Source organism: Populus trichocarpa, chromosome 18, assembly GCF_000002775.5.
Source record: "Populus trichocarpa isolate Nisqually-1 chromosome 18, P.trichocarpa_v4.1, whole genome shotgun sequence".
Taxonomy (NCBI): Eukaryota; Viridiplantae; Streptophyta; class Magnoliopsida; order Malpighiales; family Salicaceae; genus Populus; species Populus trichocarpa.
Genome location: NC_037302.2, coordinates 6935386 through 7007474, shown reverse-complemented (window position 1 = coordinate 7007474; position 72089 = coordinate 6935386). Strand labels below are relative to the sequence as shown.

The following is a 72089-nucleotide window of genomic DNA, read 5'->3' as shown; positions in this document are numbered from 1 at the left end:
GGTAGCATATAAACCTGTGAGGACCATGAATCTTCCTCCTACTCCAAGAATGGTTCCTAGGATAAAGCACCTGCTAAATACCCCTACCTCGCAACAAGTACAAATGTATTAAGAAGACCAAGTTAAAAGAACCGCTTTAGTGTATATAATCCATAAGTGTTTAACCATGACATGCTGATTCCAAACCTCTTGATTTTTAACACCTACACCCCTTTCTTTTTTTGGTAAGCAAATCTTATCCCAAACAACTTTAGCACCACTTGAACCAATATTACTACCATTCCATGAAAAACTCTCAATACAAAAATGATTTTCACAATAACAACCTTCGAAAGAATGAAAAGAGTAGACTAGTACACCTGAATAGAGAAGAGAATGGATTTGATAAGTTGAAGTCTACCCTCATATGAAATAGTGCAATTCATCCAACTCTTAGCCTTAGCCATAATATGGTCCACAAGGATTAAACAATCATGAGATGTAACTTTTGTAGTAATAAGAGGAACACCAAGGTACCTGACTAACAACTTCCCTTCTTGTAACCGAGAACATCAAGAAGTTGTGTTTTAGTATTATGCTCAACACCATACGAGAACATATTACTCTTGTCATAGTTAGGAGAAAAACCCGATAGAAATTGAAATTGATCAAGGCTATGCTTAATTAAGGAAACTGTTCTTAGCTTAACTCGGTAAAAAATCATCAAATCATCAGCAAAACGTAAATGAGTAAGATGCTTCCTTTCACAACGCCAGTGAAATCTAAAGTCATTATCTCTAACCATCCTACCTATTAGACATGAGAAAACTTTCATAGTAAGAACAAACAGGTAAGGCGACATCGGTTCTCCTTGCCTTAATCCTCTACCACCAGCAAAAAAAAACCATGAAGCTCTCCATTGATAGAGACTGATAATCTAGTAGTGGAGATACATTCAACTATCTCCAATGATAGAGACTGATAATCTAGTAGTGGAGATACATTCAACTATCTAATTAACCATATAGGAAGGAAAACCAAACATACAAAGAATAGCCAATAAGAAGTTTGATGCAAACCTCATGATCACGTGATCATGCAATCTATAATCAAGATTGAGATATCATCCTGGAAAGCTAAAATAGGTCTGATAGGAGTGTGACCCAATGAAACCTACCCCAAGGCACCAACACTATTGAAATGAAGTCGAATGATGCCACAAAGCTAGTTAGTCTTTGATAAGTCAAATTCAGTTCATTCAAGTGAAGAATGCAAGAATCACTCTCACACGTTAAAACTAAAAAATTTTGAAGTGTTATTCATCAGTGGCTGCCAAAATTTAGGTTACATGAGTTTAAATAGCTCTTAAAAAATTAACCCTAATGAATCTACCCTAGTGGACTGATTTGGCTCAATTACAAAACTAACCTAAAAACCTTAAATTAAAACACTCATAACCTGATTCAAACAAGCTTTGGATCCTAACTAAAAACAAAGTATTAATTAAGCCCAAACAAGCCTTGGGTTGTAGCTAACAAAATAAAATAAAGCTCATAATATTAAATCCATGTTCTGCTGTGAGAAGAAGATAAGGAAAGAAAATATTATAGAACTGATTCAAGGCTTATTTATAGCCTTTCATACAACCCATTAATCCTAGAAACTAAAGGAAAAGGTAGTCGCTCATATTGTTTCCAAGTTGTAGTAGGATTCTTTTGTTTTCTTTATTGTGTTTTCTCTCCTCCTAACAAGAAAATAAATAAAATAATAAATTCTAATACTTAAAAGAAATAATAAATTTTCTCATACATAATAAGAAGTTCAAAACTAATTAAGAATCCATAAAACACATAGAAACATCATAAACACAGGGCTAACCAAAAATTTAGAAAATTGTCAGCCTTGTTACCGAAACCTCATGGCCCAAACAAGGTTGGATTAAGCCCCTCTTGCATATGGATAAGATGTATTAAGACCTCCTCTTGATACTTCAATGGACCCTTCAAATCTGACTTAGTTGAAACTTCAAAACCAATGCATTCAATGCCTCTTTCAATGTCTTTATCTTGGATTGAGTCATGGGCCCATTTGGAATATGTAATGGGTCCTTACTGGTGTTTGTGGGCTGATCCACATCAACCCCTCTCTCCTCGGAAGGATTCAATCTCAAATCATAACATGTGTCAAACAAAGTAAAATCAGCAATATTAAAAGTAGCACTAACACCATACTCACATAGAAGATCAATTTTGTATGCATTATGATGTGAACCTTGTGATCATATGGTCACACAACCCATAATCAAGATTGAGATCTGATCTTGGAAAGCCAAAATAGGTCTGATAGGAGTGTGACACAATGAAAACCTGCCCCCAAGGCACCAACACTATTGGAATGAGTAGAATGATGCCACCAAGCTAGTTAATCTTCGATAAGTCAGATTCAGTTCGTTCAACAACTGAAGAATGCAAGAATCACTCTCACATGTTAAAACTGAAAAATTCGGAAGTAATATTCATCAAAGGCTGCCGAAATTTTGGTTACATGAGTTTAAATAGTTCTTGAAAAATTAACCCTAATGGACCTCTTATGTGGTCTTATATGAGGTCCACTCAAAACTGACCTAAATCCCTAATCTAAAAAGCCCATAACTTGATCCAAACAGGCCTTGGATCTTAATTGAAAACAAAGTATTAATTAAGCCCAAACAAACCTTGGGTTGTAGCTAACAAAATAAAATAAAGTCCTTAATAGAAAATCCATGTTCTGCCATGAGAAGAAGAGAAGGAAGTAAAATATTACAGAACTGATTCAAGGTTTATTTATAGCGTTCCATACAGCCCATTAAACCTAGAAATAAAAAGAAAAGGTAGCCACCCATGTTGTTTCTAAGTTGTAGTAGGATTCTTTTGTTTCCTTTGTTGTCCTCACCTCATGGCCCAAATAAGGTTATATTGGGCCCTTCTTGCACATGGATAAGATGTACTGGGGCCTCCTCTTGATACTCTAATGGACCTTTCAATTCTGACTAGGTGGAAACCTTTAAAACCAATGCATTCAATGCCTCTTTCAATACCTTTGTCTTGGACACAAGGTTGCAATTTTGATTTTCTTTGGTTAGGAAATTGTTCCTTATACATGTGAACCCAAAACCAATCATCGTGTTGGAAAATAACTTGTTTACGCCCCTTATTTGCTTTAGAAGCATACAGTTTGTTCTTTTTCCCTATTTGTAGTCGAACTCCCTCATGAAGTTGTCTCACCATCTTTGCCTTCTTTTCACCATCTAAACTTGCCATTTCTTCAAAAGATAAAGGAATTAAGTTCATAGGAGTTAGTGGATTAAACCTATAAACAATTTCAAAATGAGAAAAGTCAGTGGTTGAATGCACCGTTCTATTATAAGCAAACTCAACAAAAGGCAAACATTCTTCCCAACTTTTTAGATTCTTTTGAATAAAAACAAGCAAAAATAAAGTTTTATTCACTACCTTAGTTTGTCCATCTGTTTGAGGATGACAAGTTGTCGAAAATATGAGTTTAGTTCCTAACATTCCCTACAAAGTCTTCCAAAAGTAGCTAAGGAACTTAACATTATGATATGACACTGTACTCCTAGGAATGCTATGCAAACATACAATCTCCCTAAAGAACAAGTTTGCAATATGAGATGCATCAACAGTCTTATGACATATAATGAAATGCGTCATCTTAGAAAACCTATCAACCATAACAAAAATAAATCTCTACCTTTCTTTGACCTAGGTAAACCTAAAACAAAGTCCATAGAGATATCTAACCAAGGTTCAGTATTGTAAACCCTGTTGCACCCTCGTGAGAGCGCGGCGTCGCGGCGACCCTTTCCGAAACGGGGGATTGTTTTGGGGTTTTTGTTTTTGTGAATAAGAGAGTCGCCACCTAGTATTATGTTCATTAGAAAACCTAACTGGTCTTTCAAAGATTCTAAGGCAAGGGACTGGTTGCGTAAAGGGAAGGTTTTAGTACCCCTAGTACGCCCTACCTAAGGTAAGCTGCTTGGTGGTTGGTTTTCCTTATAATTGTTATGTTGTTGGTGTTTTTTAATCCCATCAGTTTTCCTAGGATAGGTTTACTATGAAAAAAAAAACTTGGGTTCAAAGTCTAAAAGCAAGAACCCTTGGCCAATATAGATCATACCTTTAGATATGTCTACAGCGTGCCAAGAAGAACCGATGCAGATCTCTTGAAATCTATGTTTGATTTAAAACTAAATTTATAACCTCTGAATGAAAAAATAGCTAAGATAGAAATCTAAGAAGATTCAATGTGCTTCGAAGCTCATTTTTTCCTTAGTATTTCAAGTGTTCGAGACTTGTAAATCGCAAGGAAAAGGAACAAAAATTTAGAAATCTAAGGAAATTCAGAGCGTTTTAAAAGTCTATTTTTTCCTTGGTGTTTCATACTTTCATGGATCGTAAACTGTGGAGTCAAAAATTGAAATGTCCTCAATTATAATCGAGGTTCTTTCAAGGATATGTGATGACTTATTATTCCTAGAAAAATATTTTGGATATCAACCACTTGGTTTTTTTTATCCAAACATTAACAATGAATAATAACAAGTTATTCCCAATAATATTTTGGATATTAATCCCTTTAGGATTTCTTTATCCAAATATAAATGGTGAATAAAGTAGAATTCCCCAAAAATAAGATTTTGTATTTTTGGAATATTGGCCAACACCCTTTGGCGTTTTACAAACATGTTGTAAAATCCAGAATGCAAGAAAATAATTTTTGTTTGTGTTTAAGAAATCCATGTGAAAACACATTTTCGAAACTTCAAATATTTGTTTTTTTTTAAAAAAAAGGAATGTTCAAAATATGTTAGGGTATTGGCCGTATGCAACACACAAAAACATTTTTATATTTTTATCGAAACACGAGTATCACAATTAAATGCAAACATCACAATAGAAGGTAGCAAACCATCATATATATTATAAGATTTACAAGAAACTTAAAACAACTAAAAAAATGTTCAAAGCCGGCTTATCTTAAATTTTTATAACTGGAAATGAAACACCTCTGTAGGCTTAAGGGAGCCAAAGTTCTGAAACCAAAATTTGAAATCTAAATTCTAGTGCAGTGTCCGTGACTCATGACCTATCTTTTTTTACCAATATGGGAGATGTTGCCATACTAGTTTAATACAAAAGAGAAAACGAAAAAACAGAAAAAGTGAGCTGATGATTGAAGAACCAACAGCCCCCCCCACGGTTCCTCATGAACCAGCGAAAGAAAAAAAAAAGAACCAACCAACTCTTAACATAATCACTCATCTAAAACTTAAAGCCATGGCAGGAACAAAAGGCAATCATTCATTGTATGGTCTAAAATTGAAAACGAATGTGCAAAGCTATTGCGATGTCGCAGTCGCACATATTAATTACCCTAGCTTCAAACACAACACACAAGATAGTATAGAGCAAGCAAGGGGTCGATCCCACGAGGAAGGTTCAAGTCAGATTTTTATGCTAGATGATATGCAATTTAGGGGGAGTTTGGATGTTATCTAGGCTAAAGCAAAAGAAAATAGAAAACTATCAAACAAAATTTAATAAAATCAGAAAATTATCAAGAGAACAAACCTTGGTTGCAAGCACACACCCACCTACAGAAATGATGAAGAAGACCCTAAGAAAATTGACCTAAGACATAAGCTAGCTGTGAAGGAAACTGAAATTTACTAAGAGGGCAAGTGAATAGAAATGAAATGATGCCAATTCTAAAACATCTAACAAACAAAAAATGAATAAAATGGAAAGAACAAATCATGGTAGAGGGTCGGCCTTAACTATGGGGTTGGCCAGCATGCATGTGTGAGTTGTGCTGGAATTTGTTGAAAAATTATATGTTGGAATTGATGTTTCAGTGTGTGTGTTCTGCTGGAATTTGTTGAAAGATTATATGATGGAATTGATGGTTTTAATGTGTCTGTTCTGCTGGAAATTGTTGAAAGATTATATGCTGGAATTGATGGTTTCAATGTGTGTGTTTTGTTGGAACTTAGTGACAGTTTATGTGCTGGGTTTGTTACAGCATGTGTATATGTGTGTGTTCATCCCGAATTGTGTGTTCTGTAGCGAATTTGTGATTCGCTGCCGAAGATGAGTTGTCTGCAGCGAATTTGTGATTCACTGCCGAAACTGCGTTGTCTATAGCAAATTAGCATTTGCTATTGAATTGTGTGTCTTGTAGTATTTGTGGTTTGCTGCTTAAGTTGAGTTATCTGCAGGGAATTTGTGATTCGCTACCGAAACCGAGTTGTTGCAGTGAATTTGTGATTCGCTACCGAAACCGAGTCATCTACAGCGAATTAACATTAGCTGCCGAATTGTGTGTTTTGCAGCAAATTTGGGATTCACTACCGAAGTTGAGATGTCTGCAGCGAATCTGTGATTCACTTCTAAAACTGAGTTGTCTACAACAAATTAGCATTCGCTGCCGAAATGTGTGTTTTGCAGCGAATTTGTGATTTGCTGCCGAAGTTAAGTTGTCTGCAGCAAATTTGTGATTCGTTGTCAAAACTGAGTTGTCTGCAGCGAATTAGCATTCGCTGCTGAATTGGGTGTTCTGCAGTGAAATTTATGATTCGCTATCGAAACTGCGTTGTCTGTAGCAAATTAGCATTCGATGTTGAATTATGTGTTCTGCAGCGAATTTGGGATTCACTACTGAAACTGAGTTGGCTGTAGTGAATTTGTGATTCGCTGCCGAAACTGAATTGCCTGCAGCGAATTAGCATTCGCTGCCAAATTGTGTGTTCTACAACAAAATTATGATTCGCTGCCGAAGGTGTATTGTTTGCAGTGAATTTGTGACTCGCTGCCGAAATTGAGTTGTCTGCAGCGAAGTAGCATTCGTTGCCGCAAAACATGTTGGCAGCAGCAAAGTAGCATTCGCTGTCGAAATTATGGCGCCAGCAGCAAAACAGTTTTCGCTGCCGAATTGTGCAGCCTGTAGGGAACCAGTTTTCGGTGCCGATTTCTACAATAGATCTCCCATAAATGACTTAAATGCTAGTAACAATTTCATGGTATGATGGTGTAAAATATGGAACACGTGAATATGAACATATGAACTCTTGAAATAAGTATGGTGATGAATGTGATTCAAAGATACAAATGTATTGATTTGTGACAATTGATGTCGTAGGTGGTGCGGTCGGGATCAGACCATCGTCAAGACAAGAACAACCCATAGGTGGAGCAGGTAGGTGACTTGCACCTTCCTTTTTCATAGCGTTGAATAATGAAATACTTTATCATGAATGTTACCGTATAGTGTTAGGACAGATACCAGATTGTCAAATGCTTAAATGTTGATAAATGGTTGATTAGCTTCGGCTAATGGCATCCAAACAGATGATCAGGACAAACGATTGAATAGCTTCGGCTAATGGCATCCGAATGAATGACCGGGACAAAAGAATGATTAGCTTCGGCTAATGGGATCTGAATGGATGACGATAAATGAATGATTTGCTTCGGCTAATGGTATTTGAATGGATGACCGGGACAAATGAATGATTTGCTTCGGCTAATGGCATCTGAATGGATTACCGGGATAAATGGTTGACTAGCTTTGGCTGATGACGTTCAAAGTGGATGGCCAGGGTGAGTGAAAGGTTAACCCCGACAAATGATTGCCTTAAGAGGATAGCCGGATTTAAGATTATGACTTATCGCAAGAGTTGGTGCATCTATATCTATTGCAAGTTGTTTATACCAAGTACATGAAGGAATTACAAATGTCACGCTTCAAACATGAGATAATGTTAATGTTTCATTAAACTGCCAGACCGTTTATTATCATTATTATTATTAAGTAATTGCATTCTTATAAATGTTTTGTACTGCAGCAGGGACGTCACACCAACGAGGTGCCTAGGAAACCCAATACACGAGAACATACTTTTGCAAGGAATCATGTAGTTGCATTCTAAATCACGATGTATTTTGTATGAATCAATGCACTAAACATATTAGCTATTATTAGATCCTTTTTGTTTAAATTCGTGATGACTATTAGTAGGATAGGAATGCAAACTCATGTCTATGTACGTATATTTTTAATTTGAACTTCTAATCATGCAAAAATAATATTATGTGTTTATGTAAGATTCACTTTTAAATGAAATGTTGATTGTTGTTGATGTATGGATTGTATCTTGATGACGTGAGGGAATAGGTTCGCCGATTACCGACACAATGTGTGTCAAGTATAAAAAAAAATTATCGTTGTTTTGGGCTTGAAAAGCCAGGTTGTTACAGTTGGTATTAGAGCACTTGGTCTAGATCCTGAGGATCATTGATAATTGTATTGTTGTGGTGAATGTCAGGATGATACACACCCGACAAGGAGCACGAACTGAGCCGCCCTCCTTAGAAAGGAAGGGCGGGAACCAAGGTGCCCAAGGTTGGCAAGATGAAGATCCCTTGGATGATACGACATCTCATGCTTCGGTGATACCACCCGAAACTTTGCAGGGGAAGCTGCGGTAGCCTAACCAAACAGAGGAACTAGCCCCAGTTGCAACAGAGCAGCAAGAAAGATCAGAAGCACAACCATCACCTATTCCAACTAGTGTGCCCCCACAGTATGTAGACGCGGAACTCCTTGTACAAATAGTTAAAGCAGTGATGGAGGGCATGGCTGGTTCGGCGACACAAACTACTCCCACCACGCAGATTCCACAAGCAGCCCCTTATGACTGGCACGACCATAGACAACGTGGTGCTACTAGTGCGACTAGTCAAGAGTATGAGGGAAATGGGTTGTGAACCATATATAGGGGAACAAGATGCAGAGATAGCGGGGAGATGGATTAGGAAGGTAGAAAAGACCATGATTCAAATAAGCATACCCGAAGGTTTGAGGGTAAATTGTGCAACCTAGTTACTGTCCGATAGGGCCATGACATGGTGGGAAACAGTTCAGCTGAGGCGTGCAACTAAGACACTAACTTGGAGTGACTTCAAGATAGAGTTTGAGAATCAGTTTTATTCCAGGTACCATCGTAAGGTGAAGGAACAAGAGTTATTGGCATTAAGATAGGGTGATATATCGGTATTGGAGTACGAAAGGCGGTTCCATGATCTCTCATTGTTTGCCCCATACTATGTGCCGACAGAGGAACATATGATTGAGAAGTTGAGAGATGGTTTGCGACAGGATTTGAAACAAGGATTGATTGCCTTGCGGTTTAAATCCGTGAGGGAGTTGATTGAGGCTGCACAAGCTCTAGAGGCTTGTATTGGAGAAAGCCAATGGGGACATCAGGGTATAGGCAAAAAGAGAGATTGGAACTATTTCAGCGGCAGGCCACCACTTTTGAAGAAAGGGAAAAGTGGAGTATTTGAGCAGTACAGGAAAAATGGGAGTTTGATGTTACCGCCCTACCAACAGTTAGGTAGGAGAGTGATGGTTGGCAGTCGCACTCAAGGGCAAACTCTGCAACTAGGACCGATGACCGCAAAGGCGTTGACTATCATTTTTTTGTAAAATGTGGACAAAAACACCCTGGGAATTGCTCAGTTTCCCCCGGGCAATGCTTTGTGTGCTGAGGAGAAGGTTATAGGTGGAGGAACTGTCAATATCTAGGTCAAGGGTGTCATTACTGTGGTGGAAGAGGTTATTACAAGAGGGACTGCCCTAAAAGGAACACTGGACAGGTACAGAGCTACAGACAGCCGAGTCAGAGCCACCAACAGTCAGTCACCGTGAATAGGCCAGTGAGATCTTCTCAATCAGGATCAAACTTCAGTCGAGGGAGACCGATGGCACAAAATGATCGGACCCCGGGGAGGTTCTTCCACCTGACACAGGAGGAGGTCAGGGCTGCATTGGATGTGGTGGCAGGTACACCACTAATGAATAATTTTAATGTGCATGTGTTGTTTGATCCGGGTGCCACTCACTCATTTATTGCTAGGAGAATTGTCACTAAATTGAGAAAGGGAGTAGAAATAATAGAGAAGGGGTTCGTAATTGGAACTACAATGGGAAACATGGTTGAAACAAATATTGTGTATGTAGATATAGGGGTTAGTCTATTGACACGACCAAAAGATTGATGTCTTTTCCCAAGTGCAGGAGTGTCGAAGTAATAAATAACCCGGCAAGACCGGGGTCGAACCACATGGAGGTTAATTGTATAAATTATAAATAACAACAACAACAACAACAATAATAATAATACTAACAATAATAATAATAATAATAATAAGTTAAAGAGAGCTTTGAGATGCGATATTGATGTAAGGATTAAACAATGATAAAATAATTGTCAAGGTTAGAGGATCCACTAATAGTATTTCAAACAAGTATAGTATAAACTCTTTTTATTACTCAACTGAAAACCACACACAAAGGAGGTTCCAATCGGATTATAAATTGTTAACATGATTACATTAGTTATCTTATTCGAATAATGCTAATACTTGTAAATGTTGTCAGGCATTCATGATTATAACTTATGTTAACAACAAATCAAGTTCCTTTCATAGCACAGGTGTCGGTTATACCATACGGTTGGGCTATGAAAATGCCAAGTATTTGTTGTACCAAGGTTATACAACATAAATCTAGATTAACCATTTAACAAGCAAAGTATTAAAAGTGAACAAGATAACAAATATAAAACATGTTAGTATCAAACATTAAGGTCCATGTTGAGTTTATATTATACTTATTCTTACACCATTACTGTAACCATTTCACCTTGACATGATAAAATTAGCTAAACATAATGAAAGAGAGAAGCATAAATAAACAAGGAAATGAAATGAAAAGCATAAGCAAGAGATTAATATAAACAAAACTTCAGCATTATAAAAATATAAAGAGAGAGCAAGAGCATGATCTTGATCTGAAAACCAAGATGCCTAAATATATGGCAAATGCCTCCTTTTATAGGCCAAAATTCGGAACTATTGATTTGTTGACTAATTGTTGAGTGGGTGGCCATATCTTGACTTGGTGACAATCCATATCTTCTTGTCTGCCAAAAAGGTCATTAATAACGTCATAATTTGAACAGACTTAAATCATGAAAGTTATAGAAAATTATCTCAGCTTTCCAGGATAAAAATTTGAGGTACTTTGGATATCTAGAACTCAAGATATGGGCTGAACATTGAACAGTGTCTGGGCTGTAGGACAGATTCAGACTTCTCCGTTGTTGCTATAATTTGGACTTGAAAACGACCTCTTTAAATCTTGGACTCCCATGAAAGTTTTAGACCTATGTCTTAGCTTTCCATCCATATAAGGCAGACTTAAATCCAAGATCTACAGCTCCAGATATGACCCGATGACCGAATAGTGTTCTAGTTTGGACTGAACCACCATCTCTTTTCTAAATTTGGCCCTCTTTTTGTCCTTTCAATTTCCGTACTTACTTGTTATTATAAAACATGCTTTAGTTAAGGAGTTATTGATACTTCAAGTGCAGAATAATGATATAAAACCTTGATAAAAATGCACTTTTAAGTACTAATCATCTATCTAGGTATAAAATAGAAGAAGACTTGATTCCCTTAGAGCTGCATGATTTTGACATAATCCTAGGCATGAATTGGTTGAGTAAATACAAGGCTTTAATAGATTGTTATGTTAAAACTGTTACATTCCAAACACCTAAGGGCGAGAGGATGATTTTTTAGGGAGAGAGAATTCTCAAACCAATCGCTTTAATATCAGTTGTAACAGCCCAAAGACTTCTAAGAAAGGGATGTATGGGATACCTCACATACATCTTAAACTTTGATGATGAAGGTCCACGAATGAAGGATATTCCTATGGCGAAGGAATTCCCATATGTGTTTATAGACACTTTTTCTAGAGTCCCACCCATAGCCCAACAATCATACCGGATGGCTCCGGCAGAACTGAACGAGTTAAAGACTCAACTACAGGAATTGTTAGACAAAGGGTTTATACGGCCCAGTAATTCTCCTTGGGGAGCGCCGGTTCTATATGTAAGAAAGAAAGATGGAACCCATAGACTTTGTATTGACTATCGACAGTTGAACAAAATAACAATGAAAAACAAGTATTTGTTACCTCAGATAGACGATTTCTTTGATCAATTAAAGGGAGTGAGGGCATTTTCAAAGATAGATCTGAGATTAGGGTACTATCAGATGAAGATTAAAGAAGCGGATGTAGCAAAGACCGCATTTAGAACCCGTTACGGACACTATGAGTTTTTGGTGCTAATGTTCGGGTTAACGAATGCCCCAGCCCTCTTCATGGACTTGATGAATCGGGTTTTCCAACCATACCTTGATAAGTTTGTGATGGTATTCATTGATGATATACTAGTGTACTCGAATTCTTTCGAGGAGCACGAAGAACACTTAAGACATACCTTACAAACCTTTAAGAGATCACCAGTTATATGCAAAACTGAGTAAATGTGAATTTTGGCTGAAGAGAGTGACATTTCTGGGACACATCATTTCAGCCGAATGTGTTTTCGTAGACCCCTAGAAAGTCGAAGCAGTCTTGAAATGGGAAAGACCGACTTTGGTCACTGAAATACATAGCTTCCTGGGACTCGTAGGATACTATCGGAGATTTATCGACGGATTTTCCCTGATTGCAACCCCTTTGACCCAGCTAACTAGGAAGAATAAGAAATGGGTGTGGTCGGAAGAATGTGAGAAAAGCTTCCAAGAATTGAAGAGAAAGCTCACCACTACTCTAGTGTTAACCCTTCCCTTAGGGACCGAGGGTTTTGTGGTCTATAGTGATGCCTCGAGGAAGGGATTGGGGTGTGATTTGATGCAACATGGGAAGATGATCGCCTATGCATCAAGGCAGTTAAAGACTCTGAGGTGAACTACCCGGTGCACGACCTGGAGTTGGTTCCTGTAGTATTTGCCTTGAGGATATGGAGACACTATTTGTATGGGTCTCGAACCCAAATTTTTACTGATCATAAGAGCCTGAAGTATCTGATGTCGCAAAAGGAGTTGAACATGCGACAAAAAAGATGGATAGAGCTCATTAAGGATTATGACTGCACTATAGAATACCACCCGGGGAAAGCAAACGTGGTAGCATATGCCCTCAGTTGCAAAAATAAAGCCACCCTGAAAAGGTTAACTGTAAGAAAGGATCGGTGATTAGTACTTAAAAGTGCATTCTCACTAAGGCTTTATATCATCATATTGCACTTAAAGTATCATTAAATTCCCTAACTTAAGCATGTTTTATAATAACAAGTCTGATAATATAAGATAACTTTAATTTATGGTAAATGTTCATTTTAAATGCAGGCCTATCACATAAATCAAAGGATTGATTGATGAGTTCAACTACTGAAATTGAGAAGACAATGAGAGGGTTAAGCTTATAACAGAGATGTTGGTTCAGTCCAAACTGAAACACTGTTCAGTCATTGGGTCATATCTGGAACTATAGATTTTGGATTTCAATTTGGTTTATATGGCTAGAAAGCTCAGATATAGGCCTAAAACATTCATGGGAGTCCAAGACTCAATTCTGCTATTTGGAAGTCCAAATCTTAGCAACAATAGAGATATCAGAATCTGTCATGTAGCCCAAACACTGTTCAGTGTTCAGCCCATATCTCGAGTTTTAGAAGTTCAAATGCACCGATTCGTTTTTTGTTGGAAAGCTGAGACAATTTCTAAGAACTTTCACGAGGACAATCTATTCAAATTCTGACATTAGCAATGACGTTTTGTTCAGACAAGAAGATAAGGATTGTCACCAAGTCAAGATGTGGCCACCCACTCAACAATTAGTCATCAAATCAATAGTTCCAAATTTTGGCCTATAAAAGGAGGCATTTGCCATGCATTTAGGCATCTTGGTTTTCAGATCAAGATTATGTTTTTGCTCTCTCTCTTTATATTTTTGTAATGCTTGAGTTTTGTTTATATTAATCTCTTTTTTATGCTTTTCATTTCCTTTCCTTTACTTAGTTAACTTATATCTTATTTATGTTCTTATCTTGTTTATTTATGTTTCTCTCTTTCATTATATTTAGCTAAGTTTATTATGTCAAGGTGAAAAGGTTACACTAATTGTGTAAGAATAAGTATGGTATAAACTCAACATGGACTTTAATGTTTGATACTAACATGTTTTGTATTTGTTATCTTGTTCACTTTTAATACTTTGCTTGTTAAATGGTTAATCTAGATTTATGTTGTATAACCCTTGGCACTAATTGTGTTAGAATAAGTATAACCCTTGGTACAACAAATACTTGACACAACAAATACTTGGCACTTTCATAGCCCAACCATATGGTATAATCGACACCTATGCTATGAAAGAAACTTGATTTGTTGTTAACAGTTATAATCATGAATACCTGACAATATTTACAAGTATTAGCATTATTCGAATAAGATAACTAACGTAATTATGTTAACACTTTATAATCCAATTGGAACCTCATTTGTGTGTGGTTTTCAATTGAGTAATAAAAAGAGTTTATACTATACTTGTTTGAAATACCATTAATGGATCCTCTAACCTTGACAATTATTTTATCCTTATTTAATCCTTACATCAATATCACATCTCAAAGCTCTCTTCAACTCCTTTTCTGTTATTATTTATTTTTTTATTTGTAGTTTATACAGTTAACCTCCCCGTGTTTCGACCCTAGTCCCGGGTTATTTATTACTTCGACACTCCTACACTTAGGAGAAGACATTAACTATTTAGTCGTGTCAAGTTTTTGGCGCCGTTGTCGGGGAGGTAAATTCTTGTATAAATTATAATATTTATTTTATTCTCTTTTCACTTTTCACTTTATCTAACTTTGCTTCTTTTGTTTTGCTTCCTTTTCTTTTCTTTTCTTCCTTGTATTCTCTTCCTACACGTGCATGAGAGTTTGATCATGTACATTACGTGGTAGACTTTGTAGGTGTTGTTATGTCGCGTTCGCACAAATTAATTACCCTAGCTTCAAACACAACACACAAGATAGTATAGAGCAAGCAAGGGGTCGATCCCACGAGGAAGATTCAAGTCAGATTTTTAGTCTAGATGATATGCAATTTAGGGGGGGTTTGGACGTTATCTAGGTTAAAGCAAAAGAAAACAAAAAACTATCAAACAAAATTTAATAAAATCAGAAAATTATCAAGAGAACAAACCTTAGTTGCAAGCACACATCCACCTACAGAAATTAGAACTGATCATGGAAACAAAACATCAATTTATATTCTGAATATTTATCTCTTCTTGACATTGGTTAGTTAACGGATCCGCCGTATAACTAACCCTAACCATCAAACAACCACAGTGTTCGCACTAGTAATTTAATTCAATGGCAGCCTTAAGAACTAGATAAGTTGATTGAATGTTCGCAGTCTATGTTTGATTTGATTGAATGTTCTCCCTAAGACTAATAACGTAGATCCGCCACAATTATTAAACTCAGTTGCTTCACAAGTTCATAAACCACAACTCCGGTTTTGATATCAAACTTAGCAATAGATTGTCTACAATAATAACTTAGAGTCCGCTCTAGCAATTAAAATAAACAATCATAGGAAAAATAAGCATAGGAGAACAAACATATTCATCATATAAACTAAAAAGAAAAGGTAAAATAAATCTCACAGTTCTTGAAATCCGAAGGTTTCCGTGTCCTTGCAACCAAGAAAAAGTGTTTAGCCTTACATGTTTGTAGAACAACTAATCAAAAAGAAGGAAGAATGCATGATTTAGGGTTTCTTAGAGGAAGGGGGCGTTTTTCTCTTCTTGGCTGGCTGCTGCCTCCTTTCTTCTCTCATTCTTTTTATATCCTAGGAAACCCTAGTCTCTATTTTACAAAATAGTCTTCCCTTAAGTAGACGGTTTACATTTAAGTACTTTAATAAATATTTTCCTATAAAAGGAGAAATATCCTTGCATGAAATCTTCAAGCTTTGACGTAGAGGAGCTAAAGTTCTGAAATAAAAACTTGGATATCGGTTTAGATGCTTCGGAACGTAATTTGGACTCGTTTCTTCACAAAACCTGTTTGCTGGCAGAATTCAATTGTCATCTTTGAAAAATCATATCTCCCTCATATTTGAAGCGTTTATAGGCTGTTGCGTCAGGAATCCAACACAATTGATTTTGCATCAATTGGACTTCTGTAGCTCCAGATATTCAAGTCGGAATGGCTGAAGGTCAACACTGGCAGATTGCGAGATTTGACTTTGAAATCTACGATTTCCATGCTTTTCCTTATTTTATTTTCTTGCCTTAGCTGTCCAGAAAGGTATGGATGTTAGCTTTTTAATGCCACTAGAATCACTTCATTTCGACCTCTAGAGCTCACGCTCTGCACAAAACATCGACTGAAGGTCAAATCTGCCAATTATCTCCAATTTACTCATTTTTACATCTTTCATCCAAAAGTGCCTTCAAAACATAAAACAAAGAATATCAACGCATTTTATATATAAAACATAGGCAAAATACTAGTTAAATGTGGCTGAAACTATCGAATAATATGGTTGCATCAGTAGGGTATCCTCATCATTTTCAGAAAATATGACCGAAGAAGATAACCAGTCGCTTCATAATGAGAATAGTGAGAATAACCATGTTAGAACACTTAGAGACCACATGAATCCCACAAGAACAAGTGCACCATCATGCATAATTTTCCCTCTTGATGCATCTCATTTTAATTTTAAGCCAGGCATTATTCAACTTTTACCTTCTTTTCATGGCTTAGATCTAGAAAATCCATACTTGCATTTGAGAGAATTTGAGGAGGTCTGTAACACCTATAATGACTTAAATTGTAGCATGAACACCATCAGATTAAAGCTTTTTCCTTTTTCAATAAAAGATAAAGTTAAAACATGGCTACAAAATCTTAGACCGGGATCCATTCATGCTTTGGATGAAATGCAACAACAATTTTTAAAGAAGTTTTTTCCGTCTCACAGAACAAACTCTTTCAAAAGACAAATCATCACTTTCACTCAAAAACCAAGAGAAACATTTTACCAATGTTGGGATAGATATCGAGACTTGCTTAATACTTGCCTTCATCATGGTTTTGAAACATGGAGATTGGTTTCACATTTTTATGAAGGGTTAACACCTAAAGATAGACAAATGGTGGAATTGATGTGCAATGGAACTTTTGAAGATAAAGACCCTAATGAAGCAATGGAGTACCTAGACTTGCTAGCTGAAAATGCTCAAAATTGGGATACTACAGGCACTTATGAGGCACCAAGTAAAACTAAACCTCATACATCTAGTGGAGGAATGTACAACCTTAGGGAAGATCATGACCTCTAAGCCAAGTTTGTATCTTTGGCTAGAAAAGTCGAGGCACTTGAATTGAAAAAGAGTGGTCAATTAAAATCTGTTTAAGAAATTGTTTGTCAAATCTATGAAACCAATGAACACTCAACAAATGATTGTCCAACTTTGCCTTCTTTTAGGGAATGCCTCCATGAACAAGCCCATGCTTTAAACAGTTTCCAAAGGCCCAATCATAACCCATACTCGCAAACATATAACCCTAGTTGGAGAAATCACCCAAATGTTAGTTGGAAGAGTAATGCACAAACTTCACAACCACCGTTTCAAGCACACTATAATTTCAAAAATTCTCATGGATATGCACCTCCTTACACTCCACCTCCTAGAAGAAATCTTGAGGAAACATTGCATGCATTCATTGAAAAGCAAGAGACAATCAACACTCAACTTGCTCAAAATATGACAGATTTTAAAGATAATCTTGCAAAGTTCACATCTGCTCCCAGTTTTCAAGAGAAAGGTAAGTTTCCATCCCAACCACAGCAAAATCTCAGGAGGCAATACAATGCAAATGCAAGTAGTTCTGGAAGCCAACATATGGATCAAGTCAAATTAGTTATCACTCTTTGTAGTGGTGAGGTTATTGAAAAACTAACTCTTGAAACTTGTGAGAAAGATGATGAGTCAATCTCTGAGGGTAAGGAAGGGGTTGAATCTGAACATTGCAAAGAAAAGACTGATTTCCCGCCAGCACTTCCATTTCCTCATGCCATGACTAAACAAAGAAAAGTCATTAATCCTAGAAACTAAAGGAAAAGGTAGCCATCATTATTGTTTCCAAGTTGTAGTAGGATTCTTTTGTTTTCTTTGTTGTGTTTTCTCCTTACCTAATAAGGAAATAAACAAAATAATAAATCCTAATACTTAAAGGAAATAATTAATGTTCCCATACATAATAGAAAGTTCAAAACTAATTAGGAATCTACAAAACACATAAACACATCATAAACACAAGACCGACCAAAAATTTGGAAAATTGTCAACCTTGTTTCCAAAACCTCATAGCCCAAACAAGGTTGGATTGGGCCACTCTTACACATGGATAAGATGTACTAACACTTCCTTTTGATACTTCAATGGACCCTTCAAATCTGACTTTGTCAAAACCTTCAAAACCAATACATTCAATGTCTCTTTCTATGCCTTTGTCTTGGACTAAGTCATTTGACCATTTGGAACATGTACCTTGATGGTATTTGTGGGTTGATCCACATCAAAGTCCCACGTTATTAAATCATAAGCTTTCATCAAATCCACCATCATATACCACCTAGGAGGACTCCTTCTTCAATGATAATTATGAAGAAGCTCCTATGATAATAAGATATTGTCATTGATATTCCCCCCCTCAACAAAGGCGGACTGAAACAGACCAAATCTAGGAGCACACTTTTAACTCTATTAGTAATAATCTTGGCAACGTATTCGTAAATGATGTTGCAACAAGAAATCAGCCTAAAATCCTTAACCCTTGAAGGGTTAGGAACCTTAGAAATTAAAGCAATAAAAGTAGCATTCACCTACTTGAGTAGCCTACCAGACTTGAAGAAAGACTGAACAACATTAATAGTGTCTAGACCAACAATACTCCAAGCTTTCTTAAAAAAACCCACATCGAAGCCATCTAAACCAGGAGCCTTATTATCCTTAAGAGATAAGGGAACCTTTAGAATTTTGTCATCACTAACTGGAGTTTCAAGGCTCATGGTTTGAGAAGAAGACAACCGTCGAGGAAGAGCCTCACAAAAAAAAAAGTAGTCAATACAAGAATCTAACCGAGACCCCCCCACCTAAAAAAAAAGATTCTTAAAGTAGTTAACAATAATGTCATTTACCTCTTTTGCATCAGTAATACAAGTGCCATTATCATCATGAATGGAAAGAGTTTCATTGCGGTATTGACGATTCTTAATCGAGTTAAAGAAAAACTTTGAATTCTTATCCTTTAAATTCAATTAATGAACCCAAGATTTTTGCCTAAGAAAGCTCTCCTCGGCTTAAGCAATCCTCACATACTCCTTAACCAACATAGACTAAGTTCTATGCATTATTGAATCAAGAGGATTTTGTTGCACCAGATATTGAGCATCTTTTATTTCTCTCTTAGCCATCGAAACCCTCTCAAGAAAGCTTAGAAAGAAACTTCTTATTAAAGTATCTCAAAACAACCTTAACATTCTGCAGTTTCTTACACAAAATGAACATCGAAGTACCAATGACTTCCTTATCCCAAACCTCGGAAATAATTTGTAAAAAATCAAGATGATTGATGCAACCATATTATTCGATAGTTTCACCCATATTTAAATAGTGTTTTGCATATGTTTTATATATAAAATATCTTAATATTCTTTGTTTTATGCAAAAAGGAGTAAATTGGAGGTAATTGGCAGATTTGACCTTCAGTCAATGTTTTGTGCAGAGCGTTAGCTCTAAACGTCAAAATGAAGTGATTCTAGTGGCATTAAAAAGATAACATTCATACCTTTCTGGACATCTAAGGCAAGAAAATAAAATAAGGAAGAGCATGGAAATCGCAGCTTTCAAAGTCAATTCTCGCAATCTGCCAGTGTTGACCTTTGGCCATTCCAACTTAAATATCTGGAGCTACAGAAGTCCAATTTATGCAAACTCAATTATTTTGTATTACTGACTAAAAGGCCTATAAACGCTCCCAATTTCAACCAAAAACGATGTCACGTGAGGGAGATATGATTTTTCAAAGATGACAACTGAATTCTGCCAGCAAACAGTTTTCATGAAGAAACGAGTCCAAATTACATTCTGAAGCATCTAAACCGATATCCAAGTTTTTATTTCAGCAATTTAGCTCCTCTAAGTCAAAGTTTGAAGATTTCATGCAAGGTTATTTCTTCTTTTTTAGGAAACTAGTTATTGAAGTACTTAAATGTAAACAATCTACTTAAAGGAGGACTATTTTGTAAAATAGAGACTAAGGTTTCCTAGGATATAAAAAGAATGAGAGAAGAGAAGGGGGGCAGCTAGCCAAGAAGAGAAAAATGCCCCCTTCCTCTAAGAAACCCGAATAATGCATTCCTCCTTTTTGATTAGTTGTTCAACAAACATGCAAGGCTAAACTCTTTTTCTTGGTTGTAAGGACACGGAAACCTTCGGATTTCAAGAACTGCGAGATTTATTTTACCTTTTCTTTTTAGTTTATATGATGAATATGTTTGTTCTCATATGCTTATTTTTCCTATGATTGTTTATTTTAATTGCTAGAGCAGACTCTAAGTTATTGTTGTAGACAATCTATTGCGTATATGAACTTGTGAAGTAACTGAGTTTAATAATTATGGCGGATCTACGTTAATCTTAGGGAGAACATTCAATCAAATCAAACATAGACTGCAGACAGTTATGTTTTCTTGATTAATCACCTTATCTAGTTCTAGGCCATTGAATTAAATTACTAGTGCGGACACTGTGGTTGTTTGATGGTTAGGGTTAGTTATACGGCGAATCTGTTAACTAACCAATGTTAAGAAGAGATAAATATTCAGAATATAAATTGATGTTTCGTTTCCATGATCAGTTCTGATTTCTATAGGTAGATGTGTGCTTGCGACCAAGGTTTGTTCTCTTGATAATTTTATGATTTTATTTAATTTCGCTTGATAGTTTTCTATTTTCTTTTGCTTTAGCCTAGATAACATCCAAAACCCCCCCTCAAATTGCATATCATCTAGCATAAAAATTTGACTTGAACCTTCCTCGTGGGATCGATCCCTTGCTCTATACTATCTTGTGTGTTGTGTTTTAAGCTAGGGTAATTAATTTGTGTGACCGCGACATCACAACAAATTTTGGCGCCGTTGCTTGGGAAGTAATTTTAGTTGATTCTTGTGCTATTTTTTTTATTTGCTGTGATTGTTATTTCTTTTTCTAAAAAAAAAATTAGAATTTTTGCTTGCTGCGGTACTGTTCATTACGGCAGCGGTACTGTTCAAAACAGATTTTTTGGTGGAATTAGGTTTCAGCCGTTTGTTTCCTGAAGGGAAACGACGTTCTAAATAGGACTAGTGGTGCACCACTTGGCCCATCTTATCGAGGCCAAATTCTGCTTTTTTTCTAGGGTTTTTAGGCAGTTTTAGTTTTCTAGCGTAGGATTTTCGTACAATTTACATTGTTTTCGATCTCTTGTGTGGTTGGTTTCTTTTGAGTTTTCTTGACGATTTATGTCTGTAACCCGTTCTACTAACCAAAGTCAAGTGCCGGTGGATCTCGTATAGAAAACACTTTACGCAGGTTACGAAAGGAAGCTCGCATCAACACTATGGTTGTTGCATGACAACAAACACTCAAGGAGCTTGCTGCTCCTAACGTGGAAAATCAACCATTGTGCATAAACATCGACAATAATGTAAACTTTGAGCTCAAATCTGGTTTTATACATTTGCTACCAACATTCAATGGTCTTGCAGGAGAAGATCCTCATATTCATCTCAAGGAGTTCCATATGGTTTGCGTTGGCATGAAACCAAATGGAGTTGACGAAGAACATGTTAAGTTGTAAGGTTTACCTTTCTCTTTAAAAGGGGCAGCAAAGGCATGGTTTTTCTCTATTCTCTCAGGTTCCATTGGAACTTGGAATGTCATGAAGAAGTTTTTCCTTGAAAAATATTTCCCAGCATCTCGAGTTGCCAACATAAGGAAAAAAATATATGGGATTCGACAATCTCATGGAGAGACACTTTCCGAGTATTGGGAAAGATTTGAGGAATGTGCATTCAATGCTCTCACCATCAGATACCCGATCAACTACTCATTCAATATTTCTATGAAGGACTGATGCCTACTGATTGTAGTATCATTGATGCGGCAAGTGGAGGGGCATTAGTAGATAAGACACCTGAGGCTGCACGCCAATTGATCTCAAATATGGCAGCCAACTCGAAACAGCTTGGCACCCGTGGAGACTTCGCAAATAAACGAGTAAATAAGGTAAGTATTTCTAACATTGAGAATAAAGTTAATGATCTTACTTCTCTTGTGCGTTCTTTGGCTTGTGGCAATGTACAACAGGTGGAAGTTTGTAGCATATGCTCCTTACAAGGACATGCTTCGGATATGTGCCTAACAATGCAAGAAGATTACATTGAACAAGCTAATGCAGTTGATGGAGCATTCAATAGACAGCTTCAGCATAAGTATGATCCTTTTTCCCACACGTACAATCCTGGATGGAGAGATCATCCAAACTTATGTTATGGGAACCAGCCTCAACAAGGCAATTAAGGACGACAGTTCCATCCCCATGGATTTCAGCCCCTACAAAATTATCAAGCAAGACAACCCCATCCATTCACAAACTCCAATGTTATGGGGTTGTCATCCAGTGATGATCTTCGTAAGATGATGAAAACTTTGGCTTCTAACACTATGGCCTTACAACAAAATGTCATGTCTTTTCAAAAGGAAACAAGGTCAAGTATTCATAACTTGGAGAAGCAAATGGGGCAAGTAGCTTCAAGTGTGGGGAAATTGGAAGCACAAATGAATGGAAAATTGTCCTCCCAAGCATTGAATCCAATAGAGAATGTTAGTGCGATCATGCTGCGAAGTGGGAAAGAACTTGAAGAGAAAGGTCGAAACAAATTGAGATGGAGGAAGAAGAAGAGATAGAAATCAAATTGAGTACAAAGAAGGAACATCCTCCTCCTCCACAAAATGAAACATCGACCAACACTTCAAAGGTAACTCCTCACTCAATGAATTTCAGTTTTAAAACAATTCCACCCTTTCCTGTGAGTTCTTCTAGGTCAAAGAAAGAGGACAAAGAAAAAGAGATTTTAGAGGTTTTCAAGAAAGTAGAACTCAACATTCCTTTACTTGATGCTATCAAGCAAATTCCTAAGTATGCCAAATTCTTGAAGAAGTTGTGTACTACAAAGAGAGCTTTCAAACTGAAAGGTCATGAAATGGTAAGTATGGGTGAAGTTGTATCTGCTATTGTTCAAAAGAATATGCCTTTGAAGCAAAAAGACTCAAGTGTGTTTACTATCCCATGTGGTATTGGTAATGCTAGTTTCAAAAGGTGAGCCTTTGAATAAAACTAGCATTGTAATACAACTTGCGGATCGTACTTTTGTTTACCCACTTGGTGTGATAGAATATGTCCTAATCAAGATTGATAGTTTGGTCATTCCATACGACTTTTATATTCTTGATATGGAACATGATTCTTGTGATTCATCAAACAACACTCCTATATTGTTTGTGAGACCATTCTTGAAAACTGCCAATACAAAAATTGATTGTGGTAAAGATACTTTGTCTATGGAGGTAGGAGATGAAAAAAATGAATTTAATTTTCATGATGCAATGACATATCCTTATAGCAATGTTTATTCTATCACATGTTATGACCAAGTTGATAAGTGTGTGCAGCAAGTTTGTGATTTTGATAGTGAGGATGGATTAAGCGTAGCTTTGAGCTATGGCTATGATTTTACCAAGATAGAAGAGATGGAGAGGCATATATGTGTTCCCCAAAACATGCATGAATCAGAATTGGCTTTGCAAGCTTTGCAAACTGTTCCCCATGATGTAGGAGTCATTCACCCCATCATGGACAGTGGATGGGTGGCGCCTATCCTTTTGGTGCCCAAAAAGATTGGAATTACGTTGGAAGAAATACAAAATGATGCTTATGAGAATGCAAGGATTTACAAAGAAAAGATCAAAAGTCTTCATGACTGAATGATTACAAGAAAAAAGTTTAACGTTGGAGACAAAGTCCTTCTTTATCATTCGTGTTTGAAACTTTTTCCTGGAAAGTTGCGCTTTCATTGGATTGGACCCTTTGTTATTTCTAATGTTTTTCCTTATGGTGCAGTTGAAATTACAAGTTTAGAAACCAACAAAGTACTCAAGGTCAATAGGCATCGCTTGAAACCTTTCTATGAAAGTTGGACGACGGAACTCACCGCTTTTGCGAAGTTAGCTGAACCAATCTATCAAGAATGAGCATGCAAAATATCGAGCCAATGACATAAAACAAAAGCGCTTACCGGGAGGCAACCCAACACAGAAAGAAAAAAAAAACAGATTTGCTTTATTTTCCCTTATCTTTTATTTTTGACATTTTACTTTATTTTTGTCATTCTCCTATATTCCTTTTCTTTTATTTCAACATTGAGGACAAATTTGTGTTTTAAGTGTGGGGGTATTGGGAGAATGTTGGTTTTCTCATTTTGATTTTCTTTGTTGTTCCAAAAAAAAAAACAAATTTTTATGTTTGATCTTTTGAACTCCTATTGGTTTATGAGAATGTGAGTATTATATATGAGAATTAATTGAGATAGATGAAGATATAAATCGAATGAAGGAGTGTCCATGCAAGTTTTAAAGTTTAATTGGTTTAGGGATTGACTTTGAGAATATGTCATGTTGACTTTATAGTGTTATACCAATGCAAGCTTTTGAGCCTTCAACATTATATTCCTTGATTGTACATTCTTTCAATGATATGTATCTCTAGAACTTGCTTTATATCTTGTTGAGATTACATTTGCATTACATATATACATGAAGATGATAAAGGCATTAGGAATTTTAACCACTTGAGCCAAAAAGCCAACTTAAAGCATATTATCCTTAGTGAGCCCCCTTTTGAGCTTGTTTATCTTTTCTTTGCTTTATCCATGTATAAGCCTTAACTTTATATATGTTTTTCTTTTCCCCTGGCCAAGGATTAGTAGAGCATATACTTGTGATATTTCATGGAATTATGGTTGGAAATTATATAAAAAGAAAGAAGAAGTGATGCTTGATGAAAAGATGGGCAAAGTTGCCAAAGGTAAAAAAAAAGGAAAAAAAAAAGAAAAAGAAAAAAAAGGAAAGAAAGAAAAAAGTGTTCCTTTATGTTCTTAAGATTTTATGTTGAAAGAGCTTGAAATCAAAAGAAATTAAGCATTGGTGATTAAAGATGAAAAATTTATGTGCTTTGATGGAATATCTTGTTTGAAATATCATTTTTCAGAATGCTCTACTTTCTTTGGTTTGAACCTTTTCTTTTACTCTCTTTTACCTCACCTTAACCTTAGCTCCTTTACAACCGGAAAATAAGACCTTTTGATTCATGCATTGCTTGTAATATGTTAGTAATGGAGATGAGATTGAAAAGCAAGCTTATGGTAGAACATATTCATTGATTGAATTTGAGAGATTTAAACACATATGCCCTAAACACGTGAGTGTTGGAGTGTATATCAATGAGAGGACCTATCACTTTGGCATGGCATACATTTCATTTAAATCCCGATAATTAATTGAGTTTTGAAGTTTGCATGTAAATAAATTCATGAAAATTTATACTCTTTATCCTTCTTGATTGTATTCTTGTTTATAATGCATATATTCTCTGATATTGATGGGAGATTAGGAAATTAGTCATAGTGATTTGATTTAATTTAATTTTAATTTGATTTTACTTATCCTTTCTCGAGGACGAGCAAGAGCTAAGTGTGGGGGTATTTGATGCAACCATATTATTCGATAGTTTCACCCACATTTAACTAGTGTTTTGCCTATGTTTTATATATAAAATATCTTGATATTTTTTATTTTATGTTTTGAAGGTACTTTTGGATGAAAGATGCAAAAAGGAGTAAATTAGAGGTAATTTGCATATTTGACCTTCAGTCAATGTTTTGTGCAGAACATGAGCTCTAGAGGTCAAAATGAAGTGATTCTAGTGGCATTAAAAAGATAACATTCATACCTTTCTGGACATCTAAGGAAAGAAAATAAAATAAGGAAGAGCATGGAAATCGCAGCTTTCAAAGTCAAATCTTGCAATCTGCCAATGTTGACCTTTGGCCATTCCGACTTGAATATCTGGAGTTACAGAAGTCCAATTTATGCAAACTCAATGTTTTTGGATTCCTGACTAAAAGGCCTATAAACTCTCCACATTTCAGCCAAAAAAGATGTCACATGAGGGAGATATGAGTTTTCAAAGATGAAAACTGAATTCTGCCAGCAAACAGGTTTCATGAAGAAATGAGTCCAAATTACATTCCGAAGCATCTAAACCGATATCCAAGTTTTTATATCAGCAATTTAGCTCCTCTAAGTCAAATTTTGAAGATTTCATGCAAGGTTATTTCTTCGTTTTTAGGAAAATAGTTATTGAAGTACTTAGATGTAAACAATCTACTTAAGGGAGGACTATTTTGTAAAATAGAGACTAGGGTTTCCTAGGATATAAAAAGAATGAGAAAAGAGAAGGGGGGCAGCCAGCCAAGAAGAGAAAAATGCCCCCCTCCTCTAAGAAACCCAAAATCATGCATTCCTCCTTTTCGATTAGTTGTTCAACAAACATGCAAGGCTAAACTTTTTTTCTTGGTTGCAAGGACATGGAAACCTTCGGATTTCAAGAACTGTGAGATTTATTTTACCTTTTCTTTTTAGTTTATATGATGAATATGTTTGTTCTCCTATTCTTATTTTTCCTATGATTGTTTATTTTAATTGCTAGAGCGGACTCTAAGTTATTATTGTAGACAATCTATTGCTAAGTTTGATATCAAAACCGGAGTTGTGGTATATGAACTTATGAAGTAACTGAGTTTAATAATTATGGTGGATCTACGTTATTAATCTTAGGGAGAACATTCAATCAAACCAAACATAGACCGCGGACAATTATGTTTTCTTGTTAATCAAGTTATCTAGTTCTTAAGGCTGCCATTGAATTAAATTACTAGTGCAGACACTGTGGTTGTTTGATGGTTAGGGTTAGTTATACGGCGGATCCGTTAACTAACCAATGTTAAGAAAAGATTAATATTCAGAATATAAATTGATGTTTTGTTTCCATGATCAGTTCTGATTTCTGTAGGTGGATGTGTGCTTGCGACCAAGGTTTGTTCTCTTGATAATTTTATGATTTTATTTAATTTCGCTTGATAGTTTTCTATTTTCTTTTGCTTTAGCCTAGATAACATCCAAAACCCCCCCTCAAATTGCATATCATCTAGCATAAAAATCTGACTTGAACCTTCCTCGTGGGATCGACCCCTTGCTTGCTCTATACTATCTTGTGTGTTGTGTTTTAAGCTAGGGTAATTAATTTGTGCGACCGCGACATCGCAACAATGATTAACACAAAAATCAAAATACTTGAATGAAACCTTCCTTTTAGGCATTTTTTGCAAGTTTGACTAACTTTGAAGAATGATCAGATATACCAAAAGGAAGAAATAAACCTTTAGAAGCTGTGAAATCACATTTCCACTTCACATTAACAAGCACTCAATTCAATTTTTTAAAGGTAGGATTATTACATTGTTAATTAGTCCAAGTGAACATAGAACTAATGATGCGAACCCTAGCAGAATTTAATGGTTTTCGTGACCCCAAGATCAATCTAACCCAAGTTTGTTGAAATTTGAATGAGCTTATCACAATGGAAGACTTGCTCCAAGGCAACAAGACTATAAACCAACTCGATCACAACGCCTCCACCTGGAGACGAGCAAAAGAAGTATAAATTCACAACAAAGAATGGTCAATTCTTTGAAGAGTTGAAAGTTCAATCAAGAACCAAGATTGAGCAAACAAAATTCGGCTACAATGCTGAAAATATTATCAAAAGTCTGCCCTAAAATTATTCCTAAAGAGTATTTATACTCCAAGCCAAAACCCTAGTTTCTCTAATGGGTCTCACATAAACCCAATTTAAATAATAATCAAACCAAGCTAAAACTAGCCCAAACTAATTAAAATAAAAAAAATAAACAAGTCTAAAACCCAAACAAATTGTCTCCTCTCAAAATAATTAAAGTTTGATAGCCCAACTAATTAAATAAGACAAGTTCGTTGTTTCTGCATTCTGTCTGGCAGCAGCAAGGCCCAACTTAAAACAGATGGTTCTCTCTCGTCTTAATGAATTAGAAGGTGTGCCATATACCGTTGGAAAGGTATGGAAGTCTAGTTTCCAGCCCAACTAGAATCACATCAAAATTAGATATGTAACTCCAGTTATGACTAAAAGAGTAACGAAAGGTCAAACTGTCCGAATGTAGTCTTCTTCTCCCAATCCTTGTGTAATGGTCTTGGTTCCACCAACAAGCCCCTCTTGAACATGAATCAGATTAATCAAGGCTTGATCTTTATTATTACAAATCCTCTTGAAGTCCACCTTAGCCCATGTATCTTGAAGAAGTCCATTGAAAGCTTCTTTGAACTTCTTAGACCTAAGCCTAGTAATTGAACCAACTGGAACCTCCAATGGATCCTTGATGGTTGGATCGCATCATCTCCTCGCTCCTCAAAAGGATTCGACCTCGAATCATCACCTACATCAAATGAAGAAAGATCAGAAACATTGAATATAGCACTAACACCATACTCACCTGGTAGATCCACTTTGTAGGCATTATCATTAATCATTTCTATGATCTGATAAGGACCATCTCCTCGAGGCATCAACTTTGATCTTCTTTGTTCAGGAAACCTTTCCTTCCTCATATGCACCCAAACCCAATCACCTGGTTCAAATCTCACTAATTTTCGTCCCCTATTGGCTTTGTTTCCATATGATTCATTCTTCTTTTCTATTTGTTTCTGAATTTTTACATAGAGATCTTTCACTACCTGTGCTTTTTGATTACCATCAAGACTAACCCTTTCATCAACAGGCAAAGAAATCAAATCTAATGGGGTCAAAGGGTTAAAACCATAAACAATCTCAAATGGGGAATAATCAGTAGTAGAATGCACACTACGATTATATGCAAATTCAATGAATGACAAACAATCTTCCCAATTTTTAAGATTCTTTTGAATGATAGCCCTTAACAATTGAATCAAAGTCCGGTTAACAACTTCAGTTTGGCCATCTGTTTGTGGATGACAAGTAGTAGAATATAAAAGTTTAGTTCCTAACTTACCCCACAAAACCTTCCAAAAGTAACTCAAAAACTTAACGTCTCGATCGGATACAATGCTCTTAGGAAGACCATGTAGCCGAATGACCTCTATAAAGAATAGGTCAGCTATATTTATTGCATCATCAGTTTTATGGCAAGCAATGAAATGTGTCATCTTAAAAAATCTATCCACAACAACAAATATAGAATCTCTCCCTTTCCTATACCTAGGTAGACCTAAAATGAAATCCATAGAAATATCAACCCAAGGTTCCTTAGGAACAGGCAAAGGTGTGTATAGTCCATAAGGCATTACCCTAGACTTAGCTTGTCTTCATGTTATGCACCTATCACATATTCTTTGCACATCTCTTTTCATATTAGGCCAATAAAAGTGCTCATGCAGAACCTCCAAAGTTTTAGTAATTCCAAATTGCCCCATTAAACCTCCCCTATATGCTTCCCTCACAAGTAATTCACGTAAAGAACAATTAGGCACACATAACTTATTTTTCTTAAACAAAAATCCATCATGCCTAAAATATTTATCCATGGCCAAAACCTTGCATGTGTCATATATAGCACCGAAATCATGATCATCAAGATACAATTCCTTAATATACTCAAATCCTAGCAATTTAGTATTAAGAGTATTAAGAAGAACATGCCTTCGCGACAAGGCATCGACGACCACATTTTCCTGAACTTGCTTGTATTTAATCACATATGAAAAGATTTCAATAAATTCAACCCATTTAGTATGTCTCCTACTTAACTTACCTTAACCCTTCAAATGTTTCAACGATTGGTGATCAATATGTATGAGAAACTCTCGGGGCCACAGATGATGTTGCCAAGTCTCCAAAGCCCGCACGACTGCATACAACTCTTTATCATAAGTGGGATAGTTAAGAGTTGCACCATTGAGTTTCTCACTAAAATAAGCGATGGGCCATTTTTCTTGCATTAAAATGGCTCCAATACCTATTCCTGAAGCATCATATTCAATCTCAAAAGCTTTATTAAAATCAGGTAAAGATATTAAAGGTGCCGAAATCAACTTTGATTTTAATAAGCTAAAAGCATTTTCTTGTTCTTCTCCCCACTTGAAACCCACGACTTTCTTAACAATTTCAGTCAATGGAGAGGCTATCGTACTAAAGTCTTTAACAAATCTCCTATAAAAACTAGCCAAACCATGAAAACTCCTAACGTCTGTTAAGGATTTTGGTGTAGGCCATTCTTGAATAGCCTTAACCTTAGCCTCATCCATTTCTATACCTTTTGCACTAACCACATATCCAAGAAAAACAATCATATCCATGCAAAAGTCACACTTTTTCAAATTAGCATATAAGGACTCTTTTCTAAGCACATCAAGAACTTGTCTCAAATGACTTATATGCTCATCAATCTCCTTACTATAAATCAAGATATCATCAAAGTAAACGACTATAAACTTACCAATAAAAGCACGCAACACATGATTCATCAATCTCATAAAAGTACTAGGTGCATTAGTAAGTCCAAAAGGCATAACCAACCACTCATACAAACCATATTTAGTTTTAAAAGCAGTTTTCCATTCATCCCCTTCTTTTATCCTAATTTGATGATAACCACTTTTCAAATCAATTTTTGAAAACAATTTAGAACCATGTAATTCATCCAACATATCATCTAATCTAGGAATGGGATGTCGATACTTTACAGTGATGTTATTGATAGCTCGACAATCCACACACATTCGCCAAGTTTTGTCCTTTTTTGGAACAAGAAGCACGGGAACTGCACAAGGACTCATGCTCTCTCGAATGTATCCTTTCGACATCAACTCCCCCACTTGCCTTTGAAGCTCCTTAGTCTCTTCAGGATTGCTCCTATAAGCCAGCCTATTTGGTATAGATGCTGCTGGAACAAAGTCAATTTAATGCTTAATACCTCTAATTGGCGGCAAACCACTAGGAATGTCATCCAGAAAGACATCCTCAAATTCCTGCAAAAGAACTTTAACAACACTAGGAACACAAGAATCTAAATCATCTGAGTTAAAGAATGCCTCCTTATACACAAGTAAAATCATAGGCAAGTCAGAAAGATAGGCATGTTTAAGATCATTAGATTTTGCAAAAAAATTAAGGTGTTTCCCCACTTTTTCTACACACTCTTCTTTTCTCACCCTTTCTTTCTTCTCTCCACTCTCGGCCTTCTTTTCATCGTTTTGTTTTTGGCCATGACCCTCCCCTAATGTCCTAACGGCAGAAACTTTGTTCCTTTTTGTTTTCAACTCATGGCTCACTTTCTTTTCTCTCTTCCTCACATCCTCACCATGTTGTTCAGCTTGTTTTTCCATTTTAGCCAAATCTTTTTGTTCCTCCACTTTGGCCGAAACATGTTGCTCTTCCTCATAACCCTTCTTCAATTGAATTTGATCTTCATACACTTGCTTTGGTGATAGTGGGGCAAGTGTATAAATCCTTCCATCCTTTTCTAATGAATACCTGTTCTTAAACCCATCGTGCTTGGCTTTTCTATCAAATTGCCAAGGCCTCCCTAGTAACAGATGAGTAGCATCCATAGGCACAACATCACATAACACTCCATCCTTATATTTGCCTAATGAAAAAGAAATCATCACCTGTCTTTTCACCCTAACAACACCACATTCATTCAACCATTGAAGTTGATAAGGCCTCTCATGCTTTATGGTATTCAATCCCAACTTTCTAACTAAAGTAACACTAGCAACATTAGTACAACTACCACTATCAATGATCATACTATATACCTTATCGTTGATTAGGCATCTAGTATGGAAGATGTTCTCCATTTGTTGCTCCACATCATCCTCCTTAGTCTGAACACTAAGTGACCTTCAAATCACCAAAACTTTATCACCAGCAGCATACTCTAAATCACTAACATCCTTAAGTGGGGGCATGTCATCACAATCAGAGTCCTCACTAGTGGACACAATCTCTCCATCATCCCTTAGAATCATAACTCGACGATTTGCACATTCTGATGCATAGTGTCCCAATCCTTGACACTTGAAACACTTTATATCACGATTACGCTTCGGTTGAACTTCTCCCTTAAGTTTTTGACCATTGGTCGAAACCTGCTTCTTCATGGAGATAGGTTCGGCAACTTTAGAAGTCACCAAAGGCTTCAATGACGCACTACCCTCTCTCTTATAATTCATCTTCCAACCCAAAGAAGACCCCGTATAAGCTCCAGATCATGTATTACCCTTCCTTTTCAACTGTCCTTCAACCTTAATGGCTAAGTGTACTAACTCTTCTAAATCAACATATGATTGCAACTCTATAACATTAGCTATGTCTCTATTCAAGCCATTCAAAAACCTAGACATCGTAACTTCCTCATCTTCATTAACATTAGCTCTAATCATAGCCACCTCTAATTCTTTCTAAAACTCCTCCACACTCTTATTACCCTGTGTAATCATTTGTAAACGATTAAACAACTCCCGATAATAATGTTTAGGAACATACCTCTTCTTCATTATTGTCTTCAACTCCTCCCATGTGCTAACTGGTCTTTCTCTATTCCTTCTTCTTTCTACCACCAATCTCTCCCACCAAACCATGGCATAGTCAGTAAAATCCACTACAACTAACTTAACCTTCTTTTCTTCAGAGTACCTATGGATGTCAAAAATCATCTCCACCTTTTTTTTCCCAATCTAAATAAGCTTCCGGATCAGTTTTTCCCTTAAAAGCTGGGCTTTTTAACTTAATACTACCCAAATTTCGGTCTATATCTCCCAAATCATCAAAATCTCCTCTGTGCTCAAAATCCCTATGTGGTCGAATATGTCCCCTCCTTGACCGATTCTCATACCTCTCTCTCCTATGTGTACGGAACCCACCACCACGATTAAGATCATCCTCGACTTCATCTATAGAGTTTCCAACAACACTCTCCTCCTTCCTAGCTTCTCTACCCCTTTTACTACGCCCTCAATCAGACCTAGTCTCTAATTTTTCACTCCTAGTCATCAGCTCACCAAACATAAATTCCATTTGTTGTTGTATTCTTGAAAGCCCATCTTTTTGGATTTCACCGTTCTTCTGTGGCACACTATTAGAAGATATTTTTATTTTTTTTAAACCTGCACGAAAATCGTTAGCAATAAAAATAACACCTCACACACTCGTGTTTCACACAAATTTATAGGCTTTTCACTCGAATATGCTCCCTATGCCTTTTTCCACTCAAATTGCCTTTCTTTAGTTCTTGAAATCACTTAGCAACAATTCAGAAAAAAAAAAAACAACCAACTATACAGTGAATTTATAAATTTGATATAGACTCTAGAAGCAAGAAATTACAAAACTAACAAAACGAAACTCGATGACAAATTCACGAATGGCAATGCAAATTTGTATGAAAAATATGACAATTTGAAGACACGAAAAAAAATCAGAAAAGAGCTAAACAATTATGAATTATCAAGAACTAAGGATTTAATTCAAAAAAATTCCAGAAACTCAAGAAAATCAACTAAACTACCCAAATTTTCAAGAAACACAAACAAGACTACTAAAAGATTTAGCCAAAACAAAAAAGAGTGATTTTTCTTTTCTTTTCTTTTTTATGCGGCAACAATCAAGATTTCAAGATCAAGCCTCCTTTATATATATATATATATATATATATATATATATATATATATATATATATATTTCAGGAAGAACAAAACAAAATCAAGAACTTAGGTGTGTATGCCGATTTTGATTAAGGAAGCATAAAAAAAAAAAAGAACACTAACTTATGATTAAGTGTTCAACAAAGCAATAAAAAGTAAGATCCCTAATTTTTTTTTTTATATATATATATAGGTGGCCAAATCTATCAAGAATCAAACAAGAAACAATAAAGACTCAAATTGAAGGATATAACTTGTGGTTACATCAGCTCTGATACCAACTGATGCGAACCCTAGCGGAATTTAATGGTATTCGCGACCCCAAGATCAATCTAACCCAAGTTTGTTGAGATTTGAATGAGCTTATCACAATGGAAGACTTGCTCCAAGGCAATAAGACTATAAACCAACTCGATCTCAACGCCTACACCTGGAGACGAGCGAAAGAAGTATAAATTCACAACAAAGAATGGTCAATTCTTTGAAGAGTTGAAAGTTCAATCAAGAACCAAGATTGAGCAACCAAAAGTCGGCTACAATGCTAAAAATATTATCAAAAGTCTACCCTAAAATTATTCCTAAAGAGTATTTATACTCCAAGACAAAACCCTAGTTTCCCTAATAGGTCTCACATAAACCCAATTTAAATAATAATCAACCCAAGGTAAAACTAGCCCAAACTAATTAAAATAAAAAAAAATAAACATGTCTAAAACCCAAACAAATTGTCTCCTCTCAAAATAATTAAAGTTTGATAGCCCAACTAATTAAATAAGACAAGTTCGTTGTTTCCGCATTCTGTCTGACAGCAACAAGGCCCAACTTAAAATGGATGGTTCTCTCTCGTCTTAATGAATTAGAAGGCGTGCCATATACTATTGGAAAGGAATGGAAGTCTAGTTTCCAGACCAACTAGAATCACATCAAAATTAGATCTGTAACTCCAGTTATGACTAAAAGAGTAACGAAAGGTCAAACTGTCCTAATGTAGTCTTCTTCTCCCAATCCTTGTGTAATGGTCTTGGTTCCACCAACAAGCCCCTCTTGAACATGAATCAGATTAATCAAGGCTTGCTCTTTATTATTACAAATCCTCTTGAAGTCCACCTTAGCCCATGTATCTTGAAGAAGTCCATTGAAAGCTTCTTTGAACTTCTTAGCCCTAAGCCTAGTAACTAGACCAACTAGAACCTCCAATGGATCCCTTGATGGTTGGATCGCATCAACTAGTGAATCCAAGGTCCTCCAAACCTAATTGAATAAGACAATTATTAAGATCATTTTGTCATGGCGGCCCCCATATAGCACCACCTCTCTTCTCATCTAGAGACTGAATAACATTAAAGTCACCAATAAGAATCCATGGGGTGGACTCTCAACCATCACTACGACTCACAATATCAGACCATAAAGCCTCATGTTTGGATGAACTATTATCCCAATAAACAATACAAGTGTTAAAGCAAGTATTGGTACCTAACATAGTAACACAAACATGAATAGCCTGATCAAACATACCTAAAACATCCACCTCCACCACATCAGCATCCCAACAAATCTAAATTCGACCGCGACATGAGAACTCATAATTATACAAGAAAGATTAATTTGAAAGAAGAAGTCTATAAACACTATCTTTATTTCTTTCTCTAACCCAAGTTTTAACCAAACCAAATAGTGCCACCCTTTCTTGCTGGAATTCTGAATGCTTTATAGGATCATTCAAACCTCTAACATTCTAACATCCGATAGTAATAGAAAATGTAGAGAGGAAGACAAACAACAACACAATGATTACCTCGACTTGCCCCCTCGCTAAAAGCTTGATTTCCTTTTCTTCTAAGAAGAACCACCAAACCCTTTTTCTTTTTCTTAAGAGAGTCTTTAGCCTTACTTGCTAGCTGATCTTGCTGATGGAATTCAAAGATTGTTGAGTCACCGAAACCAAAATATGGACTCTTGATCAAAACACTCCCTATCCATATCACCTTTCCTAATTTCAATATCATTCTCCTCCTTACGCCCATTGACCCAAAGGAACCTAGATAGATTTTCCTTTAATGGTCTCATAAATAACAGTATTAGAGTCGATAGTCCTTTGATCTAAAACAATAAATGTACCCCCTTCTCTTGTATCCTCGTAAACTATTCATAATAGGAGTAGAAATTGGATTCCCATCTTCATTACGATCAGTATTACGCACACCAAATGCCAAATGACCATTCTCATTATTAGTAGGAAACTTATTCCTTTTAACAACTTCTTGCCATTGAAACTGATTTTGCTTGTTATTCGCGGATTTAGATCTAACAACACCATTTTTCCTCTTAGTCTGTACCACCATTGAAAGTTTATCAACTTTATTATTACAACACATTGATGATATGGTATGTACAAAGACATTAGAATTGCTACGCTTGGAGGTATCCATTCATAATCAGCTAAAAATTTTATGAATGTCCTATTTGGACAATGTAAGTCATGGTCCTTAACCAACATCTACGAGGCATCTATCTTAACACAAAATCTTGTGTAGCTCAGCCGTTTATGTAAAAGTGTAGTAAGATTAGCATGAAAAGGAACCCCAATAGCACTAGCTACACAATTCAATCCTTTAATAATTCAATACAAAAGAGGAAAATTATAAAGTTAAATTCATACTAGAACTCTAGTTAAATCATCTTTAGAAAATTTCATGTTTGGTTGCCAATGTTTAAGCGCGTTTGCCATTTGCCACAAAGCTATATCCAAAACATTAGTAACCTGATCAATAGAGTCAAAGGTGAAGAGGAAGATACCATTCTCTGACAACAAAACCTCTGATGGTCCATAGGACCCCCCCAAAATCTTTTGGCAATAGAGTTATCAACGAGATATGGTAATTTCAGTCCCACAAAATGACCAACTAGGACGGGTGGTGCTACCGAAGCATTTAAAGAATTCAACATGGTTTTGCTGGTCTAGTTGCTTGGAGGACAACTCTAATGGCTGTATGCCTAAGCCTGTTTGGGAGTGTGGTTGCGGTTGCCTTTTGAAGTGCTTTTCACTTAGAAATGCATCAAAATGATGTTTTTTTTATTTTTAAAAAATTATTTTTGATATCAGCGTATCAAAATGATCTGAAAACACCAAAAATTATTAAATTAAAGCAAAAAAATAAAAAAAAATTTAATTTTTTCAAAAATACTTTTGAAACATAAAAATAAACAAGACCTAAGTGTGTTGTCTTTTTCAAGCCAGAGACTACCTTTCCATATTTGGCTACATCACTTACAATGGTAAAAGCAGATATGAAAGTTGGCATGCTAGGCTGCTGCTTTGGACTTAGCTTTCTTACCACGCCATCCACACGCCTCTCATTTAATGCTTGCCTCTTATTTGAATTTGAATCCACTAGAAGACAAGAACCACCTTCCTCGGAATAAATCTTCATTTATGTGACTTCCTTTAACCCTTCATCATTAGAACTCAACACATGATTTAGATCTGGAACTCCATGAAAAGCCTGGAACTTGGCTTGAGTAACTTGACAATCAGCTCTTGTAGAGTTTTTCTCTAGGTTACCTTCAGAATCAGCTTGCCTTACATCAGAGTACCGAGAGATCTTCATACCATGACTATGCAGCATTTCCTGGAGCTCCTTAAGTTATATCCAGACTAAACGTCTTTGTGCTGTTCAACATTAGAGCTAGCCATCGAGACAGATTCCACAACTCTTGGCTTAGAGTTCAACCAAACCCGACCATCCCCTATTATACCACAGAGATATTTGTTTTGGACCGTGTCAAGAGCAACATATTGACAATCCAATTTGGGATGTCCCTGACCAGCACCTTATTAATTGTTCTCTGATTGTTGAGACATCAACATGAGTGATCATTGTAGTCGAAACCTTACTCGACGCTACAACCATAGTACTCATTTGAACCACCACATCTGCATCCAGGTTAACCATACCTCTCCTCTTTGCATCGTACCTTCTTTGCAGTAGTAGAAGAACACAACGATCACTACCAGAAAATCAGCGAAAACCAACGGAATTATTGATGGAATTTTTTTGTCGGTAATTTTTACCGATAGAAATAATTTCGTCTCTAATTTTATCGGTATATACCGACATACCATTTCCGTCGGCAATACGGTTGGTATATACCGACGGATACGTCCGTCGATATATACCGATCGTATTGCCGACGAATTATATAGATTTTTGAAAAGTTGCAACGGTGTGATGATGTTGATTTTTTTCAGATGATTTTACCGACGGAATGACCGAGGGATTCAAATCGAGATCTCCATACAGTGACGTGGCACAATCATCAGCGGACTTACGGACGGGTATACCGACGGAACGTTTCCGTCGGTGACTCCATCGGTAAAAGCCAATATATACCCACTCTGCCGACTCTCTCTTCCTCTATTTCTCCTTCTTCTTCCCCATCCCAACTCTCCCCTCCTAAACTGCAGTCAACCACCCGTCCTAACTCTCCCCCTCTTCTTAACACAAGCACTCAAGTTTCTTATACTTTTGTACGTGGTCACAACATCCGTTCTTCGAGCAATTTATTGTGGATTTTATCATTTTTTGTAAGTAAATCTATCCTTTTTAGTTTTAACATTTAAATGTCAATTTTATTATTTTTTATTGTTTTTTTTAGTATATGTATCTTGTTAACGTATGTACTTTTGATTGTTATTTGTCAAAGAAACTTGTAGTATGAATCTGTAATTTTGTAGTTGTTATAGTTTTTTTAGATTTAGTCAAATTATATTTGTTTGTAAATTGTTGAAACTTTGTTTGAATTACACCGAATTAGATGTGTTGTGATGAAATAAATAATAGCTTGTTTAACGGGTCCGTTTTAATTTTTATCAATTCTATTGCAGAGTTGTGATTTCTGTAAATTTATATATGTATAAATTTGTATGGATGTTGATAATTGACAATTGATGATGAATATTTAACATAAGTGTTTTTTTAGTTTGTTGGATAATGTCGGGGCAAACCAACATTTTTGCAAATTTATTTACGTAACATAGTTAATTAATACATGTTGTCATAATTTTATAGAGGTTCGATAGAAGTCATGAATGATCATTCATGGATGTATCGGGACTCACCCTAAGGATTGCGGAGGATGGATTATTGTAACGGGGTTTAGGGTTTTATTAATTTCACAACATCTATTCCGAGGAATTTTACTAATGGCGTTATTAGGTGTCCATGTAGGAAGTGTAAAAATAAAAAGTTTCTGCATCAAGATGTTGTAACAATGCATCTTCTAACCATAGAGTTCATGGAGGATTACTTGTGTTGGTATGCACACGAGAACTATTTGTTCCTAATGAGAACATGGTAGAAAGGGTGGTTGGGTCAACTTATAGTGCTAGCAACGTGCATGAAGTTGTAAATGACAACAGTAATCCTTATAGGAATATGGTTATGTATGCAATGAGAATGAATGAAGGTAATGTTAGTGAATGTCCAATCGTAGAAGAAGAACCTAATGCAGATGCAACAAGATTTTTTGATCTATTGAAAGATTCTAATGAACTATTATGGGATGGTTGCACGAACTACAGTAAATTATCGGTCGTAGCACAGGTGTTCACCATCAAGTCAGATCACGAGTTGAGTGAGGCTGGTTATAACAAGATTATCGAATGGGCGAGAAGCATTTTACCTGAAGGGAACAAGCTGAAAGAGAACTTCTATGCTGCAAAGTCCATGATGAAACCCCTCGGTTTAGGATACTAGAAAATTGACATGTGCCCTAACTTTTGCATGTTATACTACCTTGAAAATTTTGAGCTGACCGAGTGTATAACATGTGGGCATTCCCGTTACAAACTCAAAACTGGCAGGGGAAAGACTCTCGTGGCATATAAAAAACTTAGATACTTCCCAATCACACCTAGACTGTAGAGGTTATTCATGTCACCAAGGACTGCTGAGCACATGACATGGCACCAATCACATCATGCGGTTGATGGAGTGATGATGCATCCTTCTAACGGCAAAACATGGAAACATTTTAACAGTGTGCATCCTCACTTTTCAGTTGAATCAAGGAACGTGCGTCTTGGGTTGTGTACAGACGGATTCAACCCATTCGGGTCATTTGCTGCTCCTTATTCTTGTTTGCCGATCATACTAAGGGTTTATAACTTGCCACCGGGGATGTGTATGAGGCCGGAGTTCATGTTTTTATCTATGGTCATACCAGGTCCGAGCAGTCTGGAGCGGAATATAGATGTTTGTCTTTGACCATTGATTGATGAGTTGCCGCAGTTATGGTCTTCTAGAGCTTTGACCTATGATATCTCGTGGAAACATAATTTTTTTATGAGAATGGCTTTGATGTGGACTATCAATGATTTCCCAGCTTATGGAATGGTTTCTGGTTGGAGCACGCATGGAAAACTAGCATGTCCATACTGTATGGAAAACAACAAGGCATTCACACTAACAAACGGGGGGTAAAGCTTCTTTTTTTTATTGTCACCGTCGTTTCTTGCCACTGAATCACAGGTGCAGAAAGAACAGAAAGGATTTCTATGTTGGCAGAGTTGAAAATGATGTTGCACCCCCGTGTCTTTCTGGTGAAGAATCGCATGATGTTGTATCAGAGTACGGTGACATTGTGTTTGGTTTCCAATCAGGTAAGTATAAGTTTCCTGGTTTTGGTTTGACCCATAATTAGGTAAAGCGAAGTACCTTTTGGGAGCTTCCTTATTGGAAGACCAATATTCTCCGCCATAACCTTGACGTCATGCACATTGAAAAGAACGTGTTTAAGAACATTTTCAACACCGTCATGGATGTGAAGGGGAAGACAAAGGACAACATCAAGGCTAGATTGGATTTAGCGTTGTTATGTAACCGTAAAAATATGGAGTTGGTTTGTGATGGGTCATGGGTCGCAAAACCAAGAGTAAGCTTCGTGTTAAAGAAAAATGCATAACTACTAGTCTACAAATGGCTTAAGAGTCTGCGTTTTCCCGATGGACATGCCTCGAACATATCAAGGTTGGTTAATACAGAGGAATGCATATTATATGGAATGAAGAGTCATGACTGCCATGTGTTTATGCAAACAGTCATCCTATTAGCCTTTTGTGATTTGTTGCCAAAGGGGATATGGGATGCACTCACGGAGATCAGTCATTTCTTCAGAGATATATGCTCCAGCAAGTTGAATGTTGATCACATTGAAAGGCTTGAAACGAATATCGCCGAGACAATATGCAAACTTGAGATGATATTCCTCTATCATTTTTTGACTCAATGGAGCATCTACCCGTACATTTACCGTTTGAGGTAAAAATTGGAGGACCGGTCCAGTATAGATGTATGTATCCATTCGAGAGGTTAGATATTACAGTTGCAATGTAATTCATAATTAAATGTTTTTTCATTTTTTTAATTGATAATTTTTGTTTAATTCTATATATGCAGGTACTTGTTCAATCTTAAAAAAAGGTTAAGAACAAGGCGCATGTTGAGACGTCAATATGTGAGGCCTATATTATTGAGGAGATCTCAACATTTATCTCATACTATTTCGAACCTCATTTGAGAACGAGGATCAACCGTGTTCCACGACATGATGATGGTGGTGAAGTGCCTTCAAGTGGGAACTTGTCAATATTCTCCAATCCTGGACGACCCACACCTAAAAATGCCGTAAGGGGAAGATATTTGTCTAAAATAGAGTTCAGACAAGCACACAATTATATCTTATTTAACTGTGATCAGCTGAGACCTTTTATTAAGTAAGTAGATGTTCTACTTAAACTTTATCAAGAGTGTACTATTTACATATTGTGATATCATAAACTCATATAATTTGGAACAACCTTACAGGCAAGATCGACAATATTTACTGTCCAATAACTCACAGCTGACCGAATCCCAAATCTTTCAATTACAAAATGAACAATTTGCCACGTGGTTTAGAACACATGTAAGTCCTATTACAAACTCATTATCTCTTGCAAGGTAATTAACTGTACGTCAATATTACAAAATATCTATTTATTGATTATTGTTGTATTTGATATACAAGATTTATCAAATGGGAGGTAATGCTGCTATTTCACTGTCTTTACTAAGCCTGTGCCCTGAAAAAAAAGTCAAGTGCTATTATAATGGATATTTTGTCAATGGATATGCCTTTCATACTGAAGAATACGGGCATGGAAGAAAGACATACAACAATGGTGTTTGTATTAAGGGATCAACTTCTAGTGAGTTTGAAGTTGACTAATATGGTAGATTAGAAGAGGTCATCGAACTGCAATATCATAGCGAGCAAAATAGAGTGTTTTTATTCAAATGCTATTGGTATGACACAACTGATAGAGGAATCAGAGTAGATCCTCTCTATGGTCTTATTGAAATCAACTCAAAAGCTAGACTCTGCAACGTAAACGATGTCTTTGTTTTCGTAAAGCAATGCCAACAAGTTTATTACACATACATCCCTTCCTTTAGAAAGGATCAATCAAGAGTTGATTGGTTATCCGTTTTAAAAAACCAAACCCAGGAGTCGTGTCGAGGTTGTTCAAGATGAGAACGAAGACACAAGTGTGATAGATGAAGTCTTTCAAGCTAGTGAGTTGGTTGAACCATACCAAGTTGCTCCTTCGATTGACTTAGAAGAAAATTTGAATTTTCGTGTTTTCGATGATAGTCTTGTTGATGTTGACGCAGAGGAGTTGAATGTTGTTTTGAGCTCTAATGGACTAGAGAATGTTGATGAAGAAGATGATAACCACATTGAAGAGTGCGATGAAACTTATAACAATTCAATTGAGGAAAAAGATGAAAATTCTGACTAAATATGCTATAAAGCCTTTTTTTATAATGTAATATTGTGGATGATATTTTGGAACATGAAATATATATTTATTTCATAATTGTTTGATCTTGTTATTGTGTTGTGCTTGTTGTAAGTTTGTAATTTAAACGTTTGTGCAGGAGGATAGACAGGCAATACAAACAAAACATGCAAAAGCTTGACACAAATACTGACGGATTGTGTCCCGTCGGTATTTTACCAAGAGATGCAAAACAATTACAGCATTTTGCCACAATCACCGATGGATTGTCCTGTCGGTATTTTACCGAGAGTTGTAAAACAATTACAGCAATTTGCCACAATCATCGACGGCTATACCGACAAAATATGTCCCGTTGGTATTTTACCAAGAGTTGCAAAACAATTACAACCCCTGCCATAATCACCGACGGATGGTGCACATTCCAATGCGTGCGACTGTCAGACTGCCTGGTCAGTTGGCACAGTTACCGATGGAATCACCGACAGACGCGGCAAATCCAATGCACCCATGCTCTGACACCTTTTTACCAACAGATGTGCCGACAGACTTCGAAAAATCTAAAGGAATTTTCAAAATTTTACTGCGAAATTCAAAAAATACCGATGGAAATTACCGATGGAATTTAATGCCACCGCCCAAAAAAATATTATTATATGTTCCGTCGGTAATTTCGTCGGTAAAATTACAGTATAAAACTGACCCCCCCCTCCGCGGTTCATTTTTTCTCGACTCCTCTCATTCATCTTCTCTTCTCCTCTTGCAAATCCTTTGCGTTTCTCATTGTATTTTTATTATTTTGATTGTAGTTTTCAACATATTAAAAGGTATGATTCTCCTTTCTTTATCTTTGTATTTTTTGTAATTTTTTTTATTTTAATTATGATTATTTTTGTGGTGTTCTTTGTTTTATGTATTGTTTGTAGATAAAATCTTGAAATCAACACACTATTAAGGTAAACATTTTTAATTCATAAAGTCTTTAGTTTTTTCTTTTTATTTGTTCAATTTATTTTATTGTTTGTATTGCCATAATAATTGAAAATTTTGTTAAATTTGAATTGTTATTGTTGAATTTACCTTTAAAATGTTAATTGAAATATAGAATTAAATTTAATTAGTTTATCTTAATTTTATTATATTATTGCTTGTTATGTTTTTTATTATTTTGATTAATTTTAATTATTCTTTATGGATTTGTATAAATTTTGGTTGAAAATATATAGATGTTGAATTTCTATAGATGTTAGGTTGTATAGAGTTGATTTTGCAATATTTGTGTAATTATTCGTATAAATTTATGTAGATATGTAGAATGAAAATTGGCTTGTGGATATTATCAATATTTGTAGGTATGAAAACTGTGGGTAGTCTCTAATATAGGGGAGGTGTTGATGAATGTTTTTAAATAATTAAATTTAATTATTTAATTATTCGTATAAATTTGTGTAGATGTGTAGAATAAAAATTTAATTATTTTATTGTTTGGATTGTAATAATTATTTGAAAATTTAGTCTCTTTTAATTGTTATTGTTGAATTTTCCATGGAAATGATAATTGAAAATGAAGAATTAAATTTCATTGTGTTATCTCAATTTTATTCTATTATTGATTGCTATGTTTTTTTTATTATTTCCATTAATTTTAATTGTCATTTATGTATTTCTATAGATGTTAGTTGAAAATATATAGATGTTAAATTTCTATAGATGTTAGGTTGTATATAAGATTTTCCAATGGAGTCAATTGGTTTGTGGTTATTGTAAATATTTGCAGTTTTGAAAATTGTGGGTAGTCTCCAGTATAGGGGAGGTGCTGCCGATTGTTTTTTAAATAATCGAAGTTAATTATGTAATTATTCATATAAATTTATGTAGATGCGTAGAATGAAATCAACAGGACGTCGTCAGTAGATGGTTGCAGCTAGTTCTTCTAGTAGCGAGGATGACTTATCCTTAGGTGCTGATCACGAAAAGGCACCTGCACCAACTTATGATGCTGCCTCTTCTAACGCGGTTTCACAGCGCAGAGGCGGTGTGCCTTCACAGCGGGGTCAATTCACCCACAAGTACCAGACACAATGGAAGGATGACCTTTGACACGACCAAAGAGTTGATGTCTTCTCTCAAGTGTAGGAGTGTCGAAGTAATAAATAACCCAACAAGATCAGGATCGAACCACAAGGAGGTTAACTGTATAAACTACAAATAAAGAAATAGATAATAACAGAAAAGGAGTTGAAGAGAGCTTTGAGATGTGATATTGATATAAGGATTAAACAAGGATAAAATAATTGTCAAGGTTAGAGGATCCACTAATGGTATTTCAAACAAGTATAGTATAAACTCTTTTTATTACTCAACTGGAAACCACACACAAAGGAGGTTCCAATCAGATTATAAATTGTTAACATGATTACATTAGTAATGGGGACGATCCTTCGACCCATCCGAATTTCGATCCGGATTTGTGGATGGAGGTAGGTCGTCTGATGGACCTGATAAAAATCGGGTCTACGGGCTCTCCAACAATACGGCTAAAAACTTGCAGGCAATCGGTAGTGTCTCAACCGTTGGGAGCTCTCCATCAGTATCGAGCACCCAGTCTGAGGAGTTCATGGCCTTGAAACAACAATATGAATGACTCTCGACGGATTATGATCAACTCCGTTAAATGGTCATGGACATTAGATCAAGGATGGGTGATGATACATGCAGCCCTTTTTTGGTCGTACGGTCCCGGAAACAACCAGCCTCCTCCTCCTCCTCCTCCAGCTTCGCTGTTAATCTAGTTTAATTTTGTTTTTGAAACACATTAAATTTGTAATGAATATTTGGATGGATATTATTTAACATTATTTTTATATTTTTAATGTTTAATACAATTTTATTTGGTTAATTAGTTTTTTTTACTGATTAGTGCTTAAAAGTACATTCTCACAAGGCTTTATATCATCATATTACACTTAAAGTATCATTAAATTCCCTAACTTAAGCATATTTTATAATAATAAGTCTGATAATATAAGATAGCTTTAATTTATGGTAAATGCTCATTTTAAATACAGGCCTATCACATAAATCAAAGGATTGATTGATGAGTTCAACTACTGAAATTGAGAAGACAGAGAGGAAAAGAGATGTTTGTTCAGTCTAAACTAGAACACTGTTCAATCATTGCATCATATCTGGAGCTGTAGATCTTGGATTTCAGTTTGGTTTATATTACTAGAAAGCTAAGACATAGGCCTAAAACATTCATAGGAGTCTAAGACTCAATTCTGCTGTTTGGAAGTCCAAATCTTAGCAACAACGAAGAAGTCAGAATCTGTCCTGCAGCCCAGACACTGTTCAGTGTTGAGCCCATATCTCGAGTTCTAGAAGTCCAAATGCACCGATTCTTTTTTTGTTGGAAAGCTGAGACAATTTCCTAGAACTTTTATGAAGACAATCTGTTTAAATTCTGACGTTAGCAATGATGTTTTGTTCAGACAAGAAGATAAGGATTGTCACCAAGTCAAGATGTGGCCACCCACTCAACAATTAGTCATCAAATCAATAGTTCCAAATTTTGGCCTATAAAAGGAGGCATTTGCCATGCATTTTTGCATCTTGGTTTTCAGATCAAGATCATGTTCTTGCTCTCTCTCTCTCTCTCTATATATATATATATATATATATTTTTGTAATGCTTAAGTTTTGTTTATATTAATCTCTTGTTTATACTTTTCATTTCATTTCCTTTACTTAGTTAACTTATATCTTATTTATGTTCTTATCTTGTTTATTTATGTTTTTCTCTTTCATTATGTTTAGCTATGTTTATTATGTCAAGGTGAAAAGGTTACACTAATGGTGTAAGAATAAGTATTGTATAAACTCAACCTGAACTTTAATGTTTGATACTAACATGTTTTGTATTTGTTATCTTGTTCACTTTTAATACTTTGCTTGTTAAATGGTTAATCTAGATTTATGTTATATAACTCTTGATACAACAAATACTTGGCACTTTCATAGCCCAACCATATGGTATAACCGACACTTGTGCTATAAAAAGGAACTTGATTTGTTGTTAACATAAGTTAATCATGAATACCTAACAACATTTACAAGTATTAACATTATTCGAATAAAATAATTAATGTAATCATGTTAACAATTTATAATCCGATTGGAACCTCCTTTGTGTGTGGTTTCCAGTTGAGTAATAAAAAGAGTTTATACTATACTTGTTTGAAATACCATTAGTGGATCCTCTAACCTTGATAATTATTTTATTCGTGTTTAATCCTTATATCAATATCACATCTCAAAGCTCTCTTCAACTCCTTTTCTGTTATTATCTATTTTTTTATTTGTAGTTTATACAGTTAACCTCCCTGTGGTTCAACCCCAGTCTTGCTGGGTTATTTATTATTTCGACACTCCTCACTTGGGAGAAGACATCAATCTTTTGGTCGTGTCATTTACTATTAATAAATATTTTTTAAAAAAATATTTTAAATAAATATCGACGGCCTTACAAACGGAACCGAGCCGTCGGTATTTTACCGAGAGTTGCAAAAAAATTATCACTCATGCCACAATCACCGACAGATATATTCTGTCGGTATTCACCATTGATGTTACCGACGAAATATATTCGTCGGTAATGTACAAAGAGTTCTGAAATATTTACCGCCTATGCCACGATCACGGACGGCTAGTCCGTCGGTGATTTACCGTTGGAAATACAGACGGAACACGTTTGTCGGTAAAGTTCTCGCGGGAAATATTTTTTTTGGCGCGCTTCCCCCAACGATAAGATCATCGGTGTTTGGTTTTTTTTATTTTCGACATAATCAGCGACGGACAGGAGAATTACCGATAATCAATATTCCGACAGACGGATTCTGTCGGTGAGGCCGTCGGTAAAACTTTTTCCGATGAGTTGTGTATCTTACACCGACGGAATGAATCCGTCGGTAAAACTGTTTAATGGTGTAGTGGATCCAATCATGAAAGCACACTGATTAGTACTTAAAAGTGCATTTTTATCAAGGTTTTATATCATTATTTTGCACTTGAAGTATCAATAACTCCTTAACTAAAGCATGTTTTATAATAACGTATCTAATAATATAAGATACCTTTAATTTATGGTAAATGTTCATCTTAAATGCAGGCCTATCACATAGATGAAAGAATTGATTGATGAGTTGAAGTACTGAAATTGAAAGGACAAAGAGATGGCCAAACTTAGAAAAGAGATGCTGGTGCAGTCCAAACTGGAACACTGTTCGGTAATTGCGTCATATCTGGAGCTGTAGATCTTGGATTTAGGTCCATTTTATATGGATGGAAAGATAAGACATAGGCCTACAACGTTCATGTGAAGCCCAAGATTTAAAAAGGCCGTTTTCAAGTCCAAATTGCAGCAACAACAAAGACGTCCGAATCTGTCCTGCAGCCCAGACACTGTTTAGTGTTCAGCCCATATCTCGAGTTCTAGAAGTCCAAATGATCTCAAATTTTTACCCTGGAAAGATGAGACAATTCTCTAGAACTTTCATGATTTAAGTTTGTTCAAATTATGACGTCATCAATGACGTTTTTGGCAGACAAGAAGATAAGGATTGTCACCAAGTCAAGATGTGGCCACTCACTCATCAATTAGTCAACAAATCAATAGTTCCGAATTTTGGCCTATAAAAGGAGGCATTTGCCATGTATTGAGGCATCTTGGTTTTCAGATCAAGATCATGCTCTTGCTCTCTCTTTATATTTTGTAATGCTTAAGTTTTGCTTATATTAATTTCTTGCTTATTTATGTTTCTTTCTTTCATTATGTGTTGCTAAGTTAATTATGTCAAGGTGAAAAGGGTACACTAATGGTGTAAGAATAAGTATAATATAAACTTAATATGGACCTTAATATTGGATACTAACATGCTTTATATTTGTTATCTTGTTCACTTTTAATACTTTGCTTGTTAAATGGTTAATCTAGATTTATGTTGTATAACACTTGATACAACAAATACTTGGTACTTTCATAGCCCATACTGTATGGTATAACCGACACCTGAGCTATGAAAGGAACTTGATTTGTTGTTAACATAAGTTATAATCATGAATGCCTGACAACATTTACAAGTATTAGCATTATTCGAATATGATAACTAATGTAATCATGTTAACAATTTATAATCTGATTGGAACCTCCTTTGTGTGTGGTTTCCAATTGAATAATAAGAGTTTATACTATACTTGTTTGAAATACCATTAGTGGATCCTCTAACCTTGACATTTGTTGTTATCATTGTTTAATCCTTACGTTAATCTTCCATCTCAAAGTTCTCATCAACTTCTTCCTCTTCTTCTTCACTATTATTATTATTGTTGTTATTGTTGTTGTTGTTGTATTATTGTTATCTATAATTTATACAATTAACCTCCCTGTGGTTCGACCCCGGTCTTGCCGGGTTATTTATTACTTCGACACTCCTGCACTTGGGAGAAGACATCAATCTTTTGGTCGTGTCAAGTTTTTGGCACCGTTGCCGGGGAGGTAAATTCTTGTACAAATTATAGTATTTATTTTATTTTCTCTTTTCTCTTTTCTTGTATCTAACTTTGTTTCTTTTGTTTTGTTTCTTTTTCTATTGTTTTTCTTTTCTTTCTTTTATTCTCTTCCTGCACGTGCATGAGAGTGTGGTCACGTACGTTAAGTGGTAGACTTTGTAGGGTATCCTCATCATTTTCAGAAAATATGGCCGAAGAAGATAATCAGTCGCTTCATAATGAGAATAATGAGAATATTCGGGTTAGAACTCTTAGAGACCACATGAATCCCACAAGAACAAGTGCACCCTCATGCATAGTTTTTCCACCTGATGCATCTCATTTTAATTTTAAGCCAGGCATTATTCAACTTTTACCATCTTTTCATGGCTTAGATTTAGAAAATCCATACTTGCATTTAAGGGAATTTGAGGAGGTCTGTAACACCTATAATGACTCAAATTGTAGCATGAACACCATTAGGTTAAAGCTTTTTCCTTTTTCATTAAAAGATAAAGCTAAAACTTGGCTACAAAATTTGAGACCTGGATCTATTCGTGCTTGGGATGATATGCAATAACAATTTTTAAAGAAGTTTTTTTCCATCTCACAGAACAAACTCTTTCAAAAGACAAATAATCACTTTCTCTCAAAAACCAGGAGAAACATTTTACCAATGCTGGGATAGGTATCGAGACTTGCTTAATACTTGCCCCCATCATGGTTTTGAAACATGGAGATTAGTTTCACATTTCTATGAAGGATTAACACCTAGAGATAGGCAAATGGTTGAATTGATGTGCAATGGAACTTTTGAAGATAAAGACCCCAATGAAGCCATGGAATACCTAGACTTGCTAGCTGAAAATGCACAAAATTGGGACACTACAGGAACTTATGAGGCACCAAGTAAAACCCAACCTCATACATCTAGTGGAGGTATGTACAACCTTAGGGAAGATCATGACCTCCAAGCCAAGTTTGCATCTTTAGCTAAAAAAGTCGAGGCATTAGAATTAAAAAAAGAGTGGTAAACTAAAATCTGTTCAAGACATTGTGTGTCAAATCTGTGAAACCAATGAACATTCAACCCATGACTGTCCAACTTTGCCCTCTTTTAGGGAATGTCTCCATGAACAAGCCCATGCATTAAATAGTTTCCAAAGGCCCAATCATAACCCATACTCGCAAACATACAACCCTGGTTGGAGAAATCACCCAAATTTCAATTGGAAGAGTGATAACAATAATGCACAAACTTCACAACCACCGTTTCAAGCACACCATAACTTCCAAAATTCTCATGGATATGCACCTCCTTATGCTCCACCTCCTAGAAGAAATCTTGAGGAAACATTGCATGCATTCATGGAAAAGCAAGAGACAATTAACACTCAACTTGCTCAAAGCATGACAGATCTTAAAGATACTCTTGCAAAGTTCACAACTGCTCTTAGTTTCTAAGAGAAAGGTAAGTTTCCATCTCAACCTCAGCAAAATCCAAAGGGGCAATACAATGCGAATGCAAGTAGTTCGGGAAGCCAACACATGGATCACGTAAAATCAGTCATCACTCTTCGCAGTGGTAAGGTTATTGAAAAACCCATTCTTGAACCTTGTGAGAATGATGATGAGTCAATCTCTGAGGGTAAGGAAGGGGTTGAATCTGATCATTGCAAAGAAAAGACTGATTCTCCGCCAGCACTTCCATTTCCTCATGCCATGACCAAACAAAGGAAAGTTAATCACAACTCTGAAATCTTTGAAACTTTCAAACAGGTAAGGATCAATATACCTTTGTTGGATGCTATTAAACAGGTTCCTTCTTATGCTAAATTTTTGAAAGATCTGTGCACTGTGAAGAGAAAATTGAATGTGAAAAAAAAAGCCTTTTTAGCCGAACAAGTAAGTGCCATTCTTCAGAACAATAATGCATTGAAATATAAAGACCCTGGTTGTCCTACAATTTCTTGCTTTATTGGAGAACATAAAATTGAAAGAGCCTTACTTGATCTTGGAGCTAGTGTGAATTTACTTCCATATTCAGTTTTTCAAAGTCTCAATCTAGGTGAGTTAAAACCAACTTCTGTAACTCTTTTACTTGCTGATAGATCTGTAAAAGTGCCTAGAGGAATAGTTGAGGATGTGTTAGTACAAGTCGATAAATTCATTTACCCTGTGGATTTTATTGTCTTGGATACACAACCTGTTGAAGCATGTAATTCATTTCCTGTTATTTTAGGACGTCCGTTTCTTGCAACTTCTAATGCATTGATTAATTGTAGGAATGGACTGATGAAGCTATCATTTGGGAACATGACATTGGAGATGAATATTTTCAACATTTGCAAGCAACCTGGAGATGATAATGATTTACAAGAAGTAGATTCTATTGAAGAATTAGTTTATGATCAACTTGAATCTACTTTGAGTAAAATTGAATTGGATGAATCTGAAGATTTGCAAGTGATTTATTCTCAGGAAGAAATCACGGATGAAAAAGACACCGAAAATGTTGATGCGGATCTTTTGTCAAAAGTGACAACAGATTCGACATCCGACATCACACCAATCGATGATTACTTTCCTGATGAATCCTTACCTTCTCTTAGTTCAATGTCTTGGTTTGCTAAAAATATCAATTTTCTTGCTACAGGAGATTTGCCAACTCATTGGAGTACCGAAGACAAAGGTAAGTTTTTGAACGAAGTGAAGAAATTTTATTGGGATGACCCTTACTTATTCGAATATTGTCCTGATCAAATATTTCGAAGATGCATTCCTGACAATGAGGTAAGTAATGTCATTAAACTTTGTCATTCTGAAGCATGTGGGAGTCATTTCTCGTCAAAAAAGACAGCTGCGAAAATTTTACAAAATGGATTTTATTGGCCCACCATGTTCAAGGACACACATGCATTCTGCAAAACTTGTGAAAATTGTCAAAAAGTTGATACTGGTCAAAAAGTCTTGCTTTATAATTCTCGACTCCATTTATGTCCTGGAAAGCTAAGATCAAGATGGAGCGGTCCATTTATTGAGAAACATGTGTATCCTTATGGGGCCTTTGATATTGAGAATCCAAAGAATGACAATGTTCCTAATGGAAATGGACATCGTTTGAAAGCTTATTTTGATAATTTTCCTAGTGAAAATGAATCCATTGGTTTGAATGATCCTATAGATAAAGGTTGAGTATTTTGTTTTTTTCTCACATTGTTTTGTGTTTCTTTTTGGTGTGAATTTTGTTTTGTTAGTCTCTCTCACCCCGGTCAAATGGCGGATAACGGTACTCCGTGACTTCAGTCGGTTCTTTCAGTTTCCCATAATAACTGATATCTGTATATTTGTGCAATTCTTTGCTCTTTCTCCCTTCTTTGACTCTCTTCTCCAATTCTCATTTGAAAATGGACACCACTCTTGAAAAATTGAAAAAGTACTTTCCCGCTCTGCCTCAGAATGCGATTACAAAAATTTACCGTGCTAGGTGTGCAAGATTGAGGTTGTTAATGAATCATGGAATTCCTGAAGATATTCGTTGGCTGATTGAAGCAAAGGTCCGATTATCAGGTGAGTCCTCTAATTCTTTCGTTTCACACATGCCTGGAACAGGTAAAAGCACTTTTGCAAAGAAACGTCGTGCAAAACGACTGAAAGTCTGTCACCGATGTGCCAGATGGACTTGTAATGCAACATGTCGTTCTTTAGGAATGGTATCTATAAATCGTGAAGATAAAATACAATTCATTAAGGATGGCCTGAGTAAGGGGTCTTTAGATAATCTTCTATTAACCCTTGAGACGCATCCTAGTGGAGATGTGCATCGTGCTATTCATGATTCCATAAAGAACATGATCGACTTAGTCTTGGGAATCTGACTAAAAAAGACCCTGTTTGCCAGTTTTTAAGAAAACTGGATGGGAAGCCTATCCCCGACCCATAGAGGGCGTTTAAGCCGTTCTTGGACGTAAAACCAAGGGAAGATGTGAGCCACAATCACAACTACCTGTACATACACATGCTTTTCAAAATAAATAAATAAATAAATACATAAAGAGAGAGAGAGAGTGTGAGACTCCAGCTGGCCTATATCTAGATGATATGATTGCATTTTCAAATCCTCATCTATAAAATCTTCTCTTCCTTCCCCTCATTTCTACTCAACCCTTACATTAGACAGATATAGAAGTGTGTAGAAATGGCAGGTCCCTCAAGTTATCACATAAAAAATATTTGTGTTTTCGGTGGATCCAGTCCTGGGAAGGAAATAGCTTTTTTGGAAGCAGCAAATCATCTTGGTCAGGTACTAGCTGAGAAAAAGATTCATTTAGTGTATAGGGGAGGCAGCCTTGGGTTAATGGGGGGTGTGGCAATAGCTGCATTTTTAGGAGGTAGTCAAGTTTTGGGGGTCGTCCCCGAAGCTTTAACAAAAGGGGACATCATTAGAAGAACAATTGGAGAGGAACTACAGGTCTCCACAATGTCTGATCGATTGAATGCAATGTTTAACCATGCTGATGCCTTCATTGCCTTACCAGGTGGTTTGGGCACATTGAAAGAGATCTTTCATATTTCCTCTTGGGCCCAACTTCACATTCACCATAAACCTATAGGTTTGCTCAATGTTAATGGTTTTTATGATAATTTGTTGTCTTTTCTTGATCAAGCTGTGGAACAGGAATTTCTAACATCTTCGGCACGACAAATCATAATCTCTGCTGCTACTACTGAACAATTGATCGACAAACTACAATCTTTCACCCCTGTAATTGATCCTTCCATGAGTCGCATAAATTGGTCAACTACAGAAAGCCGTAAAAAGCTTAGATTGGATTTGAGCCTTCGTTTGTGAATCCTTGTGTCTTTTGGTTTTATTATTAGCATATTATTTTGTTTTGTTATTTCTTATATTTGTTTAAGTATGTTTCAGGTTTGTCAGTGTTCGTTGTTTCAGGTGATGTCTTCTATACTCTATCTTTCTACCTTAGGACATTGAGGACAATGTCTCGTTTTGGTTGGGGGGAGAGGGTAGTAGTATTTAAAAAAAAAAAAAAACCATTTGGCTAAACTGTTCTTACTAGGATGGCAGAGTAAGGGGGAATTTTATTGACTCTTGAGACGCATCTTAGTAAACATTTTCTAATGGTCATTTGCAATATTCATAACAAGGCCTATTAGAATACTTCTTGAAATATTCAGGTTTACAAACTCTCGCATTATTATCACTTGATTCTGCTCATATACTCATTTAACAAGTATTCTTAAACCTTCATTTTCACACACACACTTTAACATATGATTGTGGGTTGCACATTGGATTATTACATTATTTATGTTCTTTTGTTAAAGGTAACAACTAAGGGATAGGGATAGTCTACAATTTGCAAAACAAAAAAAAAAAAAAAAAAAAAAAAAGAAAAAAAAAAAAAAATGATGATAATAAAAACATAGATAAGTTTGATTTCGTAGCCTCCCTAACCTAAGCAATTAAGCCCGAAGGGGTGTTTTAACACCTAATACCCTAAAGTCAACTGACTTGGGAGCTATTGGCCCAAAGCTTGTTACATGGGTTAAGGAGAAAAGCTTAAGGGAATCAAACATTGCACTATCTACGTATCAGTATCTGCAACCCGAGTTACTAAGCTCGTAGGGGTGTCTCAACACCTAATGCCCTAAGACCAACTGGTCTGGGAGTCATTAGCCGAAAGCTCGTTACATGGGTTAAAGATGCATTGTGTATATATATATATTAAAAAAAAAAAAAAGAAGATAATAATCCCAACCCAAGGAAGTTAACCTTAAACATTAGAACATAATATTGTTTTCTTCCAATAAAAGCCCCATCATCTATGTTTTCATACATTGAACACATAAAAAGGAAGGTTTATTAATATCTTGTTTAAGAGGTATTGAGCATATATATAAAATTTAATGAGAGTTTGTTTATCTGGATAGATTAATGGAAGTTGAATGATGAATGCCTTGCTTTGTGAAATTTGCAAATAGTTTTTCTATTTTAACGCTTTGATTACTAGGGACTAGTAATAAGCTGGTTGGGGGGTGTGATTAGTACTTAAAAGTGCATTTTTATCAAGGTTTTATATTATTATTTTGCACTTGAAGTATCAATAACTCCTTAACTAAAACATGTTTTATAATAACGTATCTAATAATATAAGATACCTTTAATTTATGGTAAATGTTCATCTTAAATGCAGGCCTATCACATAGATGAAAGAATTGATTGATGAGTTGAAGTACTGAAATTGAAAGGACAAAGAGATGGCCAAACTTAGAAAAGAGATGCTGGTGCAGTCCAAACTGGAACACTGTTCGGTAATTGCGTCATATCTGGAGCTGTAGATCTTGGATTTAGGTCCATTTTATATGGATGGAAAGATAAGACATAGGCCTACAACGTTCATGTGAAGCTCAAGATTTAAAAAGGCCGTTTTCAAGTCCAAATTGCAGCAACAACAAAGACGTCCGAATCTGTCCTGCAGCCCAGACACTGTTTAGTGTTCAGCCCATATCTCGAGTTCTAGAAGTCCAAATGATCTCAAATTTTTACCCTGGAAAGATGAGACAATTCTCTAGAACTTTCATGATTTAAGTTTGTTCAAATTATGACGTCATCAATGACGTTTTTGGCAGACAAGAAGATAAGGATTGTCACCAAGTCAAGATGTGGCCACTCACTCATCAATTAGTCAACAAATCAATAGTTCCGAATTTTGGCCTATAAAAGGAGGCATTTGCCATGTATTGAGGCATCTTGGTTTTCAGATCAAGATCATGCTCTTGCTCTCTCTTTATATTTTGTAATGCTTAAGTTTTGCTTATATTAATTTCTTGCTTATTTATGTTTCTTTCTTTCATTATGTGTTGCTAAGTTAATTATGTCAAGGTGAAAAGGGTACACTAATGGTGTAAGAATAAGTATAATATAAACTTAATATGGACCTTAATATTGGATACTAACATGCTTTATATTTGTTATCTTGTTCACTTTTAATACTTTGCTTGTTAAATGGTTAATCTAGATTTATGTTGTATAACACTTGGTACAACAAATACTTGGTACTTTCATAGCCCATACTGTATGGTATAACCGACACCTGAGCTATGAAAGGAACTTGATTTGTTGTTAACATAAGTTATAATCATGAATGCCTGACAACATTTACAAGTATTAGCATTATTCGAATATGATAACTAATGTAATCATGTTAACAATTTATAATCTGATTGGAACCTCCTTTGTGTGTGGTTTCCAATTGAATAATAAGAGTTTATACTATACTTGTTTGAAATACCATTAGTGGATCCTCTAACCTTGACATTTGTTGTTATCATTGTTTAATCCTTACGTTAATCTTCCATCTCAAAGTTCTCATCAACTTCTTCCTCTTCTTCTTCACTATTATTATTATTGTTGTTATTGTTGTTGTTGTTGTATTATTGTTATCTATAATTTATACAATTAACCTCCCTGTGGTTCGACCCCGGTCTTGCCGGGTTATTTATTACTTCGACACTCCTGCACTTGGGAGAAGACATCAATCTTTTGGTCGTGTCACACACAAAGACTAGAAAAAACAAAGTTCTAAGAATTGAAACTTAGTCTATGGTGAACTAATAAGCAACCTAAGCTAGTAGAAAACAAGATTAAATCATAATAAGAAAACAAGATTAAATCATAATAAGATGTAACAAGAATCAAATCTGATTATGAAGGAAGAAGACAAAAAAGGAAGAAAAGTTCAGCCATGACAAAGTCTATTTTTTTTATTGTAGACCTTCGACATGAAACTTTGTTAGGAGTTTTGCACTTGTATTATAGATTTTTTTTAGGAGGTCGGTTGATGTAGAAAATTTACTGGACCCCATTGAATAATTCTGGTTATCTGATCGTTGTAATCTTTTTAGACAAATTCATTTTATTATATTAACACTTTGCATTATTAACGTGATTACACTCTAATATTGTACATTAAACGGGTCTTGCCATTGTGGAGACACGAAGTTAAAGTTTTAAAAATAATATATACTAGCTATCTGCCTGTGCTTCATTGTGGGTCTCCCTAATTTTTTTTTTCAGTAATTCGAACTAATGAGATGGAAAATCAAAAATACATAATTACATAAATTTAAAAAATCACCCAAAGATGAGGGTGGAAGATGAGGGGAGCATCAAAAAACACCAACGAAAAATTTCTTCCGAGTGCCTAAAAGGCAAAGCAACATGGTGCCAAAATACAACAGTAGCAGTAAAGCAAGTTCAAACATCGATAATGCTTTGGCAAGTCCAAACACTAAATGGCATGGGAAAAAAAGATGAGATGTCAAGAGGAGTTGATCATAAAGATAGTGTCGAAATGATGGCTGATAAAGCAAGTCTAGATTCACAAAGCATCGTAAAAAAAAGGTTGGAAAGCTAGAAACCAGTTGAAAGCAACTGGGTATGGTTGGAAAGCTAGTTGTCTTGCAGAGCAAAAGCAATGACAATATAGTTTGATAAGGGCATGAAAGAAACATTAGAGAACTCAACTGGCAAGACTGATAAATGTAGATAAAAGCATGCTGACTAATCGTGCAAGGACACAAAAATGGGAAAACAAACCAAGGTGCAATGAATTGAGATGAGAGGGGGGGGGGGAGGAATAAAAAAAGACAGTAATATGGCAGCAGTAGTTCCTGATGATCCCATACACTAATAATAATAATACAAACAATACAGCCTGTGTCTAGCACTGATTGGCTATGAAATTCTAAAGCCATATCATTGAACTGAAGTATCAGTCTATTATCATTCTCTGTGAGGAAACAATAATCATTTAAGAGAAGTCATATCATCACAACTTCAAAGAAGGGGAAATAAAAATAAGCAGTTAGTGATCAATAAATAAAATCCACAAGTTTTCAAGTTCCTTGGGTGAATAGATAAGAAATCAGGTGGAATTACAGGTATCAAATCCTTAGTAACATGTGAAATCCAAATCTGATAGATCATTTCATGATCACGAAATAAATATATTTATTTTTAAATAAAGTTTAGGAAACCTTGAGGGAGCTTAATAGTCAATCGAATTCAGGCAAGAGCTTAACTTGATCGTTTCTATTTCAGATACATATAGTTTGTAAGTTGAATATTCCTATTGGATTTAAAGTGTTTTGGCATTGTTTAAAGACTGAGATAAATAATGACATCATTTTCTTTTTCAAACTTAAGTTTGTAAAACACAAATAAAAGTACCCTTAAAAAGTTTCTTTGAGGTCTGTTGGCAAACATCAAATACACCCACTGAATAGAAAATTGCATTGTTTTCCAGATTTCTTCAACTTGTCAAGTTGTTCTATTAGTTATTAAAGATGCAAAAAATTAACCACTATAACATATAACATATACTGACCCTTAAGAGCTTACACTAAAATAAATTTTACTGGTTATAAACTTACAATGAAACCCACCTAGAAAGCTAGAGGAATAAAAATCACCTACTACAGTATAACTAAAAATTGATAGTAAAAATATTAAAAAATATTCAACAATGCTCCATCCTACCTTCTAAAATTTGATGTTTTTGTCATTAGTGGATAGAAGAAAACGTGCACCATTAGCGACTGGCACCATCTAATCTTGTTGATCTTCTCCTCAATTTCCAAGCTCTTTAGATTATCCAACTAACATGGAGTAAAAGGATGAATACTTGTCAAATCCTGAACCCAGGAAAGATTATAAAAAAATACCTGAACAAATATAATTCCCCGTGATCAACATGAGAAAAAACATCTGAAAAGTAAAAACTAAGTACCTTTGGTTCATGGCTTTGAAACTCTATTTTGAAACGGAATTCAGGATGCTTGTCAGAGCTATTTTGCTATAATGGAAAAAGAAAAAGAAAAGAAAATTGATTTAAAGACATTCCTATATTTGTTGATATCTCTCTGCATGCCCCTGCAAAAACTCTAACTTTTGTTGTAATGGATATTTTGGTCATTTTATGCTTTTGACGCCCTACCGGCCAACCTATGGAACCTTTTGGGGCCTCACGATATGTTTTTGCATGCTCGTGCAAAAACCATAACTTTTATTGAAAAAGGTGTTTCAGTAATTTAACGCTTTCAATGCCCTACCGCACTACATCAGGCACATTTTGGGGCTTCAACAAATGCTTTTACATGTCTGTGCAAAAAAACATATTTTTTGCCAAAATGAGTATTTTGGTAATTTTGCACTTTCGAAGCCCTACCGGCCAACCTTAAGCATATTTTGGAGCCTTGCGATATATTTTTACATGCCCGCGCAAAACCTCAACTTCTATCAAAAAGGGAATTTTGGTAATTTTACGCTTTCGATGCCATACCGACCAACCTATAGCACCTTTTAGGGTCTCAAGTTATGTTTTTGCATGCCCGTGTGATAGCCATAACTTTCGTCAAAGTGGGTATTTTGTTAATTTTGCGTTTTCGACATCACCTATCAGCCAATCTAGAGCATGTTTTAGGGCCTCACTAGGTGTTTTTGCATGCTCGGGCGAAAACTTCATCTTTTGTTAAGAATAGTGTTTTGGTAATTTTGCACTTTCAATGCTCTACAAGTGAACCGAAGGCACCTTTAGGAGCCTCACGATATGTTTTTGCAAGCCTGCGTGAAAACCATAACTTTTGTCGAAATGGGTATTTTGTCAATTTTGCACTTTCGACGCCTTATCGGTTAACCTAAGGCATATTTTGTGGCCTCACGGTACATTTTTGAATGCTCAACCAACCTTAACTTTTGTCAAAAAGGGTTTTTTGATAATTTTACGCTTTCAACGCCCTACCGGCAAACCTAAGCATGTTTTGGGGTCTCACGACATGTTTCTGCATTCCAGATTCCCGAACAAAAACCATCACTTTTTTTTAAATGGGTGTTTTTCTAATTTTTCACTTTCGATGACCTACCGGCCAATCTAAGACACGTTTTGGGGCCTCACTATATGTTTTTGCATAAGCAAAAACTTTAACTTTTGTCCAAAAGGGTGTTTCGGTAATTTTGCGCTTTCGACACCCTATTGACCAACCTAAGGCACCTTATAGGCCACTCGATATGTTTTTGCATGTCCGTGCGAAAACCATAACTTTTTTCAAAATGGATATTTTGGTAATTTTGTGCTTTCAATGCCTTATTGCCTTACCTAGGGCTTGTTTTGGGGGGCTCACGATATGTTTTAGCTTGCCCATATGAAAACCTTAACTTTTGTTTAAAACAATATTTTGGTTTTTATGTGCTTTTGATGTCCTACCATCCAACCTAAGATATCTATTGGGCTATCACAATATGTTTTTGCTTGTCCGTGTGAAAACAATAAATTTTGTTGAAATGGGTATTTCTGTAATTTTATGCTTTCAATGACCTATAGACCACCCAAAGCACCTTTTAGGGCCTCACGATATGTTTTTGCATGTCTGTGTGAAAACCATAACTTTTATCAAAATATGTATTTTTGAAATTTTGCGCTTTTGATGTCCTACTGGCCAACCCAATGCACATTTTAGGGCCTCACGATATCTTTTTGCATGTCGTTACGAAAACCATAACTTTAGTTGAAAGGGGCATCTTGGTAACATTTCGCTTTCTATGCCAGACTGGCCAACAAAAGGCACTATTTAGGGCCTCCAACTATGTTTTTGCATGCCTGAGCGAAAACCATAACTTTTGTCAAAATTGGTATTTTGGTACTTTTATGCTTTGGACGCCCTAGTGGCCTACTTATGACATGTTTTGGGGCCTCACAGTATGTTTTTGCATGTTCATTCCAAAAACACAACTTTTGTTGAAATAAGAGTTTTGGTGATTTTACGCTTTCAATGCCCTATCACCCAATAAAGAAAGTGATCGCAGGCTACAAGAGGAATTAATTTCTTAAAAAAAATTCCATGTTCTGAAGCGAAATCCTAGTCCTACAAAAAAAGAAAACTTTCGCAATTAAGTTCCTATTCAGATCAGATTTCCAAGCATCTAAAGAATTTTAAAAGTTTGCTAAGCAATCCTAAAGTATATAGGAATGTGGATCTTGGTCAAGGGTTATTTAAGCTAGGGAATTAAGATATTTTATCCTGTTTTTCTTTCTATTATATATGACATCAACAAGTTACTGTCCAAACTGTTTGGATCAGGGTTTGGGTTTAATAGTATATAGGTTTTGGGTTAGTTTTGTAAGTGGTGGGTTAATTCAGCCCATAAGGCTAGATCTATTAGGGTTAATTTTTCAAAAGTACTTAAACTCTTGTAAGCCAAAACCTATTGATGTAAACCTCGTGATCACGTAACCCACAATCAAGATTGAGATCTTATCCTAGAAAGCCGAAATAAATCTTATAGGAGTGTGACACAATAGAAACCTGGCCCAAGACATATTAGAATGAAGTAGAATGACACCACGAAGCCAATTAATCTTAAGAAGTTAATAAAACTCTGAAAATTACTATCTTAAATATGCTAGAATCAGATTTTTCACCCTTAAGAAGTCCCAAATAAACTAAGAAATCTGATTTGAAGGTAGAATTAATTCTGAAGTCTTCTTTCCTTGTTGTAGCTATGATGAATAAGGAATCCTTGTAAGAAAAGAATTTTGAAACATTTATGAATCCTTGCCACACTTGGAAACTATCTTGCAGCCCATTAAAGATCCTTGCAGAGCTAGGAGATTCCCAAAACAAGTTGTCACATTCTTTTAGGAAAAGAATCCTAGCCAAATAGGAAGTCCATAAGTTAAAAGAAAGTAAATAACAAAATTCATACAGCCTTTGTTGACCTATATTGCGATGCCTTTCTGAACTCCGATTGACCTAAAAATTTAACACATGGTAGGAAAACATGTCAGGAGACCCCACTTAAAATTTCAGCTCGATCTAAAAGTCGGGTTGATAATTATGATTGTTGCTGTAAAACTGGATAGTTGCACATTTTACATCAAAATTCAAATTTGACCTTGCCTGGATCATATCAGTAGTGCAGTCCAATTATAATTGTCAGACTCAAGAATCAATAAATATACAGAAAACAAAGCAAAACAAAACTACAATTACGATTTCACGAGTAGCAATGCAAATTCATACGAATTGTAGACGCCACGAAGACACGAAATAAAACATAAGCGAATATTAGTGAAAAACATTAATAGACTCCAAAATAACCCAATTATAATATAAACAAAAAGATTTGGACAAAAATAAACAATAAGAATCACGTTTTGGAACTTGACGCAAACCTAACTTGTTATGCAAGTTTTACGTAACAGAATTGAAACCAAGACCAAACGATATCGGAATGACCTCAAATTCAATATTTAGTATTCGAATACAAAACAAACAATAACTCTCAGTTTATAGGTCTTAGATGAAATATAACCCTTTATTTTTGCTTAGATGCCACAGACACAAAGAACATGAATATGAACAACGCAAATATTGAAATACTTAAAGGAACACTAAAAAAACAAAAATAACAAAAGGATATGACCTAGTTTCAGAGACTAGCTCCAATGCCAACTAATTTTAACCTGGTAGTCAAGCAACCCACAATCAAGATTGAAATCTGATTTCAGAAAGCCAAAATAGGTATGAAAGGAGTGTGACACAATGGAAACCTGGCCCAAGGCACCAACACTATTGGAATGAAGAAGAATGACACCATGAAGCTAGTTAATCTTCAATAAGTCAGATTTAGTTCGTTCAAGAACTAAAGAATACAATAATCACTCTCACACGTTAAAACTGAAAAATTCAGAAATAATACTCATCAATGGCTGCTAAAATTTAGGTTACATGTGTTTAAATAGTTCTGAAAAATTAACCCTAATGGATCTACCCTTGTACAAAACTGACCTGAAAACCTTAAACTGAAAAGCCATAACATGATCCAAACAAGTCTTGGATCCTAGCAGAAAACAAAGTGTTAATTAAGCCCAAACAAGCTAACAAAAAATAAAGATAAAGCCTATAAGTCGTAAGTCTTTATCTACGCAATGATCCTGGAAACCAATATGTCATTAAATACCACCAACCCTTCAATCTTTGTGTAGCAAGGATGAATAAGGAAACCTTGTAAAAAAAGGATTCTGAAACATTAATGAATCCTTGCCACAATTGGAAACTATGTTGCAGCCCATTAAAGATCCTTGTAGAACTAGTAGATTTTCAAAATAAGCTACCACATCTTTGTAGGAAAAAGGATGTTTTCCAAATAGAAAGTCCACAAATCAAAAGAAAGTAAATAATAAAATGTGTTCAGCCTATTCTGACCTATATCGTAAGTCCTTCCCGAATACTGATTCACCTGAAATTTAACCCCAACATAGAAACATACCTCTAGAATCTTCTGATAACATTTCAGCTCAATCCAACGGTTTAATTTGAAGTTATGCTCAATAGCGTAAAACTGAACGGTAGAAAATTTTACACCAAAATTCGAATCTGACCTTGTTTGGCTTTATTATTTTTCCAAGTTATACAAAGAAATCCAAGTTAAACAAGGAACTAAATGGGGGCAAATCATGTCAGAATTTTCCTAGTTTACAAAGGACTTGTAGGGCAATAACTACTCCTATGAATGCAAAGGGTTATTCAACTATAAAAACTTATAAACTAGGAAAATCAGATTGTTTAGTTTTTAATTTTCTTTGCTACATGCGGCATCAGTATCAAACTTTGTTTTTTTTTATTATTTCTTTATGTTTTGGGTTATATTTGGGTTTAATTGTAAGTGGATCTCATATAAGTCCATATAAAGGGCCCATTAGGGTTTATTTCATTCTAGAGTCAATATAAATAAAGTCATAATCAGACATGTTGGGCTATGAAATTTTGAGATTAATACCACCAGCCCTTCTTTCCTCGTGTAGCTAGGATGAATAAGGAATCCTTGTAAAAAAGGGATTCTAGAATGTTAATAAATCCTTGCCACACTTGTAAATTATGTTGCAGCCAATTAAAGATCCTTATGGAACTAGAAAACTCTCAAAACAAGCTCCGACATCATTGTAGGAGAAGAATCATTGTCAAATAAGAAGTCCATATGTTAAAAGGGAAGTCAATAGCAAAATTCATACATTCTGTTTTGACCTGTATCGCAAGTCCTTTCCGAACTATGATTCACCTGAAATTTAACCTCAACATAGAAACATACCTCTAGAAGCTTCTGGTAACATTTCAGCTCAATCCAACAGTTTAATTTGAAGTTATGCTCAATAGCGTAAAACTGAATGGTAGGAAATTTTACGCCAAAATCTGAATCTGACCTTGTTTGGATCGTATCAATCTTTGTTAACCTGAACCTAAAGTGTGCGCCTTATAACCAAGGACTCCTCAATAGGTAACGCCACTTCATCCTCAGCACACTCCTTCAATGGTGGCATGTCTTCACAATCTGATTTGTCACTTTTGAATTCCACATCACCATTGTCTATCATCACCATTATCCTTTTTTTTTTACACTCTGAAGCGTGTTGTCCAAACTCCTAAGAGTTGAAACATTTAAACTCTCCAGTATGTTTTGGTTGAAAGTCAAATTTGCCTTTGACACCCGTAAAGGTTTCAACCTTAGCTTTAGGTGGTTCGGCTTTAGTAGGGACAAAAGGCTGGTTGGGCAACCCCTTCTCTCATCTGATTCGGCCTCCATGTTGATGAAGATGAAGTTGAATTGGTCTGAAATTGAGTGTTGCCCCTTCTCTTTATTTACCTTTCCACCTCCATCCCCATTTGGACCATATCCTCTAACTCCACTTAATGTTGTAATTTCACCACTTTCGCAGTCTTCCTATTCAGTCCATTAAGAAATCTAGCCATCCTTGCGATCTCTATCTCCTTCTACTAGTCATTAACACTTTCATCTCATCTCACGATGCTATTGGTCTTTCTTCATTCCTCCTCCTACCAATCACATTTTGATCCCACCAAATCCATGCATATTTTGTAAATCCAATGACTACCAATTTCACCTTCCTCGCCTCTGAATAGCTTTGACAATAAAAAATTCAATCCATCATTTTCTCCCACTCCAAATACGCCTCGGGACCTTTTTACCTTGAAAAGCCTCAGCTTGATAACATCCAAATCACCAGGACATCATGTCCTCCAAAGTTATAGAAATTTCCCTTCTGGCTGAATTGGCCGCTAGTTCTATTCCCAAAATCCCTTTGGTTTATAGGTTGCCAAAACCTTCCCTATGGCCTATAGTCTCATCCTCAAAACCTCTATCAGCAAATCTATCAACGTCCTCCTTAAAATCCTCATTAATCAGCCCACCATAGCCTTTCAGCCCTACTGCCATTGTTCGATTTCGAATCAACCCCAACCTTCCTCACATCTTGGGTACTTATCATTTCCACATTTCTCCACCTTCTCAAGTTTGTCACACATGTTCCCCATCAGAAAATTCACCCTCTCCATCATCTTCGTCAAATGTTGAATTTGGAACTTTACATTACCTGTAAAAAGTGGTTAGTGGTATAAAAAAATAATCCTCACATCGCTTGTGTTTCACTCAAAATTAGGCTTTTCACTCCAATAAACTCACTATGCGTTTTACCTCACAACTTGCTTTCTTTCGGTTCTTTTGAAATTGAAAATCCAACCATAAAATTTAGAGGCTTTTATAACGCATTTAATTTATGAATATAGACTCAAGAATCAATAAATATACTGAAAACAAGCAAAACAAAATTGCGATTATGATTTTACGAGTAGCAATGCAAATTCATATGAATTGTGGATGAAATAAAACATGAAATAAAATAGAAATGAAAATTAATAAAGACACTTAATTGACTCCTAACTAACCCCAATATAACAGAAACAAAACTGATTTGGTTAAAACAAACAAAAGACAAACACATTTTGGAACTTGATGCAAATCTGACTTGTTACGTAATTTTAAAGCACTAGAATTAAAACGAAGACCTAATGATATTGGAATGACCTCAAATTAAATATATAGTATTCTAATATTCAACAAACTATAGATATTAATTTATAGGTCGTTAGCTTATGTCCATGTATCGAAACCTGTGTATGATCAGTTTGCTACAGAATTAAACCCTGAATTGAAACCTCAAGAAAACGATATTGAAATAAGCCCAAATTTAATATGTAGTGCGATCTCACCCCCAGTAGTAAATATATAAAAATTAAATTAATCTTGAGGTGGTTTTCTTAGGGTTCTCTATGAGTTGTGTTTTCTGGGGCAAATTGCAAGAAGCTTTGAATAACGTCTTTTTTTTCTTCTTTTTGACTTTCATGCTACTGATATGTTAGAGACAGTAACAAAATAAAATATTGAATTTTTTTCTTTTTTTTAGTATGTTGAAGTCACAAAGAAGACTAAGATGTCAACAAACACTAAAAACTTAATAAAACACTAGGAAAACAAAAATTCAAAAAGATATGACCTGTTCTTGGACCCTAGCTTTGATAGCAGTAATGTAAACCTCGTGATGGTCACGCAACCCACTGTCATAAACCAATTCTGGGTTATTCCCTAAAATTCATTTTTTAAAAAAAAAATTAAAAAAATAAAATAAAGGCTGGCAACATGGAGAAAGCAGGCCGGAGAATACAATTATAATTTTAGAGAAAATTCAAGGCCTAATTGTACCCCTAAATAAACAATGCAAATTTAAGGTCAAATTAAATAATTAGTGGATGAATTTGCATAAAAATTAAGTCCAGTGACATAATTAAATTTTTAATAGGCCAATTTGATTTAATCATGGGCCAAATTGATTTTTAAATATGTTTCAGAATTAATTTTGGTCAATTAAAGGATTTAATTAAGTGCAAGGACTTAATTACACTTTAAATGGGTCAAATTAATTCATTTTGTGGCTTAATAGGTAAAAAAATTAAGTTTGGAGGTGTAATTTGGGCTTAATTGAGAATATTAGAATTTTAAGAGACCAAATTTAATTTTTACCAAGTTAATTAATTAAAATCAGGCGTAAAATTACAAGAAAATTAAAATTTTGGGGTCAATTAAGGGTCAAATTGAAGAAATTGGCAGCCAAGGACCATTTTGTAAGAGGCGTCGAACTATAAGGGCTTAATTAACAACAACCGAGGGTTAAATTGAAGAAATTGGAAGTTTAATGGTCAATTAGGGGATAAATTGCATAAATCTGAGACCAAGGACCATATTGAAAAAGGCGCGTCAATCCGGGGTTAAATTGATGTTTTTTCAGTGACGCAATTGCATAACATTGAACGTTTGAAGCCGATCATGGGTGTATATGAGATACATCAGAAATCGAGGGACCGAAATGAACATGACCAAAACAGCGTCATTTTGATTACTGTTCATCTTCTTCTTCAGTTTTATCTGAAATGACAGTTCAGGGAGGCTACTTTGCAGGTGCATTTAATGCCTCTAACGTCCACCAAATTTGACCAAACTTGTATGCAAATGATCACCTGACACTTCTTTACAACCCCATGTGGCCTGTTCATACCGATTGACAACACATAGGCCTCAACGCCGGTTTAAAGAAGCCAACTCAGGCAGCCTTTTCCTACAGATTTGACAACTCACGATGCACACTTTGAATCAACAGTTGGGATCCTTCCCAGTCGAACCAAAAGCCAAGATTTAGCACCATTAAATACTAAATGTCCCTCTTCCACCCACTATAAATATATCTGGATTTCATGGCTAGAGCATGAAGAAAATCGAGTCCAAAGTCGATAAAAACCAGCCACCCTCCCCTCTTTTTCTCTTTTTTCTATCGTCACTCTCTTCTTTCTCCTTCTCAGTCGTGCCTTCAGCCACCACCACTGTCACCGCTGGCTTGACCACCATCCTCTCCACCGATTACTTCTCCTTTTTCCTCCACTGTGGCAGCAGCCCATCAACGCCACCATTTTCATTTTCTTCCTTCTCCAGCACCGACATCAACAACATCAGCACCGATCTCCACCGTCACCACCGACTTGACCACCATCATCTCCATCAACCCAGCTCCTCACTAGCGGCAGAGCAGCCACCATGACCTTCTCTCTCTCCCCTCTATAATTTTTGTTTCTTCTCTCTCCAACCCCACATCCGACACCGGCCACAAAACTCTCTACCAATGCCGCCACCAGGCTCTCATCAGCCTCCCAGACCAGTAGCTCCTCCCACTCGTGTCAGGTGGCCTCCCTATTCTTCTTCCCCATTCTTCATCCCCGTTCTCGTGGCCATTGCACGCAGAAGATATTGTGCATGCAATGGAAGAATAATTAAATTTGAAGGTGGGCCGGACCTGTTCTAGCCTAGCCCAAATGGTTGGGCCGGTTCAGCCCACCCTCTAAAAGGGTCAGTTTTGTTGGGCCGATTTTGACCCAACCCGGCTAGATGGACCGGCCCGGCCCATATATATTTAATAAATATTTATTTATAATAATATATATTATAATATTATATTTAACCCGATAAGGTAGAGACTTTCTCATAAAGAGAGATCTACCTTGAACCTTAGAAAAGACCAATGAATAGAAACCCGACCTAGAAAAACAATCAAACAACAATGCAACTTACCTTAGGTAGGGTGCACTAGGGGTGATGCGTCTTCCCCTTGCACAACCAGTCCCTTACTTAGACTCTCGCAAACCATAGGTTCCTAGTAACCATAATACTAGGTGGCAACTCCTGAACCTTAATTATAATTTTATGATTAAATCCTTCCCAACACACACACACACCTCATCAAGAGGCACGATAAAAGCCTCCGTCGTCGCCGAACGACGTCACGGCGCAACCCGTGACACCCACAATCAAAATTGAGATTTGATCCTAGAAAGCTGAAATATGTCTGATAGGAATATGATACAATGAAAACTTGTCTCAAGACAACAACATTATTGGTATGAAGTCGAATGACACCACGAAGCAGAACCAAAAAATGCAAGAATCTCTCTCGCACGTTAAAATTGAAAAATTCAGATATATTATTCATTAATGACTGCCAAAATTTAGGCTTACATGAGCTTAAATATGATGAGGATCAACCAAACACCAAGCTTAATCATGCCAAAAATCCATTGGGGGTGCCAAATGGGTCAATTACTAGAGCTATGGCAAATAAGCTTAAAGAGGCATTGAATGGGCTTGTTCAAAATATTTGGAGCAAGATGGACCTAGAGGTGCTTGGGATGCCTAGGGAGCATGAAGGACAACCTCTAATTCATCTAATCCAAGTCCAAGAAGAGCTCAATTCGCGTGGATCAAAGGGCTGATGTGTCTGGCCTCGTAACAACCTTATTAGGCTTGTTTTTCCTAATGTTACAAGGATAGAAAGTCAGCAACTTATTCTCCTAAACAAGCAAGGAAAGTAATAAAATCAACAACAAATAAGGAGATTCGCTTCATTATTTGTCCAAGTTATACAAGGAAATCCAAGTTAATCAAGGAACTAAAAAGGCGACAGGAAAGGAATCCAAATCCAAGCAGATTTTCTCCTAGTCTACAAGGGATTTATAATGGCGGTAACTATTCCTATGCATGCAAGGAAGGTTTACTCAGCTATAACAGCTTATAAACTAGGGGAAATTAGATTATTGAGCTTTTATTTTTTCTATTATATGCGACAACAATATCAAACTTTATTGTATTCTTAGTTCTTTATGTTTTGGATTATATTTTGGTTTAATTGTAAGTGAGCTTCATATAGGTTCATGTAAGGGGGTCCATTAGGGTTTATTTCAGTCTAGAGTCAATATAAATAGAGTCCTAACCAGACATGGAGGGACATGCAATTCATATTAATAAAAACTTCTTTGTTGCACCTTGTTGTTTGAGTTAGTGAGATATTCTCCCTTCCTTAGTTCTCTAAAGAACTAAAAACAACTTATTGAAGAGCAATTGACTTCCCGACGTCATCCTTATACTTCTCATTCGCGAATTAATATTCGTTGCGTGGGCATTTTTTTTAATCAAATGTAAGAAATTTATAGATCAAATAAAACAGGGCTGGGGAATCAGTAAGTCAAGATATATACAGATATGAACTGGAAAAAGGGAACAGACTCCCTTAAATACAAAGGAGGCTAGGGGAACAAACTCCCACAATAGCCGAAACAAACCTAACCAAAAACTAGAAGCTACTCTAGCAGCAACTGCCCAACTTGTAGCAGCAACTGATAAGGCAAGCAGGCAATGCACCAGCAAAACCAGCAACCAACAACATAGTAGCTAGCTTATCACAATAAAAAGCTTGAAGCAAGCAAGAACATAGCAAGACTAAAAGCAAAGCACCAGCATAACCATCCTACAATGAGGAGGCAATGAGGTATCCATCAATAATAAGCAAATCTCAACTTCGAAAGTCAAGAGAGAACATGATTTTTTTTCCATTAGTGGTGGTGCCTAGATACGAGTTATCTTTGTGTCACACTTCTATCAAACTTGATTTACATGGCTTTTTCAGGAATTGGTGTCTTTACGTGTGGGTTGCTTGATCGTGTGTTCAAGAGGTTCACATTAAAAACACAGCAAATGAAACAAAAAAATCCTACTACAACTTGGAAATAACATCGGCGGCTACCTTTTCCTTTAGTTTCTAGGATTCCTGGGCTACATGGAAGGCTATAAATAAGCCTTGAATCAGTTCTGTAATATTTTTTTTTGTTCTCTTATTTTCACTACAGAACATGGATTTAATATTATGGGCTTTATTTTATTTTATTAGCTGAAATAGCTTAATTAATATTTTGTTTTCAGCTAGGATCCAAGGCTTGTTTGGATCAGGTTATGGGCTTTTTAGTTTAAGGTTTTTGAGTCAGTTTTGTAAGTGGGCCAAATCAGTCTTCTAGGGTAGAATCATTAAGGTTAATTTCTCAATAACTATTTAAACTCATATAACTTAAATTTTAGCAGTCATTGATGAATATAACTTCTGAATTTTTCAGTTTTGACGTGTGAGAATGATTATTGCATTCTTCATTCAAATATTGTTGGTGTGTTGGGGTAGATTTTCATTGTGTCACCCTCTTATCAGACCTCTTTTGGCTTTTCGGGATCAGATCTCAATCTTGATTGTGGGTTGCGTGATCACATGATCACAAGGTTCACATCATTATTTTTATGACTAAGTATGGTTTGTATGAATGGTTAGTCATGTTGTTTGGACTTACAAATGCACCTAGTATGTTTTCGCATTTAATAAATCATGTATTACGTGCGTTTATAGGTAAGTTTATGGTTATGTATTTTGATGATATTTTGATCTATAGCAAGAACTTAAATGAGCATCTTGATCATTTACGTAATGTATTTAGTGTATTCTGCAATGAGAAATTGTATGCTAATATTAAGAAGTGTACTTTTTGCATAGAAAAAATTACATTTCTTGGCTATGTTATAACTGCACAAGGTATTGAGATGGATGAGGTAAAAGTTAAGGCCATCTAGAATTGCCCTACATCAAAATCGATAAGTGAGGTAAGGAGTTTTCATGGACAAAGAAAGTATAATCTATCAAGTATTCTAATCTATCAAGGAGCTTATTCTATCAAGGAGGAGTTAATCTATCATGTAATCTAATATATCAAGGAGAAATATATCAAGTAGTCTAATACATTAAGGAGTTTAATCTACAAAGAGTCTAATCTATTAAGAATTAACTAGAAAGAAAATCCTTCTCTACCTTAGACACTAAAGGTGGTGGCACTATAATATAAAATTTAAGAATATTTATTTTATTATTTTCATATTATTTAGTTAGGTTTTGAGTTATTTTGGATCTAGTTTCAAATTGCGTCA

The 72089-nt window shown here is 35.7% G+C and overlaps 1 pseudogene; it reads right to left on the bottom strand.

The window, feature by feature from the left end:
• Positions 1–28743: 28743 nt before the first annotated feature.
• Positions 28744–65630, bottom strand: LOC112325046 (uncharacterized; annotated as a pseudogene).
• Positions 65631–72089: the final 6459 nt, after the last annotated feature.